This window comes from Malus sylvestris, chromosome 13 (assembly GCF_916048215.2).
Source record: "Malus sylvestris chromosome 13, drMalSylv7.2, whole genome shotgun sequence".
NCBI lineage: Eukaryota > Viridiplantae > Streptophyta > Magnoliopsida > Rosales > Rosaceae > Malus > Malus sylvestris.
Window position 1 is genome coordinate 31,960,460 of NC_062272.1, and position 72,089 is coordinate 32,032,548.

A 72,089-nucleotide genomic window follows, 5' to 3' on the forward strand; every position below is an offset into this window, starting at 1 on the left:
TGATAATTAATTCAAAATTATTTACCTGAAGATCAATTTTGGACATTAACGATTCAATAATTTATTTTTATACTTTGAACCATTGACATCCTTTCGTAGTCCCAAAGCTCTCACACTTGAGTTCCTAAAGCAACTCAAATCCACTACAATTAAATCAGCATATTGCATTCTGTGTTCTTGCAGGAACCTCTCCTTTATGAACTAATCGTTCATAAAACTAAATTGAACTTGTAGTTTCATATTTAGTGTCTTTGAAACTCGAAGTTTTCATTCAAAACTTCCCATATGAAACCCGTAGCTTTCATGAAACATGAATGTTCTACGATGTATGTCTATGGATTACCATATGACTAACCACGTTTTTGTTGTACCCTCCATTTTAGGGACATGTCGAACTTGAACAAGCTTGATTTCACCACCCTGGAAGTATCTGGAAGAAACTACCTGAAATGGGTTCAAGATATGAAGCTTTATCTTACTGCAAAGGGTATTAGAGCCACCATTAAGGCACTTATCGACGACAAACCAGTCGACGAAGCTCAGAAAGCTATTACAAAGATCTTCATTCGAAGACACATCTATGATGCTCTGCAGACCGAGTACCTCGTTGAGGAGGACCCATGCACCCTTTAGCTTGCTCTGGCCCACCGTTTCGATCACTAGAAAGATATCTATTTGCCTAAAGTAAGACACGACTAGTAGTGTTTGTACCATACTTGACCAATCCTGAAACTACTAATCACCGGTCAACGTTACACCGTCAAGGACCGAAAAGAGTTTCCCTTCAACCAGGAAGCCAATAACAGCGCAACACGTGTCAACATCAGAAGCCAATCATAGCGTGACACGTGTCAACATCAGAAGCCAATCACAACACGACACGTGTCAATGTCATAATGAAACTAGAAACTCTCTTCTATAAATAGTGATCATTCTCTCACAATATTTCCGAATGTCATTTGTACTAAATCATTCACTAGTACTCACTAAAGGAGAGCTTGAACCTATGTACTTGTGTAAACCCTTCACAATTAATGAGAACTCCTCTACTCCATGGACGTAGCCAATCTGGGTGAACCACGTACATCTTGTGTTTGCTTCCCTGTCCCTATCCATTTACATACTTATCCATACTAGTGACCGGAGCAATCTAGCGAAGGTCACAAACTTAACACTTTCTGTTGCACCAAAGTCCCCACTGATTTTGTGCATCAACATTTGGCGCCGTCTGTGGGAACGACACTTATTCCCACTCTCTTCAACTTTGCCAAGCTGGTTTCCACAACTCATACGCTCTCTTTTGACCAGGCATCCCTTTCCAACATGGGGAGCGAAGGAAGCCACAGCACACATAATGACACCCCTCTTGCACCTAGTGCGAAGCAACGAAAGAAGGAAGGAAAGAGGGTTGCTCTTCAAGCTAAAGTCGATGAGCTAGAAGCTCAGAACAACAAGATAGCAATGAAGAATGAGGTCCTTTAGGAGCAGTATGAGAAGCTCTTTGAGACGCTCCATGAAACTAGGCATACTCAAACACACGAACTTGTTGCCCCTAAGGACATCAACCATCATCTGGGTGCCCCCCAACACGAAGGGTCACTTCCCTTCGACATAGGTATCCCTGATGAGGAGCGAGCTAATCATCAAAACATTGATCAACATGAGACTTCTCTCAACCCAGATGCTTCGACCCGAAGTAGAAGAAGTGGAGGAAGACACCTCCTTGTAGAAGAGTTGGAAGGATCGAAAGCCGTTTATCGTGACTGTCGACACTTCATAAAGCAACGTCGAGAGAATCCCTTCCACATATGCTCGGTCCCCTCCCACAACCCAAGTCAGCTGCCAATTTAGGGAAGGAACGACAGGTCCTAGAGGAACATGAAGGTACGGGGGACTCTGAGATGTTCCGACAGACTCGCCCTAGAAGTTAGTATGGCGAGTCCAAGAAAAAACCACACACCCATGCTAAAACTTTCCTACTTCCAAGAGGCGATGGAGACTTACGAAAGAAAATTCTAGTGGTACATAACTCCACTCATGACCCCCTTGTCCTACAGCTCCTTGAGGAAGTAAACAAGTTGAAGGCCGAACGTCAGGCTTAGATACCTGACTGGAACCAACCCAGGCCTGGCCCTCTCATAAGAAGGATCCTCGACATCCCCCTTCAAGCAAAGACAAAACAAAAGCTTGGTTTACAACTCTATATTGGAAGGGATGACCTAATTGAACACCTTAACCTCTTTGAGTCCACCATGGCATATTGGATGCACACCAACGAAGAGCGATGTCTTCTCTTCCCCTTCACCCTCTTTGGCAAAACTCTAAACTGTTATTGCCGTCTTCCACCTGAGACAATAGACTCATTTGAGGAATTGAGGAAACTGTTTGTCTCTTAACATATCTTCTAGACCGATTACTTGCATTCTGCAGATGACTTGTACACTATTCGCTAGAAGCCAGACGAGTCACTACGAGAGTATGCCGGTTGCTTCAGCCATGAGTATTCTCACTGCGCTGAGGCAGATGACAAGACCGTCTTCAAGGCCTTCACGGCACGCCTACGTGATTGTTTCTTCAAGTACATGATCTATGCCAACACTTGGAATACTTACTCTGAGGTGATGGCACAGGCTTACAACCACGCCTCCGCCGAAGCAATAACATACCAAGGGAACCCCCATATGGTTAACCCCTATCAACAAATGGGAAGTGGAAGTCAAGTTCTACCAAGTAAGGAGATATTGGCCATTCAAACACCCATTGCATCATCTTCTACCTCATTTAGCTACTCGCTAAGTCACCAAACGTATCTGTCTCTTGGTAAGAAGAATGATTTTTACTCTCAGCAAGCCCATTACAACAAGAGGGATAAAAGTTCATATCAAGACAACCAGGGGTGAACGTATCATCGACTATTATGACTATGGGGCCAAGCCTCACTCTTTCAAAGTGGAGGACTAGGTACTGAAGGAAATGCTATTATAAGAAGGCATACACATTACAAATGTTTTGACTCTCAACTGCTTGAGATCTTTTGTCACACAAGCCATTCGGCAAATATTTAAAGAAGAGGGAATTCAGACAACTCTTCTGAGTCTTTTGCGTTCCTAGCACTGGAACACTTGGTCTACGTTGACCTACCCTTATACTCCAACTCAGAGCTTCAACATGCGTACTTTAACACGAAGTATGTGATACTAAGTGTTACAACCAACATGGTTCACATATCAAAAGCATGGATCCCCTCATGCATAGTAAAATATTCATAAGGATCACTTATATCAATCAACATAAACATTATACATTCCAACACATTCATACATAAACATCATACATTCCAACACATTCATACATAAACATCATACATTCCAATACATCCATACATAAGCCAACTGTGCTTCGAAAGGGTTCAACATACTTTGTGTCTTTGACACTTGTTACAATGTGCCTCGACATCTTGCCCTTATTCTCACCAACCAGGTGATGAAATGTGAAGAAGGAACTCATCTTCATGCCACCAACCAGGTGATGAAATGTACAACCCGTACTCTCCTTCATGCCACCAACCAGGTGATGAAATGTACAACCCGTACTCTAATATCATTTGGAAACTTGCCACTCATGCCACCAACCAGGTGAAGAAGGAACTCATCTTTATGCCACCAACCAGGTGATGAAATGTACAACCCGTACTCTCCTTCATGCCACCAACCAGGTAAACCCCATACTCTAATATCATTTGGCAACTTGCCCCTCATGCCACCAACCAGGTGAAGAAGGAACTCAACTTCGTGCCACCAACCAGGTGATGAAATGTACAACCCGTACTCTCCTTCATACCACCAACCAGGTGATGAAATGTACAACCCGCACACTAATATCATTTGGCAACTTTCCATTCATGCCACCAACCAGGTGAAGAAGGAACTCATCCCCGTGCCACCAACCAAGTGATGAAATGTGATGAAATGTGATGAAGGAACTCACCTTCGTACCACCAACCAAGTGATGAAAGCAACTCACCATTCATTCCACCTACCAGAAGACGAGTGGTACAACTTGTACATGTAAACTTCTAGCATTCACAAATAATCAAAAACCCTCAAGCTTAACAACTCAACTAGGGGAGCACTTATGCCCAACAAGAGTTATAGTCACCAACAAAGTCTTATTGTAAGCCAACAACAACTTCAGTGCATGTCATACGAAGATCGAGCTATTCAGCCCTCTTGCATCTCCTTCAAACATTTCCCCTCTGTAAGAATGCAAACACTACAACTCTTAGAAAGCTTCACACTCTTGATCAAGACAGTGTGAAGTAAAACCAATTTATGGTGCCAACAAGAGCTTCATTAAAGGAGTTCAGCCATAATTCTCAAAAGCTTCACACACTCTTGATCAAGACAGTGTGAAGCAAAACCAATTTATAGTGCCAACACGACCTTCATCAATGGAGGGCAGCCACAATTCTCAAAAGCTTCACACACTCTGATCAAGACAGTTAAAAGCAAAACCAATTTATGGTGCCAACAAGAGCTTCATCAATGGAGGGCAACGACAATTCTCAAAAGCTTCACACACTCTTAATCAAGACAATGTGAAGCAAAACCAACTTATGGTGCCAACAAGAGCTTCATCAATGGAGGGCAACCACAATTCTCAAAAGCTTCACACACTCTTGATCAAGACAGTGTGAAGCAAAACCAATTTATAGTGCCAACAAGAGCTTCATTAATGGAGGGCAACCACAATTCTCAAAAGCTTCACACACTCTTAATCAAGACAGTGTGAAGCAAAACCAATTTATGGTGCCAACAAGAGCTTCATCAATGGAGGGCAACCACAATTCTTAAAAGCTTCACACACTCTTGATCAAGACAATGTGAATCAAAACCAATTTATGGTGCCAACAAGAGCTTCATCAATGGAGGGCAACCATAATTCTAAAAAGCTTCACACATTCTTGATCAAGACAGTGTGAAGCAAAACCAATTTATGGTGCCAACAAAGGCTTCATCAAAGGAGTTCAACCACAATTCTCAAAAGCTTCACACACTCTTGATCAAGATAGTGTGAAGCAAAACCAATTTATGGTGCCAACAAAAGCTTCATCAATGGAGGGCAACCACAATTCTTAAAAGCTTCACACATTCTTAATCAAGACAGTGTGAAGCAAAACTAATTTATGGTGCCAACAAAAGCTTCATCAAAGGAGTTCAACCACAATTCTCAAGAGCTTCACACACTCTTGATCAAGACAATGAGAAGCAAAACCAATTTATGGTGCCAACAAGAACTTCATCAATGGAGGGCAACCACAATTCTCAAAAGCTTCACACACTCTTGATCAAGATAGTGTGAAGCAAAACCAATTTATGGTGCCAACAAAAGCTTCATCAATAGAGGGCAACTACAATTCTCAAACCTTCGTGGCAAATTCAAGACTGTTCAAAGCAAATTCAATTTATATGGTTCAACAGTGTGGAAGCAAAATTTGTATATGTTGTCTCTCCCACATTTTCAAATTTCTAGTTTCCCAAAAAAAAAAGGAAATTCAACAAATTCTCATCAAGATAGTGTGGAGCAAAATCAATTCATGGTACCCAACAAAAGCTTCAACTCCAAAGCTTCACCTACAAAGCTTCAACTCCAAAGCTTCACCTACAAAAGCTTCACCCATAATAGCTTCACCTACAAAAACTTCACCTACAAAAACTTCACCCATAAAAGCTTCACCAACAAAAGCTTCACCCACTACAAAACCTTCACCTACAAAAGCTTCCCCTACCACAAAAGCTTCACCCATAAAAGCTTCACCAATAAAAAAGCTTCACCAACAAAAGCTTCACCCACAAAAGCTTCCCCCACCACAAAAGCTTCACCCACAAATGCTTCACCCACAAAAGCTTCCCCCACCACAAAAGCTTCACCAATAAAAATGCTTCACCAACAAAAGCTTCACCCACAAAAGCTTCCCCCACCACAAAAGCTTCACCCACAAAAGCTTCACCCACAAAAGCTTCCCCCACCACAAAAGCTTCCCCACCACAAAAGCTTCACCAACAAAAGCTTCACCCACCACAAAAGCTTCACCCACAAAAGCTTCACCTACAAAGCTTCAACATAAAAGCTTCACCGACAAAAGCTTCACACTATCTTGATTAAGATAGTATGAAGCAAAATCAATCCATGGTACCCAACAAAGCTTCAACCTTAAAGCTTCACCTACAAAACTTCAACACCAAAGCTTCACCTACAAAGCTTTGAAATATATATATATATATATATATATATATATATATATATATATATATTTTCAGAAATTCAAAAATTCAAAAAAAAAAATCGAAAACAAATTTCGAAAAAAAAATTGCCTAGGCCTCCTCTTCTTTGGGCCTAACAACTTTCATAACAAATATATACGAAAGAGTTTTGGGCTACCATTTAGAAAGGAAATGCCTCATTCGTCAACTCCCTCGACCAGAGACTTGGGGGACTCCTACCATATGCTACTGCACCTTGATACTCGGAAGTCTCACGACCACTCAGTGACTTGGATTTTTCAAGTCTCCAAACGAGAAGTTTTCCTCACTCGGGAAATTAAGGGAGCACTACATCAACCTACATGCTTCACTCACAAAGCTTCAACATACAAGCTTCAACAAAAGGAAAAATCCAAAGAACTTAGTGAAGAAGACCTTGGTGTATTTAACACAATACGTTGAAATGAAGCAAAGTTTGTTTATTGATATCTTCGATAAGTTACAAATATGTACATATACATGAATCAAAATAAACAAATAAGATGGAGCCTTCACAAAGGTTGCTCAGGAGAAGTCTCAGCAGTCGGTAGAGCCCCAGAAAGAGAAGGCACCAGAGGGTGATTATTCAGAGCCTCAGTACTAGGCAAAACCCCAGAAAGAGGAGGCACCGAAGGTTGATCATTTGGAGCTTCATTACGCAGTACAACCCCAGAAGATGAAGGCAATAAATGCCTTTGGAACATACCCACAAACATCTGATGATCAAGTAAAATTTGACCATCAGATTCCTGCAGCTAATCAAGCTTCCTCTTCATGTTTGTAGCATAGTCATGTGCAAGCCTATGCAACTGTTTATTCTCATGCTTGAGCCCTCTGATCTCATGTTTAAGACTTATCACTTCAGCCACCAATGATTCAACTTGGCGAGTTCGAGCAAATAGGTGTTGGGCCATATTAAACACAGAACCTGCACACTGAACACTGAGAGCCAGAGAATCCTTAACAGCCAACTCATCAGACCGTTTGGAAAGTAGTCTGTTATCTTTGGGAGTGAGAAGGTTCCTGGCCACCACCGCAACGGTCATATCATTCTTCATCACAGAGTCCCCAACGGTAAGAGGACCAGTAGGGGATAAGAAGGATGGGCGCCATATGTTGTCTTGAGAAGGCATGGCTGCCTCTTCACCAAAGTTCAAGTCAAAACAACGGTCGGATGAGCCAGACATTCTCAGAAATGATGAAGGAGAAATGAGGTGCAATAAATCTCTGAAGTAAGGGGAAAATTCCTACAAGCAATAACTCTCTGAATGTACTTCTTACACACAATTAGTGCCCTTATAAAAGAAAGGGCAACAGGGTCGTTGGTTCAAAAATCGAAGAGACACCACTCTCCGAATTCTGAAGATGCACCACTTTCCTCGGGTACCACAGATAACTTTGCCAAAGATCTCTGACAAAGTTTAGACACATAAATTTTGAAGGTCCAGCTACCCTACTATTACCCACAAGGGTAAAGGAACAGCACCACTGCTTGATAACTAGAAAGTCCCAATGTGTGTTAACCTCCGTGCTCCGTGGCAAGGCAGACTAGCAAAAATGCCCAACCTTTACTCACATTCGAGAAAACACTCCCAACAAGATTGCTTACTCAAAAATCGAAGAGGCACAGCTTTCCGAATCTCGAAAGCCAGACTCCCAACAGGATTACGTGCTCAAAAATCGAAGAGGCACCACCCTCCGAATCTCGAGAGCCAGACTCCTAACAGGATTACTTTCTCAAAAATCGAAAAGACACTGTTCTCCGAATCTCTAGAGCCAGACTCCCAACAGGATTACTTTCTCAAAAATCGAAGAGTCATTACTTTCCGAATCTCAAGAGTCAGACTCCCAATAGGATTACTTTCTTAAAAATTGAAAAGGCACCGCTCTCCAAATCTCGAGAGCCAAACTCCCAACAGGATTACGTGCTCAAAAATCGAAGAGGCACCGCCCTCCGAATCTCGAGAGCCAGACTCCCAACAGGATTACTTTCTCAAAAATTGAAGAGACACTACTCTCCGAATCTCAAGAGTCAGACTCCCAACAGGATTGCTTTCTCAAAAATTGAAGAGCCACCGTTCTCTGAATCTCGAGAGCCAGATCCTCGACGGGATTGCTTGTTCGAAAACTGAAAAGGCACCGCTCTCCGAACTTCGAGAGCCAGATTTCCTTGGATAAAGCTTGTCTACAATCTTCACACGCAACATCAGCTTTCCAGATACCACAGACCACTTTTTCAAAGTTTTCTGACAAAGTTAAAACACGTGAAGCTTGCAGCTCCCACTACATTGCTATGACTAAGAAGGGTAAATGAATAGCACTACTACTTGTTGTTAGGGAGACTCCTATATATGTCGACCTCCATCCTCCATAGTCAAGCAGACCTGCAAATAAAAAAATGCTCAACTTTTCTTCACATCCGAGAGGGCACTCTCAGCAGAGTCTCTCGAAATACTCAACTTATTTTCCCCCCGATAATACCTCTACAAACAAGCAACACCAGAGCAAGAGTATCTCATATCATCAGGGTTAAAAGCAAGAGTATCACATATCATGCTTTTTTCCTGTCTTTTCCTTTGACCTTGTTCTTACCTACAAGACAAGGAGAAAGAGAGCAATCAATCAGCACTTGGAATCAAGCTTCCAGTCAGGAACTAACTGCCTGGAACCCCTTGCCTGATTACTTACCTGGCATTGCTCTTGAGTACTCATCTTTAACATCTTATGCTTCCAGAGAAGATACCACATATGCTTGTGGAACAGATAGGGCAAGTGAGAAGGATACAAGGAAGCATGTGGAGGCAAGCGTAACAGAACACGTGCCGATACATCCACTACTTTGTCAACAGCAAAAGTATCCCATATCATCAGGGTCGAACGTACTCTAGATTTGATGGACTTGTTTTGACCCTCAAATTTTTTAGTCGGCCTTATACTCTGGAGGAAACCAGAAAACCCTCCAGCCCAGTTCAAAAATAAGCCTGTGGAAAGTTACTTCTTCAAAAGCAAAAGTATCTCATATCATCTTTTCTCCATTTGCTTCTCCTTATCCTTGTTACTGTTTACGACACAAGGAGAATGAGAACAATCAACCGGAAGCCGAAGTCGAACCTCCGATCCAGGTTGCTTGCTTGGAAGTCTGATTACTTACCTTGTCTGTTACCTCATTCAACAAATCTCCTAGCTCGGCGACTTGGGGGACTCCTACTATAGGGTTTGTATCGCACTTGACCAAGCCTGAAACTATAAGTAAGCTTCAAGTAAAATTGATACATTACCTTGTGCATCTTCATCGGTTAAACATACCACCCCTGGATGGACGAAAACTACTTCCAGAGAAGATGCCACATCTACATATGAGACAGATAAGGCAAGTGAAAATGATACCACACTTCGGTACTTAGAAGTTTCGTGATTACTCAATGGCTTGGATCTTGTAAATCCCCAACTTAGGAGCTTCCCTCACTCGAAAACTTAGGGGAGCACTATTTGTACCATACTTGACTAATCCCGAAACTACTAAGCACCGGTCAACGTTACACCGTCAAGGACCCAAAAAAGTTTCCCTCTAACCAGGAGGCCAATCACAGCGCGACACGTGTCGACATCAGAAGCCAATCATAGCGTGACACGTGTCAATATCAGAAGCCAATCACAACACAACACGTGTCAATGTCAGAATGAAACTAGAAACTCTCTTCTATAAATAGAGATCATTCTCTCACAATATTTTCGAATGTCATTTGTACTAAATCATTCACTAGTACTCATTAAAGGAGAGCTTGAACCTATGTACTTGTGTAAACCCTTCATAATTAATGAGAACTCCTCTACTCCGTGGACGTAGCCAATCTGGGTGAACCACGTACATCTTGTGTTTGCTTCCTTGTCCCTATCCATTTACATACTTATCCACACTAGTGACCGGAGCAATCTAGCGAAGGTCACAAACTTAACATTTTATGTTGTACCAAAGTCTCCACTGATTTTGTGCATCAACAGGTAGCATCTTCACTTCCAAGACTTTAAGTCCATGAATGAATACAACTCTGAAGTTTGTAGAATCTGATCACTGCTAAAATTTTGTGAAGTGGAACTAACCGAATCAGATCTCCTAGAGAAGACCTATTCGACCTTCTATGCCACCAATATTGTCCTGCAGTAATAATACAAAGTACAAAAGTTCGCCAAATTTTTGAATTTGATCTCTGTTTTACTTCTCGTTGAAAATCAGAACCAGCTTTTGATAAAGAATCATCAAGCTCGACCGACTGGCTTGAACACCGCGCCTAAAGCGCATGCGACCAATTCTAGTAGCCAAAAATGATGTAAAAATCATCGTGGTTGTGGCAATGGGCAGCAAGCCCCACCACAGGCCCAAGGTCCACAAAATCAAGGCCCACCCAAGGGAGGAAATTTGATCCAGAAGCGCGAACCCCTTGCCCCTAAGGCCTTAAACTTTAAGAACAAGTGAAAAGCTATCGTTCAATCAGCTTCCACTAAAATGGACATGTGCTACCGCTATGGATTAAAGGATCATTGGTCATGTGTATGCCGAGCTACCCCCAAGGCTACTGCTAAGTATCATTCCCGTCATGAGTTTAACTTTGCACATGTGGAACATTCGAAAGATGCTACTACATCCATGGAGATATTAGATTTTCAAGAGGCATCAGCAACTATAGACAAATAAATTTTAGAAATGTTTTAGGGTGTTTTACCCCTAGTGGCCGAACCCACTAAGAGTGGTCGGACCCCCCCCCCCTAATTTCTAGGTTTATGGTTTAATTTTGGACAATTTTTCTAAGTATTTGGAATAATTTGTTTGGTTTTGGTTTGTTTTGTATTATGGATTTTTATTTTATGGATATTATGTCTCAAATTGATTGATTGAATGAATGAAATTATATTTATGCATGTGACCAATTCAATCAATTTATTTCTAGGTATGTCTAGTAGGAAAGTTAGTTATCTGGTTGATAGTGCTACCACGCATACCATATTGCATGAGCGACACTATTTTACTAACTTTGCACCTAAGAATGCACCTATGACAACTCTCTTAGGCCCATCCAACCTGATTGAAGGATACAGAAAGGTCTGTATCATGTTATCTAATGGTACTGTCTTAATCATTAAAGAGACCCCCTATTCTCCACATTTCGGAAGAACGTAGCTAAGTTTTAGAGATATTCAAAATAATTAATATCATGTTGAAACCACTGAAGATAATGGTTCTAAATTTCTTTGTATCACTTCGTACGAATATGGTCAGAAGCGTATTCACGAGAAGTTGGAACGTCTCCCAAGTGGGTTGTAGACATAACAACCATTCGCGACATAGAAGCCCACCATGTGGTTGGCCCTGTGCCTGAGTTCCATAGCACTTTGCTACTTTGGCATTACCGTATGGGACATCCTGGATATGACATGATGCGCCATATCCTCAAATCATCACATGGGCATCATTTACTTCCCTATGTTGGATTCCCACCATGCAAAGCGTGTTCTTTGGGGAAGTTGAATATTCAACCCTTGACTACAAAGATTATTCACAACCCCCCCTAAGTTTCTTCAGAGGATTCAATGGGATATTTATGGACCTATCCAACCAACATGCGAACCATTTCAATACTTTATGGTGTTGGTTGATGCATCAACATGATGGTCACATGTTTGCCTGTTGTTCACACGCAATGCTACATTTGCAAAACTCTTAGCACAAATTATTAAGCAAAGGGCTCACCACCCTTATTATCCGATTAAGTCAATTCGACTGGATAACGCTGGAGAGTTTACATCACAGACTTTTGACAATTATTACAGGTCATTAGGGATTGAAGTGGAACATCTTGTACCCCATGTTCACACCCAAAAGGACCTGGCATAAGCTTTCATAAAGCGCCTTCAATTGATAGGTCAGACTTTGGTTATGAGAACCAAAATGTCGGTATCTACCTAGGGTTATGTGATATTGCACGCAGCTATACTGGTCTACCTGAGGCCCACTACTACCCAACTCATTCACCATTACAGTTGGTTATTGGATACGAGCCTGAAGCCTCGTATTTACATGTGTTTGGGTGAGCAGTTTATGTGCCAATAGCGCCGCCACTACGTACCAAAATGGGTCCTCGGAGAAAAATGGGAATCTATGTCAGTTATGATTCGTCATCAATTGTTCACTATTTAGAACCCTTGATAAGAGATCTTTTTACCGCACGTTTTGCAAATTGTCACTTTGATGAGGCATTATTCCCATCGTTAGGGGGAGATAAGCATGCTAACGTTCCTGGAGAACGCCGCAAATTATCATGGTATATTCCCACTATGTCTCATTTAGATCCCGCATTGCCCAGTCTGAAACTGAAGTGTGATGAATTATAGATCTTTAGAGCATTGCTCAAAGCATGCCTGATGCTTTTACCGATCTAGTTAAGGTGACAAGATCACATATACCGCTGTAAATGCACCTGCAATGATAGACGTACCCCACGTACGTTGCAATCCTGCCTGGGAAGGCCAGACCATCCCCAAAGGTGAGGAAGCCTTACCTTCCACACAGCCCGATACATTGGCGGCTAGCCAATCATCTGCTCTGACCCTGAAGCGTGGCAAACCCCTTGGTTCAAAGGATTCACAACCCCAGAAGAGGAAATCGGCACCAACCAAAGGATTCCAAGGCATAAGGTTATTCTAGATTACGGTGATGTCTTAGACGAGACAAATCGACCTCCAGAGAATCACGAAATTTGGTCCACTACGCAATATTGTATGAGGTTTAGAATCAAAATGAGATGATCGTCAACGATGCATTTACTTACACAAGAGCTATTGATATCATGCTTAGCAATGACATCGAACCACGTTTCATTGGTGATGCTGACGTAGAATGGATTGGTCAAACTGAAAACCAGCAATCCAGGTCAAACTCGATTCGCTTAAGAAACATAAGGTGTTTGGACCTATAGTTTATACACCACCATATGTGAAGCCTGTTGGCTACAAGTAGGTTTTCGTGATGAAGCGTAATGAAAAGAATGAAATAGTGCGATACAAAGCACGCCTCGTAGCGCAAGACTTCTCTCAGCGCCCTGGGATCGATTACGAGGAGACGTATTCCTCAGTAATGGACGTTATAACGTTCCGCTACCTAATCAGTTTAGTAGTTTCCAAAAAACTAAATATACAACTTATCGAAATGGTAATTGCATATCTCTAAGGGGATCTAGATACGGAAATCTACATGAAAGTTCCAAAAGGACTTCCATTGATTGGTTCAAATAGTTCTAGACCACGGAACACTCTCTATTAGATTGAGGAGATCATTTTACGGATAGAAATAATCCAAGCAAATGTGGTATAACCGTCTAAATGAATATTTGACAAGTCAGGGTTATGTGAATAATGAATTATGCCCATACATGTTCATAAAGAAGTCAGATTCTGGATTTGCGATCATTGCAGTTTATGTTAACGACATGAACCTCATTGGAACTCCCGTAGAGCTTGAGGAAATTGCCACTCACTTGAAATTGGAATTTGAGATGAAAGACCTTGGAAAAACTCGATATTGCTTGGGCCGGGAGATCGAACATTGTTCGGATGGAATCCTAGTACATCAATCGAACTACACCCAAAAGATGTTGCGATGTTTTAATGAAGATAAAGCGAAGCCTTCAAGTACTCCTATGGTCGGTCAGACTCTAGATGCTAAACGAGATCCCTTCCGTCCAAATGAGGATGAGGAAGAGATTTTGGAGCCTGAAGTTCCATACCTATGTGCAATTGGGGCTTTATTGTACTTGGCTTAATGCACTAGACCCGACATCTCCTTCGTTGTTAATCTTTTAGCTAGATACAGCAATGCGCCTACACGCAGACATTGGCATGGTGTTAAAGACATTTTTCGCTACCTCAAGGGTACGACGGATTTGGGCTTATTCTACACCCACAAATCTTTGAGAGTTGTCGCCCCCCTCAATTCTCAAGTTGAATCCCGCCTTGTTGGTTACACATATGCTAGATATCTATTTGACCTATATAAGGCACATTCTCAAACGGGCTATGTCTTTACTGTTGGAGACACCGCTATATCTTGGAGGTCTACCAAGCAAACGCTAGTTGCGACTTCTTCGAACCATGCTGAGATTCTCGCCCTGCCTGAAGCATCACATGAGTGTTTTTGGTTTAGAGTAGTCATGGAACATATTTGAAGCACTAGTGGTCTTACTTCTGTCGTTAACCTTCCTACGACAATCTTTAAAGACAATGCAGCATGTTTCGAGCAGTTAAAGAAGGGATACATCAAGGGAGACAACGCCAAACACATAGCGTCAAAATTCTTTTATTCTCATCAGTAACAACAGCATCAGAACATTGAAGTCAAGCAAATCTATTCCCAGGACAACCTGGCCGATCTCTTTACCAAGTCATTGCCTAAGTCGACTTTTTAGAAGTTTGTCCAACGAATCGGTATGCGTAAATTATCTGAGTTGAATCGCTTGTAGTTCTCTTATTTGGAAGTTATGTCTAACTCAAGTGGAGTATCCTGAAGCATACTCAGTTGATCTTAATGTACTCTTTTTCCTATGATTAGGAGCATTTTTCCCACTGGGTTTTTGCTACCTAACGAGGTTTTAATGAGGCACCCATCCTGGGATGATCATACTCTGTTGAGTTCACTACCTTCGTCCTATTTGATGTTTGTTTTAGACATTATGCATATTGCTCACTTTTCTCTTTAGTCTATGGGTTTTCCCCATACCTTGGGTTTTACCATAGTGAGGTTTTATGAGTTTTACTACCAATGCATACGTTCTTTAAATTTGAGACTCATATTCACCCATTATGTCGCCGACTTCATCAATTATTCTGCCTCATATGCTGAAGATCTTATGCGATGTTTTGTTTGAGTATTTACACACTCAATGGGGAGTGTTGCAGTCATATTTGGAATAGGAATGTGATTGTGTAAATCTTAGTGTATCTAGGGATATCTTTTATATTCCCTTGAGTAGTTTAATTCTTATTAGAGTTGTAATCCTAAAAGAGTGAGGATTCAACCTATCATACTACTATAAATAAAGGCAGAATGAGGTGATACAACACACACCTCGCAATTAAATCTCTCTCTTCTCTCTCTCACTGCCGCCGGCCTCCCTCTCTTTATTCCCTTAGAATAGCTCAGTTAAATAGGCGTACAACAAAAATAATATTATACTATTTTGAATATTATATCAAAACAAAATAAAACTACCACAACAAAGAAAAAAGAAAAAAGAAATTAAGAAATTACCTGTGGGAAAGCTCAAGAACTCGGACCCACTTGGCCTGAGAGTTAGCAGAGCAACCAAGAAATTCCACACATTGTGTGATTAATCCCAAAACAAAAAAAAAAACACACACACACACACACATAGAAACTAAAGCTAAGGATGTGTGTGGCTTTTGAAGCAACAAGGAAACTGGAACGAGAAGGAAAAAAAAAAAAACGGTGGCAAGGGAACTATGAGGCTAACGGGCTTAGTTGGGTTCCATCAGGGGCAACTTTGGAAAAAACATTTACTGTTGGTTGGGCTTGTAATTCAGTCCATGAGTTTTTATGTTTGTAGGGCTTTGTATATGAATAGTTTTGTCCTTATAATTAATCATTAAACTTTTTTGGTTAAATGGTAGTTCAGGGTGGTTTTTTGTTAAATTAAAGTTAGTCCAAACTATTTTCATTAAAGCTCCTAATAATTAAAGTATAGTGAGCTTGGGTGGAGTGGGGAACGTTTCTAGTTGTAGCTAGAGTAGATATGGACAATGAATCCTTAATCATCAATAAATCCTTGATTCCACTTGCGTTGCCTCGCAGTGGGCTTTGTAACCCATGTGTGAAGATGGGTTCCATAGCCACTCTATTTTGGATTCATAGCACAACTTATCTTATCTTGTCGGATTTCTATTTTGACATAACAAACAAGTGATTGGAATGAAGTCCATTTTAATTGATCACAACATATCCCAATGGGCCTGTTTGGTGGTTGGGATGAGATTTATCCAATTAAGTTTGGACATAAATTTGGACAGTTGTTTGGTGTGGCTAAGATCTCATTTCGTATATTGCATTTTTCACTACCGTTGATGTCAACACCACCACCACTTTTGCTACCACCATTGCCACATCTAACTCAAAACACCACTCCTTGTTATCGGCACCACTACCATACCCTATCATTATCGCTGTAGTCCCCATCACCCCACTACTATGTCCATTTTTATCATATACACAATTATATCACTTACTTTAAATTTTAACAAACACTTTTACGCTTCGCTGCACTTTAACTGATTTATTTTAAAGCTGATTATTCTTAAAATACAATTGATAGAGAGAACAAACTTAAAAAAATATATGTAACCACTTAAATTGCAAGTCTCATATGCAATACTTGTCACGTTATTGAGTAACTTTTGCTATAGTTTTGGTTTTTGTGAAGATAGTGGAGTCAGGGTTGACATTGTTGCCCTCGTTCGTTTGTTACTATGAGACAACCGCACGAGCAGTCAAAGTCAATCCACATGGGAGAGTGTCCAACATGATCATGGTTCGTTGGAGTCTTATAACTCATGACTTGAAGTGATATTATTGTAAGAAGTTGATCTTATCTTAGGAGATAAGCACCTATCAACCATGAACATCATAGTGTGTCGTAAACTTATGTGTTTGTTTTAGGAAGAGAGAAAATAATGAGTTTTGGTGGACGAAAAGAATCTCATCTCTGGTATCCATCCATATATGTTAAGTATGGGAAGAGATGGCCACAATACAATTCTCATCTCCCCCGCTCGGAGTAGAATTCCCTCTCACCCATCTAAGTAACTATTGGATTTGGATCTGCCTAGGACACTAGTCCATTATTAATTGTAAAGGAGAAGGAGAAATGGATGTTATCGTGTTTGGTGAGTTGATATTGTTTCATGTATGCTGGCTGTGGGTTCTTGTAATGTCCAAAGAAATCAATTGGGATCGGTGATCAAATATCACATTCCTCATCATTGCCTACAATGCTACATAATATATGTCAAGAAAGAGATCATATGGTCATGCACATTTTAGGGCTAATTTAATATTGTTATGCTTTAAAAATAAATAAATAAATTACTTTTGTTGTGCAGTGAGAATAAAAAACTGTAAAATAAAGTTCTTGAATATTTGGTAAAAAAAAATTTTTGTAAAAGTGCTTTTAACAAAAAAAAAATGTCTGAGTGTTTAGTAAACTTTTATATAAATTGTTGTGAATATGCTAAGTAACTAAAAATGATAAGATATTTAATATGATATAATAATTGTCAAGGGTAATAATGTAAGGTAATGATTGGGATTTTGTAAACTATGTGATAGTATACTTACCATTTCAAAATTTCATTAAATGGGCACAATTATTATGCTTTGAAAAAAAAAACACTTAATTTTAGAAGCATACAAGACCTTACTTATGTTTTTCTACTATTATTGACAACAGTTTTTTTTTTTTAACACTTTTTTTTTTTTTACCAAACACATTTGATTTTTCAGATTTTTTAATAAGCTGTTTTTTTTTTTTTCCTGTTTTTTTAAAACACTACAATCTCAAACCAGCCCTTAGTCTACTATTCTCTTTTGCTTAAGGTGTCACATCTCGACCCGGGCCCCCACCATATTCCGGGCTCGACTCCACTGTAACACAATATTGTTCGCTTTGGGCCCCGACCACGCCCTCATGGTTTTGTTTCTGGGAACTCATACAAGAACTTTCCAGTAGGTCACCTATCATGGGATTGCTCTAGTGCGAACTCGCTTAACTTCGAAATTCCGATGGAACTCGAAGCCAGTAAGCTCTCAAAAGGCTTCGTGCTAGGTAGAGATAAGAATATACATATAAGGCTTACATGATCCACTCCCCTCGACGATGTGGGATGTAACAATCCACCCCCATTAAGGGCCCGACGTCCTCGTTGGCACACATCCGGCCAGGGATTGGCTCTGATACCAAATTGTCACATCCCAGCCCAAGCCCCCACCACATCCCGAGCTCGACTCTGCCGTAACACAATATTGTCTACTTTAGGCCTCGACCACGCCCTCATGGTTTTGTTTCTGGAAACTCACACGAGAACTTCCTAGTGGGTCACCCATCATGGGATTGCTCTCGCGCAAACTCGCTTAACTTCGGAGTTCCGATGGAATCCGAAGCCAGTGAGCTTCCAAAAAACCTCGTGCTAGGTAGAGATGAGAATATACATATAAGACTTACATGATCGACCCCCCTAGACGATATGGGATATAACATAAGGTGTTAACTAACAAAATTGAATCATCGTCATCCATTTTTAATGAGGGGAGTAAAAGTTTGTTGAGATGAGATGGATGGCAGGTCAAACTGAATCAATTATTTAGTAATGAAGACCCTGCCTAAAATCTCGCCACTTAAAAATGAAGAGAGTGAACGTTGAGCGTGTTGTAAAACAGTTTTAAAATATTATTAGAATTGTAACGTAGGTTATGAATAATCGAGTTGACAAGACGACTACAACAATATGCTCTCTTACTTTACACTCATTTCTCATTGTAATTTAAATTAAATTAGGATATTGTTCGGATTAAAGAAAGATTATTCCTCCTGTTTTCTCGTGATTGCCCCAAAGAGTATTTCTCTGGTTTTCTCGTGAACTTATATCGTTTGCCCCATAAATTTTTTGTTTGGCCATTTTTCTTTTTAACTATTATAAGTGTCCAAATTTCCTTAGTGTACCCACATATCATCCAAAAAAATTCACTTGCTTGTCACTACATGTTATTTATTATTTTGTTATTGGCACTTCAAAATTTAATTGTGCGTTCCTCATAAAAGTATTTTTCTTTTAAACAGAGACATCAGTAAAGGTCGACCAAGCGTTGGCGATACCTAGATAGCAAGATTGAGTAGATATTTCTCTCTGTCAAACGCATTTTGGCAATCCTTGTTCCTTTCTTTTCTGAAAGCTAGGGTGAGCAATTTGAAGATTAGCTCACAGATGAATGTGGCATGGGCAATGAACCTACTGATGTATTATAGCCTGATCAAAAGGTCCATATTTTTTTCTCAGTCGTTAGTATTGGCATGTCGATAATTGCTTTGCCTTTTGCAGGTCGACTTCAATTTATCTTCTGTTGTGCACAATTAAATTTTTGGAATGTCAATAATAGTTTATTTATTATTTTTTGGATTAATTGCATTTTACACCACAATGTTGGGGGTCATTTGCAAAACAAGCCACTAGTTTTAACTTTTGCACTTTATACACATGGTTTATGAATTGCACCATTTTAACCTATTTGTCAATTTTATTGTCTAATTAGACGTTATAAATAAAATTAAAATATCTCAAAATTCCAATTGAATACATGTAACGACCTGTCCCCAATTATTATGATTTTTATAATTTTAAAAAGTAAATTTACGAAAATGCCCTTCGAGACAAAGTGTTGACTTTTGTTGACTGTCGTGTCGTGTCACGCATTTTCTTGGTGTATCCTTGTAGTACTTGTTGCTACGGACACGTGGGCACAAACGGAGTGCAATTTGGGGTTATAACGAATAAGATATTAACGTTTAAAGATGGGGGCATTTAGTAAATTAATGAAGTTCAAGAAAGCTCCAGATTTTTGGAGCAAAATCTGGAAAATCTGGAAAGCCACGTGTGTGGCCTAGATTAAAAGACAAGAGAGATGGTCGGTGGAGATGGAGTATAAAGGAGAGAAAGGAGGGAGGAACCGGACCAATGAGAAAGGGAGGAAAGAGGAGAATGAGAGGAACCGAACCGGTTTCCCCTTGACCCGTGACCCGGTGGTGACCCTTTAGGATTCTCCGACGAAATTCATCGTTTTTATGACGAATTGAGCCAACCTACCACTCCTAATAATCATCTCAACCTTTCCTCTACCATTTCCATATCAAATTTGAGGAGATTAGGTTTGGAATTGGGAAGAAATGAACCTGTGGGTGCCGTGAGAACCGTGGCCGATATCCACCAAATCTGAAATGTTTTCTTCCAATTAGCACCACCATTAGACTCTTCTTGAGGCCTGGAACAAAGCCCATGCATTGGTTGGGGCGTCGGAATTGTTTTGGAGTCGAATCAAGAACACCCAAATTCAAGGGTTTAGGCGGGTTTTCGTGAAATTAGGGCTTTTGTCGGCCAAATTGGCCTTAGTCATAGGTATGAAAATTGCTCTACTCATTGAGATATTCATTTCTGTAAAATTTGAGAATTTTTAGAAATAGTTGAATTTTTCGGCGAGTCGGGAAGGCTAATCGCCACCTGCGGTGGCGCGTGGGCCGAGACGTCTCCTAACCTTCCTATGCTAAATTTGAATACCCTGATTCCATTGGTGAATTTTGATTGACGAATTTTCATCATTTGAACGTAGTTCCATTAAGGTCCGCCGCTTGATTATTATAGTAATCAACAATCCGACCGTTGGATCGTCACAAAACTTTGATAGATTATAATACCTAATATTTAAAGACATTAGAAACCTACGGATTAGGAATCTGACTTACGGATCTTCCCGAATAGGATATGTAAGTTACATGTTCTATTGATAAGAATTCTAAGACATGATTGATAATTGTTCTAGGCGCCGATCGTTCGTGATGCCTTGATGTTGTGCTAGGGAGTTGTAGCGCGGACTCCAGGTGAGTGGGCTTTTGGTTTTCTATATATATACGTATATATGTTTTATATTTTCCCAGGAATTGTTTTAAATGGATTTCGTTTTTAAATGTCATGTCATGCTTGCATTTCATTTTATTATATGCATTGGTATGTATATGCATACTATTGTATGACGCTGCGGAGGCCAGGTAAGTTTCAGGTGAGTACTGTATGATTTCTATATACGTATGTATTATTATTTTATTTTTTTTGGAAATTATACGGGTTTTACGGCGAGGGGTTATTACATTTTCAAAGGTTTTTATTAAAAACTTTATTTTCAAGCGCACTCACCCTTGTTTTTGCGCCCCTCCAAGTTTTAGCTGCTGAAAGTCCATATCGACGAGGATTCTTGGCAAATCTCAGTATAGGTGGCTACCTCCGATGTCACAGCGCGTCCCGATATTTTCTTATTAAGGACGTGAAATGTCGGATTTGCCCTTAGCGGGGGCTAAGGTACGTGTGTGTGACATTATTTGGATTAATTCTATATAAGTTTTGGATTTAAATTTTAGTTTTATAAAATTTTGGTTAGGGAATTAGATGATGGAGGGTGAGGATTGGATGTTGCACCATCTAAACCCCCTGCTCTCTCTCCCTTCCCGTAGCACTCTCTCTCTCTCCTCCCTCACGGCTTTCTCTCTCTCTCTCACTCTCGAAGTGTACGGACAAGACCCAAAACCATCCAAAACTCAGTGGATCGAAGCAAACAAGGTAAGATTCTTCATCCTTGTGATGTTCTGAGTTGATTAGTGCTAGTTTTAGGACGTGGAACCTTCGATATCACGTGAACCCGAACCCCTCATTTTTTGTCACTGTTCATGCACACGTGAAATGTTGTGTTTCAGGGAATTCTAAGCTTATTGTGAGCTTAGTGAGGTCCCAAGGAAGCTCGGAGTGCTTTATTTGAAGGTTTTGGACGTCGGGATCACTAGGTTCGATTTTGGCCGGTTTTGCTTGGAATTTTCCGGTGAGATTTAGTTGTTTTCGGAGCTTAAAAGTAGTGTATCGTGATTCTACATGTTTGGGACTTCATTTTGGTATAAAATACAAAGAAAATGGTTGAGAAACGAAGGAGAACAAGGAGTTTCAAAGTTGGCCGGAAACCGGCCGCCAGAAAGTTCAGTCCGGCGAGCCGAGGTTAGGGATGATGCGCGTGGGGGCGCGTGTCCCCCTGCCTGTCCCGGCGCATGGGGGCGCGTGCGGCCTCCAAAAATTTATCTTAAAATTTCTCGACGTCCGTGACGTCGAGTAGGTCGATGTGGTATATTCATATACCCAAATTGAGCATCGTATGAGAAGTTATTTCGAATTGTTGGTTATGTGTTTAAATTAACGTTTTTATAGTTGTTTCGCATATAGGTGACACCTATCCCGAGGACGAGCGCATCCAGGGACGTCACAGGGGTTACAAACCATCGACTTACCAGTGAGTGGGCAGTTTTGTTTTCGTATTACCTATATACTACTGTTTTTCCCAGAAAATGCGTTTATATGAAAATATGATTTAAATTGCCATGCATGCAATTGTTGAGATATTTGAATTGAGAATTGATGCATATATATGTGAAATGACGCGATGGACGCACAGGTGAGTTTTTACCTTATTCAGATGATTTATTTATGAGAATTGCATTGAAGCTCATAACCTGCACCCTAGGTGTTAGTGCTTATATTGTTATTCACCACACCGCACGCTCGTCTTGGATCCAAGTAGGTGGATGTCATACAGACCATGTGAGGGTTCCAACATGCTAGTCGTATAGATCATTATATGTGATTCCGACTAGTGGGTGACCTTAGTTATGCGCGCCGATGATTGATGAGAGAAGCACTAGAGCGTATTTATACACCTTTCATCGTACAGACTACCATATGTAGTTCGGAGTGACGTGCAGAGTTGGGCCGTATAGGTCACCGTGGTGACTCCGGCTGAGTGAGATGTTGAGTTATAGAATCAGCCGAACAGGACCATTGTAGGGTCTCCGGTTGATTTATTATTTCACCTGATTTATATTGATGCATTCTTATCATATTTTGGCATGGCATGGCATATTCTTTCTGAGATGTTATATTGATAGATGACGGGCTAAGTTTTGATGATATGTGTATATATATATGTTTATATTCTATTTTCTGGGAAAGTATACAGGTTTTACGGAAAGGGGTTAGAAATGTTTTAAATGAAATGTTTTGGAAAATCTTTGGTTTTACTGACCCACTCATCTTTGTTTTGCGCCTCTCCAGGTTCTAGTTAGCAGTTGGTGGCTCTCGAGGTCTTTTTCGGCATTCTGACAGACGTACTGCATGTAGGACTCACCTGCGGGTGTTGTACTTTATTTATGGTCCTACTTGACTGCACTTAGACCTACGCTCTAAATTCGTGTGTTTATTTTATAACTCACTCTATTATGCTAGTAGGTTATTACTGCTAGTGACTGGTTTAAATTCCTTCTTATTTTTGTTATCTTGCTTCCGTGTCGCACTTCTAGCTACGTCACCCTCACGTGACGGCCAGCACGCCTTGATTCTCCGGATCAGGGTGTGTCAGTTTGGTATCAGAGCCAGGTTGCAGTCCTGTATAATTGTTAATGCTTTAATGATCTTTTGATGTTTTCTGTCAGAATTATGCCGCCTCGTAGAGAGCGTAGGGAGTCCCGCCGTACTCCTGAACCTAATTTCCCGGATATCACTCAGTTGGGGGAAGCAATGGCTCAGGCTTTTCAGAATGTAATTTGTCCTCATCCCCCACCTCAGAGGATACCTCTGGAGACCATGTACAACTTGAAATTAGATCGTTTTATGGGTGATGAGGGTCACGAGGGGGCAGAGAAATGACTAGATCATATTGAAAAGACATTTCAGGTGATGCAAAGTCAGGGGAACTTTCCGGCTGATAGGTGGGTTGAGACCACTACCTGGTTTTTGGGTCGATAGCCGGCAGGTTGGTGGAGGAATCAGACTCAGTTTATGTCCCCAGCAATGGCATCTGATTGGGAGGTATTTAAAGATAATTTCATGAAAAGATTTGTCCCTTCAGAGTATATTGATCGCAAGAAACAGGAATTTACTCAGTTGAAACAGAGGAATATGTCAGCTCATGAGTACTACAGAAAGTTTATTGATTTGTCTCGCTATGACCCTGATACAGCTGGTAATCAGGGAGAGATGCTTCGACGTTTTAAGTTGGGAACTAAGAGAAAGTGGCAGACTTTTGCCAGTGCACTTCCCTGCGTCGATTATCATGAGTTTTTCGAGATTTTGGTTAGGATGGAGGACTCCGATAATCTTCCCAGTGAGAGTGAGGATGACGAGGACAAGAATGATGGTTAGAAGAATGATGATAAAGGTAAAGGTATCTCTATTCCGGGACCTCGCAAGACTCAGAATTTTAAGAAGAGTGGGGCGAGTTCGAGTTCTTCTAGTGGTGGATATAGTATTACTGGCCCGAGGAGAGGTGGTGGAAGATTTTTTGGTGGACCCAGATTTCAAAGGCAGAGGGATTCTGGTGGTGCTGGTGGTTCTGACGCTCCGTGGTGCCGTCGTTGTAATTTTCGTCATCATGGTGAATGCAGGAGAGGTGGTGGTGCTTGTTATACTTGTGGGCAAATGGGACATCGGGCTTCTCAATGTCCCCAGGTTCAGCAGAGACCGCAGCATACCACTATGCCACCTCTAGCGCCGATTCAGCAGAGCTTTGGACCAGGCAATTATGGCCAGTCGGGTCGTGGTGATGCCTGCCACTACCAGGGGGATGCTGCTCCGTATGCTTCCGAACCTTATCAGTATCCCCAGGGGCCTTATCCTCAAACAGGGTATTCTCAGGACTTTGGGGGTTATTCTTCTTATTCATCCATGCCAGCTGGTGGATCTCAGTGGCATCAGGGAGGTCAGCCCCGTCAGGAGGAAGTTGCTACTGGTGGTGCAGGATCATCTAGGCAGCCTAGTCAGTCAGGCCAGGGACGTACTCCCCAGGGGCGAGGTAATCAAGGCAGTAGAGGACGTGGTGGACGACAGCAAGCTCAGGGGCGTGTTAATCACATCTCACTGCAAGAGGCTCAGAACCATCCAGACTTTATCATGGGTACGTTAAATGGTCTTGGTCATTTTGCTAGGGTTTTGATTGATTGTGGTGCTACGCAATCTGTGATTTCTCATACGTTTGCTCAAATAAGTCAACCTCACCCTTCACCTCTAGGATTTGATTTAGAGTTTGCCATGCCTAGAGGAGATAAATGTTATGTTGATAGTGTGTATCTTAGATGTCCAGTGATGGTAGAGGGCGTAGTTATGCCAGCTGATCTTTTTCCGTTAGATATTGTGGATTTTGATGTAATTCTAGGGGCTGATTGGTTGCATTATAATCGTGCCCATATTGATTGTTATGGGAAATCAGTTACTTTTTATCGTCCTGGACTACCCGAGGTTACTTTTGTGGGTGAAAGAAGTGGGGTGAGACATGGTGTTATCTCTGCCATAAGAGCAAGGAAATTATTATCGAAGGGTTGTCAGGGATATTTAACACATGTGGTGTTAAATGATGTTGTTCCTACCAGTATAGGAGAAGTTGGTGTGGTCAGACATTATCCTGATGTATTTCCTGATGATTTGCCGGGGTTGCCGCCAGACAGAGTTGTGGAATTCTCTATCGATTTGCTTCCAGGTACTGACCCTATATCTCTAACTCCTTATAGAATGGCTCCTGCTGAGTTGAGAAAATTGAAAATTCAGTTGCAAGAATTACTTGATAAAGGTTTCATTCAACCTAGTTCGTCACCTTAGGGAGCTCTGGTATTATTTGTGAGGAAGAAAGATGGAACTCTGAGATTGTGTATTGATTATAGGCAATTGAACCGGGTAACAATTAAAAACCATTATCCATTACCTCGCATCGATGATTTGTTTGATCAGCTGAAAGGTGCGTGTGTATTCTCTATGATTGATTTGAGATCTGGTTATTATCAGTTGAAGATTAAAGATGAAGATGTACCTAAGACGGCTTTCCGAACCCGTTACGGACATTATGAATTTTTGGTTATGCCATTTGGGTTAACCAATGCACCTGCAGCTTTCATGAGGTTGATGAACGAGGTATTCCAGCAATATCTTGATAAATTTGTTATTGTTTTTATTGATGATATTCTGGTATACTCTAAATCTAAAGCAGATCATATCCGGCACCTTAACTTGGTATTAAAGAAATTGAGGGAACATCAGTTGTATGCCAAGTTCAGTAAATGTCAGTTTTGGTTGACTGAAGTGGCATTTTTGGGGCATGTTGTATCGGCTCAAGGAATTCAAGTAGATCCTCAAAAGATAGCAGTAGTGGAGAACTGGGAGCAACCTCGAACCGTCACTGAGGTACGAAGTTTTCTTGGTTTGGCAGGTTATTACCGACGGTTTGTTCAGGATTTTTCTATGATTGCTTTGCCGTTAACGAAGTTGACCAGGAAGGATGTTAAATTTGAGTGGGATGAGAATTGTGAGCGGAGTTTCCATCAATTGAAATATTGCCTCACTCATGCTCCGGTATTGGTACTTCCTGATGATAGCGGTAATTTTGAGATTTACAGTGATGCTTCCTTGAATGGTTTGGGATGTGTTTTGATGCAGCATAATAGAGTGATTGCTTATGCTTCTCGACAGTTGAAAAATCATGAAAGGAATTATCCTACTCACGATCTTGAGTTGGCAACCATTGTCTTTGCCTTGAAGATTTGGAGGCATTATCTATATGGTGAGAAGTGTAAGATCTTCGCTGATCACAAGAGTCTTCAGTATCTATTTACTCAGCATGATCTTAATCTTCGTCAATGAAGATGGATGGAATTATTAAGTGATTATGACTGCACTATTGAGTATCATCCGGGTCGTGCTAATGTGGTGGCTGATGCACTGAGTAGGAAACCTCAAGGTAGACTCAATGCTTTATATGCTTGTCGTGTTCCTCTTCTTGCTGAACTGAGGGCAACTGGAGTAAAGTTGGAGTTGGAAGATCGAAGCGAAGCTTTTCTTGCTAGTTTTCAAGTCAGGCCAGTTTTGGTGGATCGTATACTCGAAGCTCAGATGGTGGATGAGGAAATTCAAGAAATGGTTCAATTAAGAAATGAAGGGAAAAAGAAAGACCTCAGGATTCGAGAATCAGATGGCATGCTTATGCAGGAGAACATAATGTATGTTCCGAATAATGAGGAATTAAAGAAGGAAATTTTGGATGAAGCGCATTGTTCAGCTTATGCGATGCATCCAGAAGGAACTAAGATGTATCATACCATTTGACCATTTTATTATTGGCCAGGTATGAAGAGGGAAATTGCTGAGTATGTGAGTAGATGTATTATTTGCCAGCAAGTTAAAGCAGAAAGAAAGAAGCCTTTTGGGCGAATGCAACCACTTCCCGTTCCCCAGTGGAAATGGGAAAATATAACCATGGATTTCGTGTATAAGCTTCCTCGTACCCGAAATGGATTCGATGGTATTTGGGTGATTGTGGATCGACTTACCAAGTCAGCACATTTCATTCCAGTGAAGGAGAAGTATCCTCTGAATAAATTGGCTAAGTTGTTCATTACGAAGATTGTGAAGTATCATGGAGTTCCAGTGAATATTATTTCTGATCGAGACCCAAGATTTAATTCTAAATTTTGGGTAGCTTTTTAGGAAGCTCTTGGTACGAATTTGCTATATAGTACTGCTTATCATCCTCAAACTGATGGGCAATCAGAGAGGACGATCCAGACGTTGGAGGATATGCTGAGATCTTCAGTGTTACAATTTGGTGATTCCTGGCATGATCGTCTGGACTTGATGGAATTTGCCTACAATAATAGTTTTCACTCGAGCATTGGTATGTCACCATTTGAGGCACTTTATGGTAGGGCGTGTCGTACGCCATTATGTTGGTCTGAGGTTGGTGAAAGAGTGTTAGAAGGCCCTGAGATTGTGGATGAGACTACTCAAAATATTCAGGTGATTAAGTCTAATCTGAAAGCAGCCCAGGATCGACAGAAGAGTTTAGCTGGTCGACATGCCACTGATCGAGTGTATAATGTGGGCGATTGGGTATTTTTGAAATTGTCACCTTGGAGAGGTGTGGTACGATTTGGAAAAAGAGGAAAGCTAAGTCCGAGATACATTGGACCTTATGAGATCACTGAAAGAATTGGTGAAGTTGCCTACCGGTTGGAGTTGCCTCCGGAGTTATCTAAGGTCCATAATGTGTTCCACGTCTCTATAATTCGACATTCTATTTCTGATCCTTCGCATGTGATCCCTCCTCAACTGCTAGAAATTAATCCAGATTTGACATATGATGAGGAACCAGTCACTATCTTGGATTGGAAAGATAAGGTTCTAAGGAACAAGACGGTGAGTTTGGTGAAGGTGTTGTGGAGGAACCATTATGTAGAAGAAGCTACCTGGGAGACAGAAGATCGAATGAGAGAGATGTACCCAAGGTTGTTCTATGGGTATTAAGCGGTTTATTTGATTGTGGGAATTTCGGGGATGAAATTCTATAAGGAGGGGAGATTGTCACAGCCCGTCCCAAGATTTTCTTATTAAGGACGTGAAATGTCGGATTTGCCCTTAGCGGGGGCTAAGGTACGTGTGTGTGACATTATTTGGATTAATTCTATATAAGTTTTGGATTTAAATTTTAGTTTTATAAAATTTTGGTTAGGGAATTAGATAATGGAGGGTGAGGATTGGATGTTGGACCATCTAAACCCCCTGCTCTCTCTCCCTTCCCGTAGCACTCTCTCTCTCTCTCCTCCCTCACGGTTTTCTCTCTCTCTCTCACTCTCAAAGTGTACGGACGAGACCCAAAACCATCCAAAACTCAATGGATCGAAGCAAACAAGGTAAGATTCTTCATCCTTGTGATGTTCTGAGTTGATTAGTGCTAGTTTTAGGACGTGGAACCTTCGATATCACGTGAACCCGAACCCCTCATTTTTTGTCACTGTTCATGCACACGTGAAATGTTGTGTTTCAGGGAATTCTAAGCTTATTGTGAGCTTAGTGAGGTCCCAAGGAAGCTCGGAGTGCTTTATTTGAAGGTTTTGGACGTCGGGATCACTAGGTTCGATTTTGGCCGGTTTTGCTTGGAATTTTCCGGTGAGATTTAGTTGTTTTTGGAGCTTAAAAGTAGTGTATCGTGATTCTACATGTTTGGGGCTTCATTTTGGTATAAAATACGAAGAAAATGGTTGAGAAACGAAGGAGAACAAGGAGTTTCAAAGTTGGCCGGAAACCGGCCACCGGAAAGTTCAGTCCGGCGAGCCGAGGTTAGGGATGATGCGCGTGGGGGCGCGTGTCCCCGTGCCTGTCCCGGTGCGTGGGGGCGCGTGCGGCCTCAAAAAATTATCTAAAAATTTCTCGACGTCCGTGACGTCAAGTAGGTCGATGTGGTATATTCATATACCCAAATTGAGCATCGTATGAGAAGTTATTTCGAATTGTTGGTTATGTGTTTAAATTAACGTTTTTATAGTTGTTTCGCATATAGGTGACACCTATCCCGAGGACGAGCGCATCCAGGGACGTCACGAGGGTTACGACCCATCGACTTACCAGTGAGTGGGCAGTTTTGTTTTCGTATTACCTATATACTACTGTTTTTCTCAGAAAATGCGTTTATATGAAAATATGATTTAAATTGCCATGCATGCAATTGTTGAGATATTTGAATTGAGAATTGATGCATATATATGTGAAATGACGCGATGGACGCACAGGTGAGTTTTTACCTTATTCAGATGATTTATTTATGAGAATTGCATTGAAGCTCATAACCTGCACCCTAGGTGTTAGTGCTTATATTGTTATTCACCACACCGCACGCTCGTCTTGGATCCAAGTAGGTGGATGTCGTACAGACCATGTGAGGGTTCCGACATGCTAGTCGTATAGATCACTAGATGTGATTCCGACTAGTGGGTGACCTTAGTTATGCGCGCCGATGATTGATGAGAGAAGCACTAGAGCGTATTTATACACCTTTCATCGTACAGACTACCATATGTAGTTCTGAGTGACGTGCAGAGTTGGGCCGTATAGGTCACCGTGGTGACTCTGGCTGAGTGGGATGTTGAGCTATAGAATCAGCCGAACAGGACCATTGTAGGGTCTCCGGTTGATTTATTATTTCACCTGATTTATATTGATGCATTCTTATCATATTTTGGCATGGCATGGCATATTCTTTCTGAGATGTTATATTGATAGATGACGGGCTAAGTTTTGATGATATATGTATATATATATGTTTATATTCTATTTTCTGGGAAAGGATACAGGTTTTACGGAGAGGGGTTAGAAATGTTTTAAATGAAATGTTTTGGAAAATCTTTGGTTTTACTGACCCACTCATCTTTGTTTTGCGCCTCTCCAGGTTCTAGTTAGCAGTTGGTGGCTCTCGAGGTCTTTTTCGGCATTCTGACAGACGTACTGCATGTAGGACTCACCTGCGGGTGTTGTACTTTATTTATGGTCCTACTTGACTGCACTTAGACCTACGCTCTAAATTCGTGTGTTTATTTTATAACTCACTCTATTATGCTAGTAGGTTATTACTGCTAGTGACTGGTTTAAATTCCTTCTTATTTTTGTTATCTTGCTTCCGTGTCGCACTTCTGGCTACGTCACGCTCACGTGACGGCCAACACGCCTTGATTCTCCGAATCGGGGTGTGTCATCCGAGGATATAATCCTTACCCACACTACTGTACTTTACTTATGCTCTGACGTTACATGTGAAATGGGCTCATTCTTGCTCACAGCACACTCTTGTCTTTAGGTACTTTTAGGTTTAAATTTATTCACATTTTCCACATCATTATACTTTATGGTTTCGTCACCTTCCAGGTGTCGGCCAGCACAGCTCGATTCGGAGTCCTAGTGGACATTCCGGGTTGGGGTGTGTCAATACACTGTCAAACTGATTTTATAAGTCAAGAGAAATATTACTAGATTGTGTTATTAAGTAGTTCTGTTTATTTGAAACGTATTTATTAAGTATGCTTGCTAATTATTCAACGCGCATCACGTGTTTCTACATGCTTTTATCAGTTTTGGGAGAGTTGAATCATAAAATCACATTAAAATGTACAAGAAAGCATTGAATTAAACAATCAGAGGTCTTGTTGAGTTGAATAATCAAATTAATCTCATGGTAGACATTGGCAAAGCCATAAATTATTAGTAGCTGGGTGAAATTTAAAATGATAAAAGGTCGAAAAAAATATATAGACAACCAAATGCTTTTAGATAGTAGACAATATTAATATTGTTTATAATGTATCGATATAAACAAGTTACAATTGTTACCGGTGATGTTTTATGTCATGAAATCGTCGCATAATAAATTCATTATCAATAAAAGAAAAAATATATCTCAATGTGAACAACCATACTGACACACCCCGACCCGGAAGGTCCACTAAGACTCCGAATCGAGCTGTGCTAGCCGACACCTGGAAGGTGACAAAACCATAAAGTGTGATGATGTGGAAATATTGTGAATAAATTTAAACCTAAGAGTGCCTAAATACCAAAGTGCACTAGTGAGCGGGAATGAACCCACTTCACACGTGACGTTAGAGCATAAGCAAGTACAGAAGAGTGAATTAAGAATCATACCCTCAAAATAATCTCCAATACTAAAAATCGCCACGATTCCTCGACGATAAGAAGGCTCAGCTAAGAAGACCTGAAAGGTGAAGACAAGACAAAGGTAAGTGGCCCAGTAGATAAAATTTTAATAGAAACCATATAAATTTCTATAACCCCTCGCTACAACGCCTGTAAAATTTCCAAAATTAGAATATAAAAATATCCATCTATATATATATATATATATATATATATATATATATATATTAGTTCAAGTCATGCTTCACATATTTATAATCACATGCTAACTTATCGCATATTCATTACGTCTGCTAGCTTATCATGTATTCACCACATATGCTAGCTCATCACGTATATTCATTATATATATGCTAGCATTTCACCATATATAGGCTAGCATCTAAGTCGGAGTCACCTCTAGTGACCTATACGACATATTCATATCTTATCAATCATGACTAGCATGCAAGTCGGAGTCACCTCTAGTGACCTATACGACATATCGGTATCTCATAACACATCTCATCAATCATGGCTAGCATATAAGTTGGAGTCACCTCTAGTGACCTACACGACATATTGATATCTCACCACATATCTCATCAATCATGGCTAGCACATAAGTCGGAGTCACCTCTAGTGACCTATATGACATATTCATATCTCTTCACATATCTCATCAATCATGGCTAGCATATATAAGTCAGAGTCACCTCTAGTGACCTCTATGACATATTCATATCTCATCAATCATGGCTAGCATATAAGTCGGAGTCACCTCTAGTGACCTATACGACATATTGATATCTCATCACATCTCTCATCAGTTCCACTAATATCGTATACTTACTTGAATTTACCTAAACTTACCTGAACTTACCTGTGTGTCCTGTGTTCACCTTTGCACTTCAGAGCGTTCACAGTACCACAATTATATATATATATATATATATATATGCAAACAATTCAACTCATCATTTAAGCATTATTCAATAGGCATGGCATTTTTAAAGTATAAATCATTTAATTGCATTTTCTGGGAAAAACATCAAGTGTATATATATATATATATCCTTAAAATCAAAAGCCCACACACATTTCTTAATTCCTTAAACAAGGCTATGATCTCGATTATTTAATCTCATTTCTTATATGGCTGCATCTAACGTCTTGTTAGACTGCCTACGTACCCTAAGCAGGGATCAAGCCATTCGTAGTTCACAATAATCATTTATAGTAATACGCACATGGATATATCACGATGAAATCTAAACTCAACCATCTCATAGTATTTTATAACATATAAATATATATATGTCATGGTATTAATTTCTCAGTTTTATTTAAAAGCATTTATAGAATTATAAATCATGAAACATAAGATGAGCAAGGAAAGATCCACTCACCTGGAGTCCGCGCTACAACTTCCTAGCACGAACATCGAGGCGTCACAAACGATCGGCGCATGTGACCAATTATCAAACCATATCTCAGAATTCTCGTTGATACAATACATAACTTACATCGCACATAAGTCTACGCAATTCGGTCCAGAAGATCTACAACTCAGATCTTTGATCCGTAATTTCCAAGGATCCACATTATGCTTCTAGAATAACATACTAAAGTTTCGGAATGATCCAACGGTCGAATCTCCGCCAATTGCCAAAACCAAGTGGCGGTTAACATTTTATTTTACGAACATACAAATCCAATTCGAGGAGATCCATATGTCGGATTCCCAATCCGTAAGTTTCTATATTCCTCAAATATTATGAATAATAACCTATTAAAGTTTGATGACGATCCAACGGTCGGATCGTCGATTCATACAATGGCCTATTAACGTATCTTAGAGAATTTTGGTTCTAACGATCAATCTACATCATTCAATTCTCAAAACTGAATTCAAGGCATCTGATATAGCCTAAAAATAGCATTGGCAGCCCTTGGGCCATGCGCCGCCGCACTCGCCGCAGTAGGTGGCAGTTGGTTGCCTCGACTTGCCAGAAAAATCAACTATTTCTAAAAATTACCAAAATTTGCAGATTTGAAGATCTCAATGAGTAGAACAACTTTCATACCTATGACCAAGGTCAATTTGGTCTAGAAAGGCTCCAAATTTTATCAAAATCCATCGGAACCCTAGAATTGGGTGTGCTTCAATTCGACCTCCAAACGTGTTCCGACACCTCCACCACTGCTTGGGCTTTGTTTTTGGGTTCAAGGGGGGTCTAATGGTGGTGGTGGTTGATGGGATTTGCTTCAGAAATGGTGGATTGCCGCCACCCCACCTCCGACGCACTACCTTGAAAAACCCTTCAATTACCTTTAAATTCCTTCCAATTTTGGGTGATAATGGGAAAAGGAAGGGATAGATGATGATTGGGAGTGATGACTTGGTCCAATTCGTGAGAAATCCAGTGGAAAACCACTGGAAAATATGGAGAAGTGGACGGGTTTTGCACGGGTCACGGGTTGGGTACCCGTTCCCCCCCCCCTTTTTCCCCCGTTCCTCACTCTCCCTCCTTTCCCTCCTTTCTTCCCCCTCTGATTGGTCCCTCCATTCTCTCTTCTTTCTGGTTGGGCAGCGGCCCTTCTCTTTCTCTCCTCTTCTACTTCTTCTTCATGTTTTTTTTTCTTCCCCCTTTCCCGTCACATACACACACACACACCCATTCACACATATACACTTGTCCTCTTAATTAGTATGCCATAATATAATATAATTAGAAAGGTTATTTCTTCAAAATATTTTCGGTTCGTCACTCCAAATTCACTTCCGCTTGCGCATACCCGTTCATATCGTCAATTACCTCAAGAATACGCTAAAAGAATATTTAGTACATCTCACCACAAGCTAGTCAATGAGAGTCAAAACCTTCGTCTCTAGGGCGTTTTCGTAAATTCACATTTTAAAATTCATAAATTAATAAAATCTGGGACGGGTTGTCACACATACTATCACTTAACTATTGGTCTCTCATTTTGTTACACATTGGTGTTTTCATAGAAGCAGTTGCAACCATTAATATGAAAGTTCATATCATGAATATAAATTATAAATTGCCAAGTTGAATAGGAAGATTCATGTGGTCCAGACAATCAAAATCTTAAGGATAAATTGGGTGAAACGAACTATTTTTTTGTTGGTCAAAAGATGCAAAATTATTCACCGGACTCAAACATTTCATATAAAGAAGCAACTTGGTATTTACCTAATTGAAGCGATCATTTAATTCTTTTAGTTGCATATTAAGGATTTGAAAATAGAAGTCCACACAATAGTAAATGAAGTTTGTGATTCTTGTAGCTTTACATTTTGATTTTCCATGTGCGAAATGAAAATCCTCAATGTTAAGAACATTAATATAATTTTCTTCACAAACTTTTGTACATCACGAAACACGTCCTTAAAGTCACATTAGAAATTTGTTAAAAGTAATGATGACTAGAAAAAAATACACAAATTTGAGTATGAAATAACCTCTCTCTATATTGTTTTAACAACATTAAGGTATATTTATGTAAAGAAAGTCTTATTTTATGTGGTATTTTGTGGGTACAGTTTATCTAAAATATTTCATTGAAGCACTTATTGTAACATTCCACATCGCCCAGGGGAGTGAATCTTGTAAGCCTTATATGTATATTCTCATCTCTACCTAACACGAGGCCTTTTGGGAGCTCACTAGCTTCGGGTTCCATAGGAACTCCGAAGTTAAGTGAGTTCTCGCGAGAGTAATCCCATAATAGGTGACCCACTAGGAAGTTCTCGTGTGAGTTCCCAGAAACAAAACCGTGAGGGCGTGGTCGGGGTCCAAAGCGGACAATATTGTGCTACAATGGAGTCAAGCTCGGGATATGTTGGAGGCCCGGGCCGGGATGTGACACTTATGGCTTTAAAGACATATCACGTCCAAAACAATATAATTAGACTCTTCATTCATTGAATTAACAATACATGTAGTGATAGAATAGTCAGAAGATAACTCATGTGGTAAAAAAAATTAGGATTTAAACGCTTATGGTGAAGTTCATTAAGATATAGGCATAAAATTGAAAGTTCTGTCATCTTTTTGTTAATTATTAACATGTGAGGTAAATTTGTGTTTTTATTCCTTTAAACTTATTATGTGTTCAGCCTTCAAACTCAATACAAAGAAGGAAAAAGAAAAAAAAAAAACCATTCAATGTTCCTCCAAATTTGAACTTGAATCGAACTTAAATAGTATATTGAAATCATAGTGTCGAACTTTGAAACTGAGACGTTGCGATAAGATGAGATTCTCCATGGGAAATCAAAGTGGGTTTGAGTGAAAAATCTTACCAGGGTTGTTGAGTTTTGATTATTGAAAGGGTTTTATGGATGGAATTTCTTGTTTTGATTTTTAAATGATATTGATTTTAATTAAGCCTTTGATTGTTATTTGGTTTTAATACCGTAGAATTATGGTGCGACATTCCCTTCCACTCTTCTCATAGTCATCGATGTGGTCATCGATGTGGGTGTGGCTATTCAAACACGAGCCAAATTTCTTTGATTTCCATCGATGATTTAGTTTGCCCTCAACTTAATTTTCAATTTTATTTCAAACAATCAACGCGTACATATCGTGTTTCATCATTTCAAATTGAGAGAGAACTATGAAAGGGTTTTTTTTTTTTTTTTTTTTTTTTGGTCTGAACAAAGGGTAAAGACGATAAAATGACTAATTTAGCCTTACATGCGAGACTTCACATGCGGTTAAAGTTGACGGAACTTTTAATTTTGGGCTTAAATTCTAACGGACTTCACAACAGAGTCTAAATCCTTTTTATTTTTTTTCCTAATCACACGGTATTTTGACTATTCTATCACCACAAGGGGTATTAATTCAGGTAGGCCTAATTTAAAATTTAAATTTTTTAGTGAGGTGTAGGTAGAAATTGAAGTGAACTGAAATAGGAGGTGATGTTTAAATAGGAAAAACTCTGATCGGAAAATGCAATTTGTTATTTGTGAAATTTGCATTCGAGTTTTGACTCTCCTGAGAGTTTGAAGGAATAAGATTCTTTGCCCTCCTATTTTCATTTCTTTTCCTCCCCTCTTTTCTTTTTGTCTTTCTCTCTAAAAAATTAATACAAAATGTTAACATGACTTAATCGTAACCATTTAAATAGGGAAGGAAGAAAGGAGAGATATTAGCAGGAGAACGAATTCTCTTTCGAATTTGAAATAGATGTCCTAACTATAGAGGCTGAGGGTCTACTGTATCCAAAATTTCGTGTCTCCAATATGATTTTGTGACATGTTTAATCTTATTATTATTGCTTCCAATATAAAATTTAAAATCGTTAATGTTTTGTAAAGTTTAATAATACGTGTCCCAAAATCAGACAGAAGACACAAACATAGATGAGAGATTTTTCAATGTGATTATCAGATGAAGTGGCACATCATTATGCAAATTGTGGGATATATTTGTTAAAAAGTTAATAACTTTAAAAATAAAATTTTTCACCATTTATGTAAAACACGTGGTGTATCACTCGTGTTCCGATCACAATAAAAAATTTATCCACAGTAACAGCATACCCTCAGCCAACTTTTTTTTTTTTTTTTTTTTTTGAGAAACAACCCTCAGCCAACTATAGACGGCCAAGAATAGAAACTAAGTAATATATTATTACTCAATACTTGAATAAAATATTGTTGAATAAAGCTGGGAGCCACGTTATTCTTCTCCCATTGGCACTCTTTGGAAATTCAATTACAAACGCGCTTGGTAGAGAGGTAGAGAGAGAGAGAGAGAGGTAGAGAGACAAAAAGCAGAGAGAAAGATAGAGAGCGAAATGGATTCTCCGTCGTCGTCGACGACGCGGATCACCGCGCGATCGTCGATGATCGACTCTTTCAGGGGCTGTACCCTATCGGGTATGACGATTGACAAGGAGGAGCTCAAGAAGAAGCTCTTGATGCCGCAGTACCTCCGCTTCGCTATGCGCGATTCTATACGGTTAAAGGACCCAAGAGCCGGCGAGAGCCGCCTTCCGGGAAGTCGAGACCTCGTCGCCACCGCCGCCGTCGAAAATGTGGAGGAAACGCCGCCGGAGTCGCCCATGGTTGTGTTTATAAATCCGCGAAGCGGTGGAAGATACGGGCCTATGCTCAAGGAGAGGCTCCAACTGCTGATGGGTGAAGAACAGGTACCATTAATTTACTTCAAGTTAATTCGATTGGCATTGACTGCACCCTTTGAATTTTGGTTTATTTTTCGTTTTTCAGCCGACCCATTTGATTTTTTTGGTTTTTCTGGCGACCCATTTGAGAATTTGATTTATAATTTGATTTTCTCAGGAACTGGAAAAAATCCATTTATGATGTATTTGTGCGTGCATGAATTTACGTGTTTGTGTCTGTTTTCCTTACTGCATACGTAGGGTTATGGGGGATTTTTGGTTAAGTATGATAATTATTGTCCTTTTTTTTTGAAAAAAAATTTTGGTTTTTTTGTGTTTATATTTTACCTTAAGGGGTGAGTTTATTACTTCGATAGTTTATGTAATGTAATGAACATATTGTGGTTGTTCGGAGGAAGTAAAGGATTTATCAGGTTTGTTTTAAATAAAGGAAGCAGAGGAAGAAAGTGGCGTTGGACTGTTTTGCAATTTTTGCTAGTTAACCTTAGTTCTGTTTGATCGTTACGACTATAATGAGGTTAGAAATGCTTTGATATATCACTGAACAGGGTTGGCTAAAATGGTGCCATCATCTTCTTAATCAGGCTTTAGATTCAATTAAAATTGAATTCCCCCTTGTGATTTCACTTGTTTGTTGAATCGAGTTCAGTAGACAAAGTGGTTACTGTCTCCTAAATTACTAAATGCTGAATGGAAAAACACTTGTGGAACTAAAACCATCTAGCTTGAAATTCTGCAGTAGCCTAATGTATTTTTTATTCTGTAGAGGGTTTCTTCATATTTGTCTTTAATCTGTGCAAACTATTGCTTGAATTGGAAATAATTTGTCATGCAGGTTTTTGACCTCTCAGATGTGAAGCCTCATGAATTTGTTCAGTATGGGTTGGGTTGTCTAGAGTTATTGGCTGATCTTGGTGACGTTTGTGCCAAAGAGTGTCGTCAAAAGATCAGGGTTATGGTATGACATTGCGGCACATTTACTTAAAGCTCATATTATATGATCATTCTGAGTTTAGCATCTAGTGAAATCCTACAACATTTAAGTTTGACACGTAGCATATTGGAATTTTGGGCAGGTTGCAGGGGGTGATGGTACAGTGGGTTGGGTACTTGGTTGCCTATATGAACTCAACAGACAGGGTTTGGAACCAGTTCCTCCAGTAGGAGTTATTCCACTTGGCACGGGAAATGATCTTTCCAGGAGTTTTGGTTGGGTAAGTTTTGTAATGAATTTTTAGTTTGTGGAAGATTTTTCCTGCATTATTGAGCAATGGGTATACATATTTTCACCAGGGTGGTTCATTCCCTTTTGCATGGAAATCAGCCATTAAAAAAACTCTATTCAGGGCTACTGCAGGTCCAATATGCCGTTTGGATAGGTAAGCTGTATTATTAGGTAATGGTTGTATGTGTTCAATTAGAAGGCTAGTAAAATGAAGCCTTTCTCTAACCATGTCCAGTACATGATTTTTCCTAGCTAGTGACTTAGTGGTCAGTGAATTTAGAAGTTGTGTGCAGCTATTGTACTGAAATTTAATTTGATTGAGGATCTCTAGTCCTTCACTGTGAATGTTCATACCTACAACGTACAATTAATTTTAACTGTTTGATGTGTTTTTGAATCTTGACTTCAATCAACTCTGCATTTCATCTTTGAGTGCATTCCATATCCGTGCATAATGCATTCCATATCTGTGCATGTGTGTCACTCTCATTTGCTGGTTCAGTTTTGTTAGAGAGTTGATTGCATTTGAGATGTGGGTTCCTTCTTTCCCCTCTTTTCCCTTGCAAACTATGTTGTGGTTCCAAAACATAGTGAATTGAGTTTAAATCAATCTTTTGCATTCTACTTGTAGATTTTAATCCCCCTTAGTTGATCTTATTTATTGATAGTCTCCGTTGTTATGCAAACGTATAAGATGATGCTTTGTGAGTATATGAACAATAAAGTAGACACGCCACACTCAAACACAAAGAATTTAGTGAGGTTCGGCGAACTTTGCCTACTCCTCATGTGATCTCTCCTGAGAAATCACCTGCACTATGGAGAATAACAACTCGGTTACAAGAACGTATTGAAAACCCTTATGCTAAACCCCAAAGCCTTGCTTTAGATCTCTCTAATACTCTTGGCTCTCTACCTTGTATTCTCTGTGCTGTTTGTGTTAATAAACAGCCCCCAACAAGCCTAGTTCATAGACTGATGGTCACATGCGTTACAAGTATAGACTTCTTGAATCCTTTTAGAATAGGGAAAACTAACTTATTTCCTAATCCTAAACTGATTGGGATTACAAAGAAAACCTATTTCCCAATTCTTATGGGAAATATCCAGTGCACATTCCTTTACTTCTTTCCCTACACCAATTGGAAACCTAAACCTGGTTGGCCTTGGTATTTTGACGAGCCAAATCGCAACAATGATAACATCCTTTAAAGTGTTTTTTATTTTCTTCTTTCCTTTATTCCCCCCCCCCCTCTAAAGGAAGAGCACAAAGACATTTTATTCTTCTGTACATTTTATTTTTCCTAAAAGGATCTTACCTAATAAATCTTTTGCCTAATGGATATTTGGTATTATTTGTTGGTCACTCAGGATTTCTGTTATGGTATAGGCAAGTTTAACGTTATGCTTGTAACTAGGTTCAGAAAGAAAGTGATGAAAAAGAAAGAAATATATATGAAACTTATGGTACGGTTCCTTTTGGTTTGCAAATATTGTTATAATGAATATTGAGAACCTACATAGTTTCTCAAATGTCTATTGAGTTTCATGTGTTATTCTCTCTCCCTCTCTAGTTTAATATGATATGGCCCATTATTTTGTGCATTTCTTGTATGTATATATTTTGGAAAAAGGCATCATTATTAACCAACTCTGATGGTATTTAACAGTAACACTATTTTAGTTCTGGTTTGTTCCAGCCAGCAGTTTTATTTATATTTGCTTTTCTTATGGTGCAGTTGGCATATTGTGCTGTCAATGCCAGCCGGTACAGAAATGGACCCACCCCATTCTTTGAAGCTTACTGAAGAATGCGCTCTTGATGAGACTGTAAGTCTAGTTACTCTTGACGAGCTACTCTTATTGGGTAACCTTTTGAATTCTTAATTTCTACAAGTCATAGTTTTAAACAGGGCCGAAGGGGTAGAGGAAGACCTAGGAAAACTTTGGAAGAGACTTTAAGAAAAAACTTAAGAGTACTTGGATCTAATGGAGGACATGACGCAGAACCGAGTGCAATGGCATTCTAGGATTCATATAGCCGACCCCACTTAGTAGGAAAAGGCTTTGTTGTTGTTGTTGTTGTAATAGTTTTATTCAGATGTCAAATACTGTGAAAATACGTGTTCTTGTTTTTGAGTTACTCTACTGGGTAAAATGAATGTTTATATTGCTCAATTCTTGTGAACTGATGACATTATCTTTTCTAAATAAGATAATCTATTGGAAACTTAAAAAAAGACTCTTTCTGGCAAAGCAATTTATATTATTATTTTGAAAAATTGAATATTAGGTTCTGATGAAAGGCGGCCTTCATATCTCCATTATCACTTTTACCTCTTGTTCTCCTTGTGTAATCTTTATATTGTTAACTTCTCTGCACTCAATGAATCTTTATACGATTAAATTTTATTCTAATTTCTTAAGTTTCTGGCCTGATAAGCTTACTAGAATCACCTACATCACATGCCAAAGGATACCATGATTTTATACCATATGTTTGACACATTTTAGTGACTGCAGGGTTTGGAAAAAGGAGATTTGCCTGAGAAAACTACTTGCCACGAAGGAGTGTTTTATAATTACTTCAGCATAGGTATGTTGACTTCATTGGTTTAGGATTTTATTAGAACACATATTCTAAAAGGTGTTCGTACTAAGCATATTAGTAGAATGTTAAACTAGAATTATCATTGTATTGAACGCATATACTCTTGTGTTCATGCCATGTTTTTTTCTTTTCCAGTAAGGAATTGCACTTGTAGAGATCACCCTATTGTATTCACAATGGATTTAGTTGGATACAGTTGTATATTCTACATATATTGTTCAGGTGTCAAGATGTCCCTTACGTCTATATCTTTGAACAAATTTCTAGATATCTTGAGTAAAGAATGTTTAACATCTAAATCTAGGCCTGTTCCCTAAACCCCTTTACATAAGATGAAATTCTGTTTGCAAAGATATTCTTATCAGAGAAAGATGATTTATACAATAAAAATATGTTTATTAGGTTATTGTTCTCCTTTACATGATCCTGTTTTCGTCATTTGGTTATACAGGAATGGATGCCCAAGTTGCGTATGGATTCCACCATTTACGAAATGAAAAACCGTATCTTGCACAAGGTCCAATTTCAAATAAGGTCTGGTCGAATGTCTTTTTTCTTTTATATATGATTTGAATATCCATTGGGGTGCAGTTTTATCAAAGATTTAATTTGCATGGCATTGTCGGAATATTAGAGTTGAGAACAGTGTCGATTTAAGCAATGTGTGTAATAATATTTTCCTTTTTGAACAGAAGAAAACATTGTTAGAAACTTGTCTGCTTTTTTTTCTTATAAGAATACTAGGAATATTATAATGTGAATTGCACATTTTCATTTGTTTTTACATCCAATCAAATCTTTGTATTAAATGATGAACCAAAGAATATTAATCTGTTTTTTGTTAATGAAATGCGGCTTTATTTGATAATGAACAGGCTTTATATTTTGACTGATCTATGTGTTATTGCAGTTGGTTTACTCAGGTTATAGTTGCACTCAAGGTTGGTTCTTCACACCTTGCACAAGTGATCCTGGTTTAAGGTTTGATATCTTTAAACTGAAGCAGTATTCATTTGCTTTGATGGTTTCTCTCGTTATTTTTTATACTAACAATTATCAACGTTGATTAAAAGAGATTTCTCTTTTGATCTGACTCTAATTTCTTTTTTATTTTCTAATATCACTTTATTAAAATTGAATTTTGTTTAAGATTCACTTGTAGTTCTGCTTCCTGTTGAAAGAATATAAAAGAGTTGTCCCATAATTGAGAATTATACATCCTTGAGTTTGTGCAGGAGGGTAAACGTGAACCCCTCCCCTAAAAAAAAAAACAAATGTTTTCACACCAGAGGGGAGCAGTGTGCTATGCAATCTACGGTTCTGGACAATTTTTTGCCTTATTCATTGTGTTTACATCCTGTTTTGTTCTTTTGTTGAATCACATGAGCAGCAAGAGTGTAAATTATCAATTCTACATGTGGAGGCTATTTAAATGCAGAGGCTAATTTTTACATAATGTAAAATTATCCAAATGTTTTAGTGCTCTCTGCATCTTCTGATGTGTATCCAATTATTTTTCTGGTTGTAGGGGACTAAAGAACATCTTAAGGATGCATGTCAAAAAGGTAAATTGCTCAGAGTGGGAGCAGATTCCAGTGCCTTCAAGGTACACTTTTGTTTCTTAAATCTTTTAGGGGTACAGTTCTGGAACATAGTTTTCTTTGCACATATAGTAGCTCTTAGTAATCTCTTTGGTTTTTCTAAGCATGCCACTTTTTCTTTTTCACCTTTTTATTTTAAACAAGTCATGGATCACTTGAACCCTGGAAAAGTAAACTATATATCACTCTCATCTATTTCTGTCCACATGTGCGTATTTGTTCCTTTATTTTTTATTTTCTCCTGAACGTAGAATAATTTAGAATAAAATGCTTGCAGACATGGAGTACTTTGAGCGAATTTTGTCCGTTATTTGCAATAGCTTATGTTGTTATTTTATCTTCTTTCAGCGTACGGGCAATTGTTGCTCTAAATCTTCATAACTATGGGAGTGGAAGAAATCCGTGGGGTAATCTGAAGCCAGAGTACTTGGAAAAGGTATTATATAGTTTATATACAAAATCATGTGGTGTTTGCCCACAGCATTCTATATATTTACACTTCAGCAATGAGCTGAGTAATCAACTTAAGCCTTGAATAATATCTAACAGTGGCTAACTACTCATAACTAATCTAGTCAAACAGTTTTGACTACGAACTAGTGGAATCTGACTGGCTAAATAACGGCTGACTAGGATCTGAGCTGGCAACTCTGTTGTACTAGGATAGGTTTTCAACACAAACATGTTTTGTTTTGTTGCTTGTGTTTTAAAGGTGGGAACTTTACTTGTGCAAATTTGTGTCTCGCATTTGTATTTTGTTAAACGCCTGGAAGTTTAGTTCATGTTTGTATACCAGTTACTTGGTTTTCATTAATTTTGTTTACACCGGATTTATGTTAGTAGTAGAATTTAAAGTTTTGATTATCATGCAACTTTTATTCAGTGTGCTCATTAAATCATGCTTATCGAGTTACTGCTGAATTCCAAGCTAATAATAGTTATCTTAAAACTTTATTGTTTCAGAGAGGCTTCGTGGAGGCCCATGCTGATGATGGCCTTCTTGAAGTTTTTGGCCTGAAACAAGGATGGCATGCATCTTTTGTTATGGTGGAACTCATCTCTGCAAAACACATTGCTCAGGTACAGCAACAGTGTCTTTCTTCATCCTATCATGTCAAGTTTTTACTCTTTAGCATGCAAAAAGTTTATGCGTTTTAGCATTTTTTTTATTTTTTTTAACAAACGATGTTATCTACACTAAGAGGGAGGGGGTGGGCTAAGCCTCACAATGGGCTAGCAATAATGTAGTTCAAATTTGCCTTTGGCAATAATCAAACCTAAGATCTCTCACTTTTACAAGTGAAGAGGAATACCATTAGACCGTTGTACTAAGTGACGCGTTTTAGCATATTAATAGCACCAGAATATTATTGTAAAAATATATGAATTTTGTGGGATTCGTTTTTGAACTATTGAATAATGACATTTGCTTTAGTGTTATCTTCTGCGGATTAAATTTTCTTCTACCTAATGAATTTATAGGCGATGCATGAAATTTTAGTCGAATATACCCCTGTGATGCAGGAAAATATCGATTCGTCTCATGAGCTTGCCTAAAAAACAAGATTAAGATGAAAGCTGTTTATTTCGTTGTGTACATGCATATAGCGGGTTTACTTGAGCAAAAAAAAAGAAATGAAATAGTTTCAAGTGTGTATTTGTCCTATTTGGGAATGCTGCAGCTGTTTCCTCTGGGTCACAGCTCCGAGAGAAAAAAATATATCAATTGTCTAAAGAACTTCAAAATGCAGCACAAAACGTGTGACAGATAAGGAATTTCCATCTAATACATCCTGCACAATAATTGTACTACACTAACAATATAGTTTTTTTTTCTGCAGGACTTACTAGATGGAATTTCCTTATCTGTCACACATTTTGTGTTGCATTTTGAAGTTGTTTAGACAATTGTCGAGATATGTATTTCTTTGTGAAGTTGTTGTACCTCTGGTTTTGCATGTTCCTTTGTGCAGAGTGATTGCCATTGTGGATTTTCGAAGCTCTATACTGTACGCATGCATCGTGATATGAACTTAACAACTTACTCTGTTGTTGATTAGGCGGCTGCAATTCGGTTGGAAGTTAGAGGTGGGGAATGGAGAAATGCATATATGCAAATGGACGGGGAACCATGGAAGCAGCCAATGCACGAGGAGTATTCAACGCTGGTGGAAATTACGAGGGTTCCGTTTCAATCACTGATGATTCATGGAGACGATCACTAAGATGATCAAGGAAGAAGACTCAACTCTTCTAAATCAGGGCTTGTACTCGGGTTGGGTGCGATCCTCACCTGAGAGTTTGTAAATTGTAATTCATTGGTATATGAATCTCTATTGCGGGTTGAAATCTCCGTCGGTTTTTCTGTTCAGCTGCGATGAGTAGTTTACATTATCTAGTGAGGATTAGTGGGTCAAAACGTTGTTAAGCGAAAAATGTATTGTGTAGCATTCCTCTGTTGTTGTTATGACTATATAGATTTCACATTTTTGCTAGTTTCAGTTAATATATTTCTGTTTTGATCGGCATTTAAACGTAGTGTATAAAATTTATTCGATACGGTTGATATTTCCATGAAAATATTCAAAAAATCAGGGAAAGATATGGAAATGGGGGGTGAAGTCTGAACTTCATCTTATATTGGAGAAACTCTTAAGTTTAAGCTAAAATCGACAAGTATCGTCGATATTTTTGACACATCTGTTAAGTATCGGAGAAATTCTTTATTTTTCATTCAAACCAATGCTTGATAATTTCTAAAGTTTCATTTTAAACTTCCATCATTTCCATCAAAGGCAACCGATATCAATATTCGATATTTTCGTCGATAATTCCACAAATTCACATGTCAATATTTCTACCGATACCAATATTTTAAACACTGTTTAAACGTAAATTGAGGGTATGTATTTTGTTCTTCCATTTCTTGAGTCATATTCTCATACCCTTCGTTCTCCTTTGCTCAAAGCTTTCTAAACCTTAAGCTTCTCACTTTTTTCAAAAGAAATATAATTTTCACACCTTTTTTAGCTTCTCACACACTCCTCGTTACCTTTTGCTCTCGGATTGAAGAAATCAAACTCAAACAACGAATAGGATTAAATGGAAGTGTGAGAAGTTAAAAATAATGTGTTTATCATTTCCCTTTATGTTATGAGCTTAGTTGGGAGTGTTTTTAAAATGGCTAAAAGTGTATTTGAAACCAATCTTTAGTGAAAATACAAGTAAATCTTATAAAAGCATTTGAATTACTTCGTGGAAGAAGCACATAAGTTATGCTTTTTACAGAAAGCACTTCAAGTGTTTTTAGAACCCAAACCCATTTTTATTAAAGGAAAACTAATGAAAATGGCTTGAAAACTTTGAGTTTTAATGATAAGGACAAAATAAAGGGTAAAGTGAATAGTATCAGGATTGACTTTTTAGTGTAAAAATTTGGTTTTTCGTTAAAGTGAACAGTACCGGGTGCTTTTCGTTAAAGTTCCCTTTTATTAAAGTGCTTTCAGTTATTGTAAAAGCACTTCCAAATAAGCTATATTTCTCTGGACCTCATGTTTATTGCCTATGAAAAAAGAAAGGGTTTTTATTACAAATGTTCCCTAAAATTGACACCCCATCAAGATGATCCTTGAATTTGAAAATCAATTAATGTCGTCCTGAATTTGGATGTTGCAGATCAATGTCGTCCTTTTGTCTGTATTAAGTTAAATTTTTTGTTAATGTGCCGACATGGCACATTTGGGCCCCACCACTCCAATATTATGGTGCCATGTGGATTAAAAAACAAAATTAATTTGTTAATTTAGCCCACTAATTCTCTCTCCCTTTACTCTCTCTCCTTCCCTCCCGTATGCTCTCTCCCTTCAACGCTGCAACAACGAACTAGCACCAAGGAGCGGCGCCGTTGTCCTCCGGTACCAACGACTCAAAAACTGATATTCCTAGAAGCCTATCTTCGTACCCTTCCAAACCTCTACCTTCATCAAATTCGAAGTTGAAAGGTTCGAATTTCAAATCTAAGCCGTGAAAGTTCGTGGGTTTTCTGGCCAAACCCACAATTCTCGTGGAGGAGCGCGGGCTGGGAAGATCAGACGGTGACAACGAATTCCCCTGGGGATTTTTAGAGAGTAATTTTGAGGGGGGTGTGTTGGTGCGTGGGGGATTGGGGTGTGTTTTTGTCTAGTTCTCTTTCATGGCGCATTCACCGCGCGTTCCATGTCTAGTGGTGGTGATGAAATCTGGAAGCCATAGCACAAACTTTTGTAGCTCTTTGCTGCTCTGGTTATGTTGGTGGGCTTTTGCCCTTTAATGAAAGTTAATACTTCCACACAAAAAAAAAAAAAAAAAAAAAAAAAAAGAAACCTATATAATTGAAATCAGGATTAAAATGTAATGAAATTTAAGCCAATTTGAAAAAATTGCAATGAGATAGCTATCAAGAATTGGAGTTGGAATTAGATTTGTAGAGCCGGATGCCCCGATTTAAGCCAAAAAGATGACGATTGTTGTGACAGCCCGTCCTGAAATATTTATTTTTCGACGGCATGAAATTACTTATATACCCTTGGATGTTGAGTTTTATTGTGGAGTGTGAGTTAGACTTAAGCTTGAGGACCAATTAGTTCTATTCCTAATTAATTGGATCCAATTAGAAATAAGATTTTGTTGGTTTTGGTTGGTGACCCCTTGGATGTTGAGTTTTATTGTGGAGTGTGAGTTAGACTTAAGCTTGAGGACCAATTAGTTCTATTCCTAATTAATTGGACCCAATTAGAAATAAGCTTTTGTTGGTTTTGGTTGGTGACCCACGTGGATACACACTCTCTCTTTCTCTCTCCCCGTTGACACACTCTCTCTCTCTCCTTCCTCTCGGGTTTCTTTCCATTTTTTCGTACAACGTACGGACCAATTTCAAAACCCCTTGATCACTCACAGATCGAGGCTAAAGTTAGTGTCTTTGAGTTCTTGGCAAGCTAAGGATCACAACCATACCTTTCTTTAGACGTGAAACCCTCGTTTTCCCGAGAACCCAGATTCGAGGTACTGTTCATGCACACGTAAATGTGAAGTTTTTAGAAGATTTTAAGCCTCTAGGAAGCTTTAGAGCGTCTTCACGAAGCTCGGAGAAGAAAAACGAGGTGTTTTGGACATCGGGAAGTCGAGTTTGGCGAGTTTGAAATTTGGCCAGAATTATTGTGCTTTCTCTGACGAGATCCTGTGATTTTTGGAGCTTGAAATTGGTAAGATTGTGTTCTTCTAGTCCTAAGCTTCATTTTAGTTAAGATTTCATGAAATTTGGTTGAGAAATGGAAGAGAAATGAAGGTTTAAACATTTCCAGTTTCCGGCGACGACTGCGATCAGCGAGGTTCACCGAAGAAGAAAGAAGAATATTCCGTCAGAGTTGATGGAATATTCCTAACGGTAGCTAATGGTGTCAGGTTAGTTTTAACGGAATATTCTAATTTTTAGCTGAATATTCCCTAATGGCGGTTAAGGATTCCGTTAGGATTGCCCGCGCGTAAGGGCGCGTCTGGCCATGCCTTGGTCGGTGTGTGGGACGTTGGAAAAATTTTCTAAAAATATAGGGATGTTCGTCAGGTTGTGTAGATCACGTTGGTATATTTAAACACCCCATTTGAGCAATGTATGAGAAGTTATTAGCTAGTATTGGTTATGTGCTTTAAATTAACATTTCTATAGTTGTTTCGCATATAGGGGAGACTTATCCCGAGGACGAGCGCAGTCAAGGGCGACTCGGGGTCTATGACCCTTCGACATACTAGTGAGTGGGCTTTTGGTTTTCAGTATATATTTATATACTTGATATTTTCCTAGAAAATGTGTTTAAATGAAAGTATGCTTTGAAATGCCATGCATCTAAATTTATATTCGGCATATGAATTAGTATATGATGCATAATATGAATTGGTGTTGTGGACGCTCAAGTAAGTACCAGGTGAGTTATGTTTTGTTATATGAGATATTGATAATGTGAAACGTGATTGAGAGCTCATAAACCTATACCCTGGGTGATTGTGATTAGCCAGAAATATGGTACATGCTTGTTTATGATGTCACCTCTCGCACCATATGCTCACATTGGATCCAATTTAGGTGCACGGTCTTGTAGTACAGACCACTATAGGTGGTTTCGACTCGTAGGTGACTAGCATTTTATCGCACAACTATAATGAGTAGCAATGAGCATAATTATATTACACCCAATCCTGTCGTATAGACCATTACAGTGGTTTCAACTCATGTGCAGTGTAGTGCTGTACAGGTCACTTACGGTGACTCCGACTAGATTGATTAATGAGCTATGAATTCAGCCGTACATACCCCTGCAAGGGTTCCAGCTAATATGTTATTTCCCATGAACTTATTTTCACCTGAGTTACTTATTCTGTTTTATATCTGGGAAAGTTATACATGTTTTTATGGCGAGGGGTTAGAGCATTTGATAAATGAAATGGTTTTGAAAAACTTTGTTTTTGCCCACTCACACTTTCTGTTTTGTGCCCCTCTAGGTTTTAGATAAACTTGTTCGTTGGTGGCTCACGAGGATTGATTGGAGGTTCTGACAGACGATCACAAATGTAGGGAATCTTTCGGTGTCGTTTAATTAGTATTTGTTTTCTGGACTGAACTTAGGCTGCATACGCTCTGATTGTGTATTCACACATATTCTAGTACTTGTCTTAACTAGTACTCTTATGCGTTGGTTTTCATTTATTCATATTCTCTATTATCATTATTGCTTTTGCACTGTGCACATGCCTTGATCTCGGATGGGGTGTGTCAATTGTTGTTTGGTGGCTAGGTTCGAAGAAGACGATGGTGTCTGGGTTCAAAGAAGAAGATGAATAGTTTTTTGTTTTTATTTTATTTAAAAAAAATAGAAACTCTCTAATCTACATGTCATCATAAAATTGGAATAGGGGTTCACAATGTGCCCCATCAGCAAATTAACAGAAATTTAAATGAAATTCTAATGGAAGGATGAAATTGATTTGCAACACTCATATTCAAGGATGACATTGATTGATTTTCAATTTCAGGGATTATCTTGATGGAGTGGGTCAATTTTAAGGACCATTTGTGATAAAAACCCCCAAAAAATGGGCTTAACTTTTGGACTTGGAAAATAGGCTGTTGGCAAAAGTGCTTCTGAAAAATACTGCGATTTCAATATAAAGGGCGGGTTGGTCATTAGACTGCCGACTCTCTGTTATTAGTAGCAAATACTCGGCACTCGCTAGGGTTTCAATTTCATAAGTCCCCCGTCGACTAAAACTCTCTCTCAACCCTAAGCCCATCGAATTTCGCAGCCATGGCGAGCGCTAAAGTCCAGAGGATTATGACCCAACCCATTGTACGTCTCCTTCTCACATTCCTTTTCTCTGGTTTGTTCTACGTTTTTGTGGCTTTTTTTTAATAATTCACTGACAAATTTTCTTCTTTTTTCAAAATTTTATTTTGAATTTTGGGGGTTTTGCTGCAGAACTTGATTTTCAGGTTCCTTCAAAGTGTAAGTCATCTCCTCCACTCTAATTTGTTGATTTTTTCATCTGGGTTTCTTAGAAAGTTCGCCTCTCGGGGGTTTTGACTTTTTATTTCTACTTTTCGGAAAATTTCTGTTGCAGAAAGCTCGCATTCAGATTTGGCTATTTGAGCAGAAGGACCTCAGGATTGAAGGCCGAATTATTGTAAGTTATTTTATTTTATTTTTATTTTTTCCGCAAACGAAATTTCAATTAGGCTCCACTTTGGTTTTATAGTTTTTTCTGTTGACGTTGCTGCACTCGTAAGGACCTCTTTATCTTTGATTTTTGGCATATGGATAATTTTTATCTGCTCCAGTTGATCTGCCCCAGTTGCGAATTCATGTCTTGTTCTTCCATATGATATGTTTAAGTGAATTTTTTTTAATTTCAGTAGTACTTGTGGTCAGTTTAACTGTTTCATTGAGTTGTTCTGATTGTTGTCCCTTTCGGATATGTTTTTTATTTGAATTTCTTATTTGCTCATATAATTTAGTATGTGTTGTGATTGATAATATTGTACATTTGAGTTGGTAAAGATTTGGGGTTTTTTCAGTCATATTAATTTTAAAGACATAATTATCTCCTATGACAGGGGAGGCTCCAGGCCCGAAGAAACAAAATTTTAAAGACATAATTTGGGGGAGAAGGTGCATTGTGAGTGACTAAATTATGCATTTAATATAAGGAAAACTAATGAAAAGGGCTTGAAAACTTTGAAGTTTAATGTTAAGGACAAAATAAAGGGTAAAGTGAATAGTATCAGGATCGACTTTTTAGTGTAAAAATATGGTTTTTCGTTAAAGTGAACAGTACCAAGAGCTTTTCGTTAAAGTTCCCTTTAAATATAACTTAGTTAAACATGTATATATATCACGATTATTTGTTAGATGATATATCTTAGGAGTACTGCAGGGTCTTTTTAGGAGTCATTTATATTTTGTGTAATGAAGGTGCAGAAGTATGATCTTCTGCGGCGAACCATTATTCTGCTCGAGTAAAACATAATTTTTTGGATTTTGGAGATTACTAGTTTTCCACATATTCTATTTATCATCGAACAGTTAGTCTTAGTTAGTTTGTAAAGCATGTTTCCCTTGTTGAGACATGCTTTTATGCTGTACTGGTAAGGACTTTGGCAGGACTCACCATAATAATATTATGGAGTCCTTGTTTGAAGCTGCAACTGTACTTTTGGGGAACCATTACAGCTTCAATTTTTTTATTTTTAATAACTATGTTAAGCATCAAAATATTTTGTCTACAATTATAGATCATAAGATAGTACTACAGGGAATAGACTTCTATAGTGCTGTTAGCATCAGCTGCTAGCACCACCGCTTACTCACACTCAATATTAAGACAAAAAGTGGCATGTAGTTTTTCTCTTTAAAAAAAAGAGTTTTACTCAGCCAACTTAAAACCCTTACTGTTATACCCTTACTGTTATAGTTATTTACATACTGCCATTCTCATCCTCCCTCCTTCCTTTCCTCCCACTGCCCCATTACCTGTTGCCACATTCTCAACATCTCCACCTTCTTCCACTGTTGCCCTCGTCCACTCCCTTTGTCTTCCTTGTCTGACAAACCCTAAATTAATATGCATTGGTTTTAGCTTTCAAATTGAAAACATTTAACCTTCTTTTGACTTTGTTTACGGGTCTCAACAGGTTAACCAGCCCAAGATATTCCTATTTACATACATAGAAGAACAGGAAATTTGGAAACCAGGCCAATAATATTCTTTTTTCTTTTCCCTCAGTCACCAAACATAACCAAGGAGGAAGACAAAGGGTTGGGGTTGAAGGGATTTGGAGGAACAGAAATACTGACCAAAATTTATAAAAAGGCAAAAAGAAAATTGCACATTAAGGGAAGAGAAGGGGAGGGGTCCGAGTGGAGGTGTTGAGAATGTGGAGCGGAGACCACAGGGAAACGAGCCGGTGGGACGAGAGGGGGATAGGATAGACAATGGCAGTGTGTAAATAACTGTAACAGAAGGGGCTTTAAGTTGCTGAGTTATGTTAAATTTTTAAAGAACAATACCACATGCCACGTGCCACCTTAATATTGACAGAGTGAGTGAGCGATGTTGCTAGCAGCTGGTGCTTCATTGCTCTAGACTTCTAAGTCTTGATTTCATATAGGGCCGTTGGTACTTTTCCTATATCTATTTTCTACTAACACCTTCATATAAGAGCGCGTTGGCAATAATATGGTTGCAGAAATGTATAGAATAGCTGGAGCTGTGTTTTAGCTATTGATAATTCAACTTGATTTATGCCCTTTTGAATTTTAATTGATCCAAATTGACGAAATTAATCATACATGTAGTTGTGGGTCTAAAGTGTTTGAAATGTAATTGATCCAAATTGATGAAATTAATTATACATGTCTTCAACTTGATTGCCATAACTGAGAAGGCGACATAGAAATGTATGAATTTTCATTCTCATAAATGCATATTCTCAGCGTATGTTATGCTATCTGACCAGATTGTCTATCTTTCGTTGGTGGTGATCTGTGTTTACAGGGTTTTGATGAGTACATGAATTTGGTTCTGGATGAAGCCGAAGAAGTCAGCATCAAGAAAAAGACCAGAAAGTCGTTAGGTGAGTCTCTTCGTCTTGTGATCTTCTGCTACTTTGTTCTTCTGCAGTCTCTAAATTATTTCTGTTTTCTTTTAATCTTTTCAGGAAGGATTCTTCTCAAAGGAGATAACATTACTCTGATGATGAGCACGTAAGTTGAATCTTTGTGTGTGTGTACATTATGATGCATATCTTGCCCTCTCTCTCTCTGTGCGTACAAATTTATTAATGTACATATCACCATCCCTCCTCCTTCTTGTCTAATAATTTGTTTTCAAATCCCAGGGGGAAATGATGGCCAATGCTGCAAGGGCTTAAAATGAAGGTTACAGTGCTTTTTGAATGGATGGGGGCCGAGTGATTTAGATTTACTGCTGTTGTAAGACGTGTATTTGGATCAGTAGTGGTATGTATTAGTATTTGCAAGTGGTATCATTAAACCTTGTGCATTGATTGCTGACCTCTATTTTTACCATGCAGAATTGTTTATGCTTAAGAGCTTACATTTGATTGCACTTGTTAGCCTATTTTCATTAAACCTTGTGTATTGATTGCTTGGGGGATATGGGTAATGCCTACATCTTTGAGCAACCGATTTGAACGGGAAACAAGTCGTTTGTAGTTGTCTTCCCTGCTTGACGCAAATCAAGGTTGGTTGTGTTGAAAAAAACGAAAGAAACTGAAGGTTCCGTTATTGTTTGCATATTCTTATTAGTCGGGGCCGATATTCTGGTTTGCTTTGTTTTTAATGGATTTTGATGTCAGGATCATTTCCTTATGATTGGACATGGATATTACTGTTGGTTTCATGCTTTGGAATTGTTTGTTCAATTTAGGTTGTGATTTTTGCTGTATTGACACAAGGTTGATGGGTTGTTTCTTTTCCAGTCTAGTTGGAGAACAACCTTTCCTCTTGTTCACTCATGTTTCTACTTTTGAAACCAATGGATAATATGATTCATTTGATAATTGACACGACTCTAGAGCGAACGTGCGGCCTGGCGCGATTGGTTAAAAATGGTGCCGTGGCACATTTTTGCCTAATTTGCTCTGTCAAGTTTTGTTTTTGGCATTTAATAAGGATAAAAAGACGAAGATACCTTTAATTTTGTCAAATTATTAGGCCATTGTTAATTAAATTGAGGATATTTATGATTATTTTGGTCATTATTTTCCAAAAATTTTCACGCAATGATCAAAATGAATGATGATGAACAGGTGCAGGGACAATTTCAATTGATTTCAAATCTTAGGAATTAAATTGGAACAAGTCCTTCAAATTCCTAGTTGGTTGTTTATGGTTTTCGCGCTCAAGCTAGGATTCTCACAGGAGTTGAGATCGAGCGAGCTTAAAAACTTCAAACTCGATATTGAGCTCAAGTTGTTTCAACTTATTTATTACCCTAATAGGATTGCTGTAAAAGGTTGAAAGCAAGCCAATTTTGTATCCATAAGGAGGTTATTACTTAATAGAGGTGTAGCTATAGTAATTATTTCTGACTAAGTTCTATATATAAAAGGTAGTACAATAATAGTGGAAGTATGCATACATTAGGAAAAAAACAGACATCTTGTCTTAAATAGCTAGTGCATATATGTAGAAGAGTCAATCTGAAGGTCTTGGTGACAATTATCACTACGTGGGGGCAAGTTTTTTAAGACGAGATTGACCTTTGAAGATAGTCAAATCTATTACAGAAAAATAAAAAAAACATAATTCAATCTCAAACATGACCTTTCATTCCAAGCAAACTTCGTGAAAATAATCTAGTTTGAGCTAGCTGTCTCATGAAAAAAGAGCTGCTCATGAGTTTGACGAACTGAAATACTAATGTTTAAGATCAACTCGTTTCCTATGAGGTCAAACATAGGCTAGGTTTTTTTTTTTTTTTTTTTTTTTCCTTCTTTTTCCAAACTTTGACGATTTAAACGCAAACTGAACCTAGTGCAAACTTTAACTGTTTCAAGCCAATTTAAACACTCCAGAGTTCAAATTTCTTGAAACAAGTTCGTTGGCTTGGAAAAAAAAAACAAGAAATGACGATAAATTTGAAATAAGGTATCATAAGTCTCTTGGCTATTAACAGAGATTGGTACTAAAAGTGGAGTCGTGTTGTTTAAGGAAACTGATGAGTAATAAAATACGGTGGACGTTTACCCAAAAAAAAAAATTAAAAAAACGATGGACGTTGATGGCTGAGCTAAAAGCTTCCACAAGGAAAATTCCCACCATTGTTAAGCAAATCCTTTAACTTGTGGTTGATATAGCAACCATACAACTTAGTTTAATGTTATTTTGTAGAAATCTTACCTACTAAAATAAGAGATGTGATATCCACACACCATTTTTTACTTCTCTCACATCTTTTTAGTTTTCGACCGTCGGATCAGATGAATTAAAGAAGATCAATGGACAGAAATTAATAAGGGGTGTGTGGATAGCACACCCCTAAAATAACTGGCTCAAATTCTCCTTGCACTATAACCCAATTTTCCGACACTTAGTACTACGGTCTAGTGGTATTTCTCTTCACTTGTAAGCAAGAGGTCTTAGGTTTGATACTTGTCAAAGGCAAATTTAAATCACATTATTACTAGCCCATTATGAAACTGAGCTTACCCCCTTTCCTTGTGTACATAATATTGTTTGTTAAAAAAAAAAACACCCTATTTTCTCAGTTACCAAACAAAAGCAAAAGAGCTAGTATTCCTCTTCACTAGTAAGTGACAGGTCTTAGATTCGATTCTTGCCGAAAGCGAATTTGAACCACATTATTGCTAGCTTATTGTAAAACTGAGCTTATTCTCTTCCCTCTTAATATAGATAATATCGTTTGTCAAAAAAAAAAAAACCAATTTTCTTAGGAACCAAACAAAAGCAAAAGAACTTCTCAAAAAAAAAAAAAAAAAAAAAAAAAAAAAAACAAGCAAAATAAAAGAAAAGTTATCCTCTGGCTAGGGCACCAGGGGCACTAGGTTTAAAGGGGCCCTATAGGAAAAGAGGAAGTGGGATATAGCTTTGTTAGGATTGGGCCAGGGTGTTGGATGAAAGTGACAGATTGTAGCCCATGGGCCTTGGTGCACCTTGCGTCGTATAGCTACCAATCTGGTGCCATGTGTCTACCCTTCAGGAAGCAAAGTGCTGTGGACACTTTTGTCTTTTTCAGTCACTAGGGTTGCTGGTTACTGACTCATCATGCACAAAATATATGTCACATCTAAAATCTAACCACTCCTTCCCTCTTCCACTCTACTACAAATGCATTCAAGGATTTCTAGCTTTGTGTTTCCCCTTCAACATTCTAATTCTTTTGGATAATGAGGAAAACCTCCACCATATATTTTCTATTTCGAGTACAAACAAGGGTTTCAAGTAAATTCTAAATGTAGCAATTGATTAATTTTTAATCTAAGTTCTTGAAATTCATTCAAGTAGCGAGGGTGGTTCAGAAAATGGATTAGACTTAAATTAGGTCAAAAGATTAAGTTTTTTGTGAATGACCAATGTTGAATTTCATGAATGACCAATACTGATATTCTTAGTATATATACATCATCAATATCAATATACCAAGAGTATTCTGAATATTTCTTGATGCACGGTATATGTATACCATGACTATGTTGATGTTCATGATGAGTTAAAACACTTAGTTATTCGATACGTATGACTTGTTACCGACTCATTGCATATATTTGGAGTTTTTACCTAAAATATATTGTACGTACTCGATAGAGGATAAATTCCCATAGATTTATCCATGTTACCCAGAAAGAAAGCAAGATGAGACACCAGGATCTTAGAGACTCGTAGACAACAAGAGCTTACCATAGTGCAGCCACGTCAGACACATATTTCAGGGTTCTGATGCTACCTTATCATCTTGGAAGCAAGATGGGTAAAGTGCTGTCCTACTTGTACCTTGCCTACCTTATAAGCACCTCCTATTGGTTTTTCCACGAACCAAATCACAAAGCCTAGCCACTAATTAGTTTAATAAAACAATTCATCGTTTGATACATCTTATCTTGGATCTTGATTAGTGTATAGCTCGCCAATACGAGTAAGAAATTTGTTAATCAAGACTTGGTGAGGAAAGGAGTTGACAACCACTTCAAGTAAATATATAATTACAAGAGCAGAAGGAGTAAGTGGGATTGGGCGATACATTGTCATGTGAAGTAAGAACATTATTTCAAATCGATGATGTTGACATGGCCATGGCGTTAGGTCGACGTAATATGCTCCAAATGATTCTTGGACGAAATTATAAAGAGTGGGAGGCCACCATTATCATGCATAAGTAGTGCCCTTTGGTTGATTTTAACTATTCTTCTTCTGATTGCACTGTGGGATATCACTCTCCAAATCACTCCACTCCATTAATTGGATATATATGTGGATACGTATATGATACACCAAAATCGACTTTGCAAGCACGTACACACACTTAACAAGTTTGTAAGGCTCCTAACTTCGGTAATACTGCACTTATCGACTCTAATGTTAGAGTTTGATTCATACAATTAGAGAGAAATATCATTTGGTGTGTATGGTCGTACTTTAGTGGTTGGTGGAGCCTGCCGTTTCATCTTTATACTGTTGATTTGTTTGCCTTGTTTGGTTTTTAGTGTAGATTGAGACAAAATACCTCAAATTTTGTTCCTTGTAATCTCTTTAGAGGGTCAAAAGGCATAAGGAAATCAATATATAGGGCATTTGGACCACATTACTTGACCAAGATGTTCTGTTGTCAGGTATAACTAAAGCTGGCCTGCTCGATCCAACACCATATGCATATCTCTTATAACTAAATCATTGCCTTCAAGTAAATATAGCGAGTCAGATCTTGTTGTAAGCAAAATCAAGTTTACCTGATAAATAAAAATTTGTTAACTGATGTCATCATTTTACTCCTTTCATGATCCGTCAGTTCCTCATGATGATTTAGGCAATTACCTAGCTCTCATTCCCTACAATGACAATGACAATGACAATGACAGTCACTAATATATCTCATTGCATGGATCGAAATTAACACTCAGTTAATCATATTTGATTAGTTATAGATGAAGGAATTGGGGTAACTAATTGGTAATATGGGAAATAGTTAAACCTCTTATAAGCTCTTGCAAGGTTTCTCTATTTACCGATATGAGATTCTTTTGCCTTCACATCCTCACACACCTCCTCATGTGTTGCGATTTTCAGGCCAAACACAGACAACTTGAATTGAGTGGCGTGGAGCACATGCGGCCGTTGAGCTTCACAACACAAGAGTCAACCAGCTTTACTACAATGAAGGAATTGAGTTTCCACCATAAAACCAATTGGTATTATGAAGAGTAGCCTAACCTCTAATAAACCCTTGCAAATTCTCCATTCACCATATTAATTAGCTTCACATTCTCACCATAGTGTCTTAAATTAATTTATGCTTTAAAACTGCTAACGTCAAATGTTTATGAAGATTAACAGCTATTATCTTATCGTTGAGAAATCACTGCACAGCGCATGCTGTCTTTCAGTTTCTTCATGACGAGGCTATTTTAAAATTGAATTAATTGGAATATCATCTGCTCAACTTTGAATTGTAAATTAGTAATTATTAAACAATTAACTTGTTAATTAACACTTAAAATATTTCTATAGCGTCTTACAATTATTGTGTTTCTTTAAAGAGGCAGCTTTGTCATCTTTGGAGTCCCTTCAGGATTTGTTAGTGGCTCTCTTATCTTTTCTTTATTTTATGGGATTATATATTGTAATCACGTCTAGTTTTAGCTTGCTGATGAATTTATCTTATTATTACGTACGTACGTAGGCTGCATGATGAATTTGTCATAGATGTATGATCGATGCTCATATAATAACTTATGTGCCTTCTCAAACAGTCTCTCTCACATACTCCATGCATGCATGCATATATATATATATATATATATATATATATATATATATATATTATATTACATACCTCTATTTGATTCAGGCATCATTTATTCCATTTGATTTATTCAATTCAATAGTAGAAATAAAAAGAGGTATGTGAGAAGCTAAAAATGATGTGTGAAAATCAATTCCTTTTTTGATTTGATACTGAAACTAAACTCCACGATATGCCATGTCATATGTGCCATTTAATCACACTTGAATTATGAATCTAATTATAAAGTTGCATAATTTAACTTTTTATTATATGACGAGCTTTAGAGGAAAAAAAGAAAAGAAGAAAACAAACAAAAACAAGAAAGGGGCTTAGTTGATGATGATGTTGTGAAATCCCGTCCTTGGATTTCACTATTTAAAATTACGTATTTTCATAGTATTAATTTCAACGCATTTATATTTATGACACACATTTTTTGATAAGTAAAAGGATGAAAACGCCCTTAATGAACTAAACGGAATTCTACGTGGTCATATTTTATTCCTACATATTTTTCCAGATTTGTTTACATGTTTGGGTGGTACGTGTCGATACGAACACGTGAGTGCAAACGGAATGGAATTTAGAGTTATAGCGAAAGATTATAAACGAATGAAGGTAGGGGCAAAATAGTCATTTTGCTATGAATCTAGAGGGTTCCAGATTTGTGGGAGCCTTGTCTTAGTGAAAGGAAGCCACATGAGTGGCTAGGAAAAGGGAGACCAACCAGAGAAAGGAGGGGAAGAGGGGAAGAGGAAAGAGGAAGAAGGCTGCCCAATGGGAAGAGAAGGAAATGAGGGGAAGGGAGAGAGTGAGAAGCACCGGATTCTCCATCCCCGCCCGTTTCTCCTTGTGACCTGAATGCAACCCTTCGGGTTGCATGGTTTCAGATGAGATTTTCATCGATTTGTCCAGTGAAAATTGGCAAACCACCACCACCAAATAATAGGGATGGGCAAAATACCCATGGGTTTGGGTAACCACTATTACCCGCCCATTTAAAGTTCACGGTTACGGTTATGGGTATAACCGTTTATCCGTGAAATTTAAATGGGCGGTTATGGGTATTACCTGCGGTTATAACGGGTATCAATCGGTTATGTGTATTACCCACAGTTACACGGGTATCCATTTAGCCATTTAATTTAATATATGTAAAAATTAAAAAAAAAATTATCACAGGAATTTTGAAGGGTTTTAGAAGTAGGCTCTCTCACTCTCTCTCTCCCCCTCTCCCTTTCCCCTCTAGTCCGGACCCTCTCCTTCCTAGCTCAATTGCAGGGATTTTAATTATCGCAGGGATTTTGGGTATGCTAAAATTCTAAGTACAGGTTCATGGTGCAGGCTGGTGTAGGCTCCAGCCATGAACTTTTTCCTGCAAAGTGCAAATGCAATAACAACATATATATATTAATACAAATTACACAATATAATTAATCAATTAAAATACACACAATCATCAAGCTGATCTGGTCACCATATCTGTATGTGCTATCAATAGAACATCTGCGACTTGCCATCTTGATAGTTGATATGAAGATATATTATTTTGTGAATATGATCTCGTAAACTATTATTTCAATTATTGGAATTGTATGAGGACTTAAATGATTAAAATATAGAAATACATGCTAAAATGGACCTATAACGGTGCTTAATTGTCAGAAAACGAAAATTATGACAAATTTTTCTTTTGTAATTTTCAAGTTGTTAAAAAAAAAAAATGTAAACGGATGAAAAAAGGGTAAATGGGTAAAAAAAGGATAAACGGGTTCAAAAACGGGTAAATAGTTATGGTTATGGTTAAATGGGTAAATGGTTATGGTTAAATGGGTACACGGTTATGGGTATGGATAATCGTTTATAAACGATTATGGTTATGGGTATAACCGTTTATGCAATTACCCAACGGGTAAACAGTTATGTGGGTATGAATATAAACTTTTATGGGTAAATAACCGTGGTTACCCGCCCGCCATAACTGTTGCCCATCCCTACCTCAGCGCCGTCCCTGCTTCCAATTTCATCCAAACCTGACTGGACACTGACGACAATCCACCTTTTTTTGAAATGCTTACCTTCGATCACCACCACCAAAACACTCATCTGGAGGCTAGGAACAAAGCCCAAACAATGGTGGAGGCACTGGAGCGCGCATGGAGGTCAAATCGAAGCACACCCAAAACTAGGGTTCCGGCAGTTTGTGGGAAAATTCAAGCATTTTTCAGCTGAATTGGACTTCGGCTCAGGTATGATACTTGCTCCACTCATTGAGATCTATATTTCTGTGGAATTTGTTGGATACCTTTTCTAAACTAATTTGGATACCCTGATTCCATATGTGATGTCCGATTGACGAAATCTCGTCGTATGACTATAGTTTTAATAGAGACCGCCACTTGGTCGTTATATGAATTGACGATCCGACCGTTGGATCGTTACCAACTTTAATACATAATAGTACGTAATATTTGAGGACAATAGGAACTTATGGATCAGGAAGTTATGGATTGTAATGAAGTTTTAGTATGTTGTTCTGGAAGCATAATGTGGACTTTGGGAAGTTATGGATCAAAAATCTGATAGGCGGATCTTCCGGTTTAGATTTTTAGGGTTGTGGACCCTACCCTCGACCTTGATGGACGGTTGACTTTTAGTCAACTAGCCTGAGTTCTTCTAGCTTGTTGCTAATCTTAGAGTGTTGTTGAGATTCTATAAAGCTTATTAGGCTCAGCATGATGATGTGTCTTCCTCAATTGATGTGCACCTTGATTTACGTACTGATGGCATCACATTGTAATATGCTTGTTTATTTTATGTGATTTGACTTGTGTATTGAACTTGTTGTGCAGTGTGGTTGATTTGTATGTTTGGCTTGATGTGATGAAATGTGAGGGCTAGGAGTGGACCATGAAGCCATTGTCATGGGGTTTGTTGCTTCAAGACTTGTTTCACATATCGTATCATTATTTCATTTCTTGTTTCGTTGAGCTTTTGTATTTTGAGTACTTGTTTCATGTCTTCTTCTTCGGGCGCTGCTATATTTCTTGGACTTCCGCTTGGTTTCGTTGAGTGATCTGGAATTGGGTTTCTGCTGGGATTCCGTTGAGTAGTCTGGTTCCTTGATCATTCTGGATTCCATTGAGAGGTCCGGAATCCCTCGTGATTCGCGATTTCGTTGAGTTGTCCGGAATCGTATCCAATTAGATTTCATTGAGCTGTTCGATATGCATTGTACTTCGCGATTCCTTTGAGTGGTCCGGAATCATATCTTGGTTTGGATTTCGTTGAGTGGTCTAGAATCCCGTTTGGTACTTTGGTTCCGTTGAGTGGTTCGGAACCTGATGTTGATTGATTTCGTTGAGTGGTCTGAAATCCCATCATTTGACTTGTTGGTTCCTTGGATTGATTTCAGCTTCAGAGATGTAGGCTTTGGCCAAACTATGTCGCTCTAGCCCTGCATTTCGGTGTATGGTATGTTTTATTCATTGATGTGATTGTGGAATGATGTTGGTTGTGATTGTTGTCATTATGATTAGACTCGTTGACCAATATGGCTAGAGATTTATGTTGCGCTTCGTCGAATGTTCCTTTTGATATGCATGCCTATTGTGTGGTATTAAGTTGAGACATGGTGATTTATGTGATGATTGTTCGAGTGTAGTGAAGGGTGAACTACGAATGGTTTGATCCCTTTTTAGGGTACATAGGTAGTCTAACGAGGAGGTTAGATGCAACTATAAAGTATACAATTTTTTTTTGAATTATGCTTTGTACATATTCCTGAGGCAGTGTATGTTAAATATACTGATACTTGGTGATATCGCGTATTGATCCTGTACGTATGTTGGGATCGGGGTGTGACAGATGTTGTTTTAATTATTTTGATTTAAGAAAGAAAATAATGAGAGTCGAATTCGTATCACGCAAAAGTAAAACATTCTCTCATCATTGTACCTGAGTGAGGTTGGTATATACGCTACGAGTGGCTACTTCGAACAAGTATAATAAGATTTAGGGTAAATCTCAGTTTATTAACATCAAGTTTCGTGGTTTTCAACATTTAGTACATGAAATTTTTTTCGTCCCAGAGTCATACCTAAAGTGTTAATTTTGAAAAAGTCTCATACATTCATTAGTCTGGCTGTTAAGTCTCCCATTAACTGATGACGTGGCGCCTAATGGACAATGACTGGGCACCTCGTGTCATTAAGGGGTCCACATGCAAATTAAAAATTAAAAATTTTTTTTCTTGCCCAGGTTTAAAATATTAAAATAATCAATTAAATAAAAGTATTAAAAAAAACCCCTTTCGTCATCCTCACTCGACACCCTTCCATCCCCTCCACCCCCTTCACAGCTCCACCCCTCTATCCCCACCACCCTGCACCCATCGACACCCTTCCCCTTCCCTGATACCCAGCCCTACCACCAAGCATTTTCTCCTTCCCCAAAAACCCAACCCCTTCCCTTCACCCAAAACCCCAAAAAGGAGCAACATTTAAGTGTACCTGGAGCTACTACCCTTGAACTGGTGAGCATGGGCATCAACCCATTTGAAGTCTACAGTTGGTTGTTCTCTGTGCAAACAAAAAAAAGGGAAATCATGAACTCCTTAAAAGTATCTGTAGCAAACCATGAGCACCACACAAATCAATCTAGCCAGTCCAATCCAATCCTAGGGACAAAAAGATAGTGAAAAGAAAGATCCTAGATTCTTACAAAGCTCTGGTAATATCATTGAGAAGCTTCTTAGAATCTTCAAAGAAAAGAGACACCACTTCAACAACAAAATATGGGTTGCTCTCATCCTGTAGCTGTTGGAGCTGCAAAAACTGACCATCCAAAAACCCCTTCTCTCACCCAACCAATAAAAAAAAAATATCCCAAAAAACAAAAACATCAAGAACACAACAAGCAAAAACAACAAAATCAAAACAACCACATCTGTGATTTATGCTTAAATTTCACATTTTTTCTGTTGCTTTTACCTCCAGGAACAAGGATTTTGTGTAGTCAACCCACTGTCTCTGCATCTGCCCCACCTCTATGTCTTTGCTTTTGTTCCTCTCCACATGGATAGAGTAAGAGAAAGAGAGCCAGCATAGAAAAGCTTGTGCCTTGAATTGCAGATCTTGAGGAATTATTGCACAAATTAGAGACTATAATGTTATAAAACTTTGGGAATGCCAGAAAAAGGGTTTGGTGAATTCAATGTGAAAAAACAAAATCCAAAAGTTGCTTGCTTTGAGGGATTTAATCTATCTGGATGTGTGCTTGGTGGTAAGGTTTTTGGGGAAGGAGAAAAGGCTTGGTGGTAGGGGTGGGTATCAGGGAAGGGGAAGGGTGTCGGTGGGTGAGGGGTGGAGGAGATGGAGGGGTGTCGGGTGGGGAAGACGAAGGGGGTTCTAGGTTTTATTTTTTAATTTTTTTAAAAATTTTAAATACTTTTATTTAATTAATTATTTTAATATTTTAAATTTGGGCGAGAAATTTTTTTTCAAATTTTTAATTTCCATGTGGACCCTTAATGACACGTGGTGCCCAATCATTGTCCACATAGGCGCAACGTCATCAGTTAACGAGAGACTTAACAGCTAGACTAACGCATGTATGAGACTGTCCCAAAATTAACACTTTAGGTATGATTTTAGGATGAAAAAAACTTCATGTACTAAATGTTGAAAACCACAAAACTTGAGGGTAGTAAACTGAGATTTACCCTAAGATTTAAGTATATTTTTAGCATCATTTTTCTTCTAGACTTCAGCTGATCCTCTGATCAAGCACCCAATTGGGGCCGAGTTAGCTAGGAGTATTGTGGGAGAGGAGCCTACCAGTTATATATTGTGACTATAGATTCCGGCATTTTTCCACTCAAATTTTATTTTATATTATGACCAAGGATAGATTACTACTACCTGACTAGCCTTTGATTAAAATTTAGAGGCTTAAACAAAAGCAAGTACGTAATTATATCTTTAAACCTCCTCACTCAAGTGCCTTATCCACCACCATATACTTCTTAATTAAAATTTTGATTCTGAAACTATATATAATACTGTGATTATGTTCCTATTCCCTCATTTTGTTATTAAAGAATTATTAGTATGTTGTAGGTATAATTTACTGAACAATTATGGAGGCCATATAGAGAGAGAGGGTGTGGCATGGAGAGAAGAAGAGAGAGATGTGTAATTGTGAGGGTTTTGTATTCCACCCCATTGTTCCTTTATTTATAGTAGTAAGGATGGTTAATTCCTTACCCTTTTAGGATTACAACTCTTAATAGGATATTAACTACTAAAGGGAATATAAAAGATATCCCTAGATCTACTAGGATTTACACAATCACATTCCTAATCTAATAGGACTGCAACACTCCCCATTGAGTGTGTAGATACTCAAGTAAATGGCGCATTAGGTCTTCAATGATGAAGTAAGTACAGTTGATGAAGTCGTCGGCACAATGAGCGAGTGTGAGTCTCAGATCAACGGAAGAATGCATAAAAAAAGTAAAACTCACAAAACTCCGCAATGGTAAAACCCAAGGTAGGAGAAAAACCCATAGACTAAGGAGAAAAGTGAGAAGTTGCATTAAGTCAAAACTATACGTCTTTTGGACGTAAGTAGAAGAGCTCACAAGGGTATGATCAGCCTATGATGGGTGCCTCGTTAAAACCTAGTTAGGTAGCAAAAACTTAATGGGAAAAATGCTCCTAATCGTAGGGAAAAAGAGTACATTAAGATTAAGTGGGTATACTTCTAGATACTCCCCCTGAGTTTGACATAACTTCCAAATGAGAACTACAAGCATTGCATATGAATAGTTAGGCATACCAATTCCTCAGACAAGCTTTTGGAAGGTTAACTTCGACAGTGAGTGTAGAGGTCAACAAGGTTGTTTGGGATTGGCTTGCATGACTTCAATCTCTTGATGCTTTGCTGATGTCAACGCAATATGTCTTGGCATTGACTTCGTGGATCGTCATTGGGACTCAATGATGGATGAAAAATAGCCAATACTTCGAATATACTTAACAAGAACTCCTAACCATGTCTCACTTGTTGCGTAGTGAAGTGAGGTGAGTCTTGGAACGATTCGAAGATTTCGCAAGTAAGGTCATATCGTGGACCTCCAAGATATTGCAATATCCCTAATGATAAAGACATAACCATTTGGGGATTTTGCCTTGTGCGAGTTTGATAAGTAACCAGCATCAGTATAACAAACAAGGCAAGCTTCATTTTGAGATCAGAGGGGTTGGATTCGCTTAAGATGCGTTGGGATTTGATTTTCCCAAATTCGTAGTACCTTCAAGGTACATCTTTAATACCAATTCAGTGGTTGCGTGTAGGCGCAGTGCTGCATTTTTGCCAAGATCAACAGCGAAAGAGATATCCTGTCTAAATACAATGGGCTAAGTACAACGAAGCACAAAGTTGAACTTAGATATGGAATTTTCGATTACATAACCTCTTCAAGGGTCTCATTTGCATATAACGTATGGACGATCATAGGTATACTTAAAGGTAACACATTCGGGGTGTAGTTCGACTGGCAGACCAAGGTACCGTCAGAATAACGCTTGAACTTCAGGTCAAGGCATAAACGAGTTTTCCTAAGATCCTTCATCTCAAATTCCATATTCAGGTGCAAGTTAGTTTTCTCAACCTCTTCCAAAGTCTTAGTGAGATGTATGTCAGCGACATAAACTGTAACTCTAGCAATTTGGAATAAAACTTCATAGTTTAACATGCAAGGGGATAATTCATAGCCCTGACTGATCAAATAATCACTTAGACAGGTATACCACATCCATCAAATTGTAAGTGAATGCCTCAAACAAGTTAAAAGGGTGTTCTGTGGTTTTGGAACTATTTGAACCAGTCCATGTAATTCTTCAGGAACTTACATGTAAATCTCCGTATCTATATCCCCATGGAGAAATACTAATCACATTTCATAATGCTGCTAATAATCACATGACGTTTGAGAGATACCTTGGGCCGTAAGGCGTGCATCATATCGTACTATTTCATTCATCTCATAACGTTTCATTTCCCACTTGTAACATAATGGGGTTACCTTGGGCAGTGTAGGAACAATAGGTCCAAAACACACTTTGGTAAGGAATTTGACCTGGATTGTAACTTCGGTTGTCCAATCAGTTCTACGTTGTCACTTAATCAACGAAACATGGTTCGATATCATTGCTTTTCATTTATGTCGGTAGCTACCATATAAGTGAAAACATCATCGATGGTAATCTCATTTCAATTCCATTTAGCTAATCCAAATTAGTATACTAGACCAAGAACTTCATGTCTCGGGAGTAATCCGGCTTAATCTCATTAGATGGAAATGATTTGAGACAATGATCAAATACGGATTCTTTTTGTGCCGTGTCTTCTTTTTCTAGGGAAGTGAATCCTACGAATCGAGTGATTTGTCGTGCTCCAGGCCAAGATAGATTGATTGGCTATTCGCCAGTGCACCGAACCGTCCACTAGGGGTGTCCAAACCATCCAATAGGGACGGCACACCCTCCAGGGATGTTGACTCGACGTTCGTTAAGTACGTCTATCCTTGCAGGCATGTTTGCAGCTGGTTTATGATCTTGTCACTTTAGCTAGATCAGAGGAATGCGTTTGGAGCAACATTCTGAAAGTTAGAATTCATCGCACTTGCTTCTCACACTTATGCGGTACGGGGATTGAGATGTGTTGATGCACAAAATCAGTGGGGACTTTGGTACAACAGAAAGTGTTAAGTTTGTGACCTTCGCTAGATTGCTCCGGTCACTAGTGTGGATAAGTATGTAAATGGATAGAGACAGGGAAGCAAACACAAGATGTATGTGGTTTACCCAGATTGGTTATGTCCACGGAGTAGAGGAGTTCTCATTAATGTGAAGGGTTTACACAAGTACATAGGTTGAAGCTTTCCTTTAGTGAGTACAAGTGAATGATTTAGTACAAATGACATTAGGAAATATTGTGAGAGAATGATCTCTATTTATAGAAGAAAGTTTCTAGTTTCATTCTCATGTGATTGGCTTCTGATGTTGACACGTGTCGCGCTATGATTGGCTTCTGATGTCGACATGTGTTGCGCTGTGAATGGCCTCCTAGTTGGAGGGAAACTCTTCTGAGTCATTGACGGTATAACGTTGATCGGTGCTCAGTAGTTTCGGGATTGGTCAAGTATGGTACAAACAAGATGAAATATAGTGGGCATCATCCACGTAAATTAGCGACATTCTATAGGAACGTTGACGTTCTTATCTCCCCCTAACGACGAGAAGACTGTCTCATTAAAGTGACAACCTGTAATTGAGCGGTAAAGAGATCACATGCAAGGGCTCTAAGAGAGCTAGTGTGAAGGAGAATCATAATCGACAAAGATTCAGATCTTTCTTTGAGGACCTATGTTGGTACGTTGCGGCGGCGTAACTTGGCACATGGAATGCACACCCAAATCCGTAAATACAAAAATCGTCAGGTTCGTACCCAGTAACCAACTGTAACATCATATAGGTTGGGTAGCAATTGGCCTCAAGGCGGACCAACATAACTGCGTACAAGATTCCATAGCCCTGGGCAAATATCGAAAACTTTTTATGTTTACCAAAATTCAGGCAATCATTTAAATTGCGCTTTATGATCACTGGGCAAGGTTATTTGGGGTGAACATGGGAATTCAATGTTCAATTATAAACCCAAAACACATGCAATACTTTATCGAAAAACTGTCGATATAAACTCTCCGGCATTATCCAGTCTCCCGGACCTTAAGGGGTAAGTAGGGTGGTGAACCCTTAATCGGCCAAGGGGTTTAACAACAATGTGTGTGGATAAACATGTGACCAGTTTGTCGATTCATCAACCAAAACGATAAGTATTTATATGGTCCGCATTTTGGTTGGATTAATCCACATATATTCCTTTGAATCCACTATGAAAAAGGGTAATTTCGTATCTTTGCGAGAAATGATATAGAAAATCAATTTCCCTAATGAGCAGGCTTGGCAAAGTGTGCTTGTAGGCACAATATTCTTACTTCGGGTAAGGAGATGCGTTGTAGCATCATTATTCGACCTAAATGTCCCAAAAAGGTCATGCCAAGTCAAGTAAACTGCTCAATCACCAGACTTCAGGCCGGCCACATGTGGTGTATTCCTAGTTGAGAGACAACTCATTGGCCCCAAATCAAAGCTTCAGGCTCATTTTTGGAGGTGGTGCAAAGATATTCCACTCTATTTTCATCAGTGGTTTCAATTATGATCATTATCATCTCAAATATCCTTAAAAACTCAACGACAGGGAGAATTTAAGGTCCCTTAAATGGTGATTCAGTACCATTCATACAACGAGGAGCGTTCCAGTGCTTTTAATCAGGTTGGATAGACCTGAAGTCATTGTTAGAGATGTGATTTAGGTGTAAAGTTAGTATGTGTAGTACGCATTCATCTAGACAACTAACTTTCCCACATTCCTACCTAATCACATGTTTAATTGAATTCGTCACATGTATACAGAAACATGATTCAATTAACTCATATTCGAGGATAGTATCAATAAGATTATCCATAATTAAAACATACACCAAACTTGAATCCAAGAACAAGGAAAAATGTTCACAAAGTAAACCAAAGTTACTAGGGTGGATTTGGCCAACAAGGCCATTCATGTCAAAATTCTACTCTTCCAACGATGTTCGGTGGAGCAAAATTAATCTCACATATTGACTATGAGAATGGTACTCCTCAACGACATTGGTAGGGGCACGAACATGTGCATAACCAATGATCTATTCCATCAAGACGGAAATAGATTTTGTAGGGTTAAGGTTTAGGAATATTATCCCTTATTCTTGAAGTTTTAGGTCTTAGGTACCAAGGATCATGCTTCGGGCATGATGCCACACCTTGGTAGGCCCTTATTCTATCATATGTTTGTGGTAGTAATCAGATTCGAGAATTTGGTAAACTTCTGTTTTATACACTTGTTGCTTCAAGAGCGAGTTAGAAACATGGATGGACGAGAAAAGTATTCTCTAATCAAAATTCGATCGGATTTATAAACTTTAGAATTATACTCATTCATGGACGTAATCATGGTGTGCTTCAGGCAATGTCTTTCATGATTAGACAGTCTGTAGTAGCGAGCCAAAAAGTCATGGAATCCTCGTTTGGGAGGTACTTCCGTTTGTAATGCTTCGGGCATAAGTCTTCGAATGAAGATCATGGCGGAGGCTTATTCAGCTCTTCCATGCCATTGTTGGCGTAAAAGGTTTCTCAGCTTCTTGATAGTCAAGTGGAGATTCACGTCTTGTAACCCATATAAAGTGGTTTCTATTAGAAACGTCCAAATCAGGAAAATCGAATTTGTACAATACGACAATCCACTAAATGGAGGGAACAAGATTGTGATTGGTGCTATGAGAATGAATCATCCATAAGCATCAAAGTTAGAACATTCGAGTTCTAAGACATGGTTTTCATGAAAAACGTCGGGTTTTCATGGATGTATTGTTTTATGAAAACTTCGGGTTTCAAAGGCACTAAATTTGAACTTATAGGTTCAATTAGTTTATGAATGTTTAGTTCATAAAAGAGAGGTTCCTGCAAGAACACAGAATGCAGTATGCTGATTTAAGTGTAGTGGATTTGAGGTTCTTCAGGAACTCAAGTGTGAGAGTTTCGGGACTACGAAAGTAAGTCAACGGTTCAAAGTATAAAAATAAATTATTGAATCGTTAATGTCCAAAAGTAATTTTCAGGTCAATAATTTTGGATTCATTATCAGATTAATGGATTACAAATCATTTTTAATTAATTCAATAGATTGGAACCAAACAGGGTCAATCATAGAAGCAAAAATAATATTAACATTCGGGTTAAAATTGTTTAAAATGCCAAAAAAAATAGCATTGGGTCGAAAAAGAATGCAGCCCAACACACTTTGGTTAGTTGCAATACATGGCCCCGCAAAAAATTGCAGGCCTTTGGGCTCGGCTCAGGCTGCACAAGGGGGCAACCCATGCAAGAAGACAAGCTGCAATTGCAACAGGAAGAGGGCCGAGACTTGGGCATGACCTAGCAAGCAGTTCGGGCTTGCTGCAGGCAGGCCAATTGTGTTGGACCAGGCTCAACAACATATGGGTTGCTGATGATTGGGCCATGGGTGCGAGGGGAGAGCCTAGTAAATGGCTTCGGGCCATGCTGGTGGATGGTCTGGGGTTGTAGGCCCAAAATCAAACCAAACCCAGTCCGAAAAGGCTGGGTTATCCTTGCTTGCTGCTAGCCCAACGGGCTACAATCATGGGCAGATGTCAAAACGACATCGTCTTGGTATCTTGCTTGACGCTGCTGGGCTTTAGGCCAGCGTGAAGGTCCATGACGGTGGTGCGGCTGCTGTGCTGCACTGTTCCCAAAAAAATTTAAAGTTTTTCGACATCCCTAGGGTTTAGGAAACCCTAAATTGCTTCTAATTTATGGATATACTTTGACTTACAAATTCCACATAGCATAATTGTGTATTATATGAACAAATATATATATATATATATATATATATATATATATATATATATATATTGACATAATATATGAAACATATACAATATATATATCGGAAGGAGAATATAAACATAGGGGGATAATGCATCATGAGGAATGTTTTCATGCTTCAAGGTTGTTTCAAATATCTTACTTTATTTTAAGCATACCTGATTG

General features: G+C 38.6%; 3 protein-coding genes across 3 annotated transcripts; 2 read left to right on the forward strand and 1 right to left on the reverse strand.

Annotated features, from left to right (window-relative positions):
* The first annotated feature begins 37,383 nt into the window (after window positions 1-37,383).
* Window positions 37,384-45,809, forward strand: LOC126596844 (diacylglycerol kinase 4). The gene is made up of 12 exons (XM_050263499.1): window positions 37,384-37,850; window positions 38,680-38,802; window positions 38,921-39,058; window positions 39,138-39,223; window positions 40,809-40,899; window positions 41,593-41,665; window positions 42,132-42,214; window positions 42,591-42,661; window positions 43,209-43,286; window positions 43,630-43,717; window positions 44,245-44,361; window positions 45,342-45,809. Exons 1-12 carry the CDS (start codon window positions 37,497-37,499, stop codon window positions 45,504-45,506), a joined length of 1,467 nt encoding a protein of 488 aa, XP_050119456.1. The 5' UTR covers window positions 37,384-37,496; the 3' UTR covers window positions 45,507-45,809.
* Window positions 45,810-50,490: 4,681 nt separating this feature from the next.
* On the forward strand, window positions 50,491-53,934 carry LOC126597408 (uncharacterized). The gene is made up of 6 exons (XM_050264205.1): window positions 50,491-50,657; window positions 50,787-50,813; window positions 50,929-50,991; window positions 53,362-53,440; window positions 53,525-53,570; window positions 53,705-53,934. Exons 1-6 carry the CDS (start codon window positions 50,616-50,618, stop codon window positions 53,712-53,714), a joined length of 267 nt encoding a protein of 88 aa, XP_050120162.1. The 5' UTR covers window positions 50,491-50,615; the 3' UTR covers window positions 53,715-53,934.
* Window positions 53,935-63,719: 9,785 nt separating this feature from the next.
* On the reverse strand, window positions 63,720-64,710 carry LOC126595433 (histidine-containing phosphotransfer protein 1-like). The gene is made up of 4 exons (XM_050261736.1): window positions 64,341-64,710; window positions 64,072-64,202; window positions 63,861-63,929; window positions 63,720-63,819 (listed from the first exon to the last, which is right to left on the reverse strand). Exons 1-4 carry the CDS (start codon window positions 64,383-64,385, stop codon window positions 63,720-63,722), a joined length of 345 nt encoding a protein of 114 aa, XP_050117693.1. The 5' UTR covers window positions 64,386-64,710.
* Between the last annotated feature and the right edge of the window lie 7,379 nt (window positions 64,711-72,089).

What these genes read in the sequence shown, in the direction of transcription:
- LOC126596844 (XM_050263499.1), top strand. Translation starts at nt 37,497, where the DNA reads ATGGATTCTCCGTCGTCGTCGACGACGCGGATCACCGCGCGATCGTCG. An exon ending in TTATAATTACTTCAGCATAG is followed by an intron (nt 41,666 to 42,131) that starts GTATGTTGACTT and finishes TTGGTTATACAG; the next exon opens with GAATGGATGCCCAAGTTGCG. An exon ending in AGCCAGAGTACTTGGAAAAG is followed by an intron (nt 43,718 to 44,244) that starts GTATTATATAGT and finishes TTATTGTTTCAG; the next exon opens with AGAGGCTTCGTGGAGGCCCA.
- LOC126595433 (XM_050261736.1), bottom strand. Translation starts at nt 64,385, where the DNA reads ATGCAGAGACAGTGGGTTGACTACACAAAATCCTTGTTCCTGGAG. An exon ending in CAAAATCCTTGTTCCTGGAG is followed by an intron (nt 64,203 to 64,340) that starts GTAAAAGCAACA and finishes GGGTGAGAGAAG; the next exon opens with GGGTTTTTGGATGGTCAGTT. An exon ending in TTCAAGGGTAGTAGCTCCAG is followed by an intron (nt 63,820 to 63,860) that starts GTACACTTAAAT and finishes TTTTGGGTGAAG; the next exon opens with GGAAGGGGTTGGGTTTTTGG.
- LOC126597408 (XM_050264205.1), top strand. Translation starts at nt 50,616, where the DNA reads ATGGCGAGCGCTAAAGTCCAGAGGATTATGACCCAACCCATT. An exon ending in GGATTATGACCCAACCCATT is followed by an intron (nt 50,658 to 50,786) that starts GTACGTCTCCTT and finishes GTTTTGCTGCAG; the next exon opens with AACTTGATTTTCAGGTTCCT. An exon ending in TTTTCAGGTTCCTTCAAAGT is followed by an intron (nt 50,814 to 50,928) that starts GTAAGTCATCTC and finishes TTTCTGTTGCAG; the next exon opens with AAAGCTCGCATTCAGATTTG.